Consider the following 69,794-nt stretch of genomic DNA (forward strand, 5'->3'; position numbering starts at 1 on the left):
ACTTACATACATAAAAATAAATACATCTTGGGGCTGGAGAGATGGCTCAGCAGTTAAGAACACTGGCCGCTCTTCCAGAGGTCCTGAGTTCAATTCCCAGCAACCACATGGTGGCTCACAACCATCTATAATGTGATCTGATGTCCTCATCTGGCCTGTAGGTCTGCATGCAGATACAACACTGTATACATAATAAATAAATAAATCTTTAAAAATAAATAAATAATCTTAAAAAAACAAAAACAACCACCACAACAAAGCACTACTATGGTATTCCTCTGACTGCAGTTTTGAGACGGGGTCACATTAGCCTGCTTCTTCCCTTCAAGTGCTAGGATAAAAGGAGAGTGTCACCATGGCCGGTTTGCCTGCAATTCTTTTTTTTAACTTTCTGTTAATACCTTTTATTGTGATATCCATAAAGTTTGTGTGAAATGGCCATGCCCTTCTTGTAAGAGCATAGAAGAGGGTTGATCATATACTTTTCTGTATTTCAAACTTACATTGACATCAACCCAGGGAATAACTTCTACCTGGGTTGAGAGGTCTTTTGAGAATTGTTTTCTTTGAGTAACGATTTCCACAGCTGGACTGGAGTCAGGATTTGATTATCTTACTTGATTATGTCTTTGACATATCTGAAATATTTTCTTTTTCTTTTTTTTTTTTTTTTTTTTTTTGGTTTTTCGAGACAGGGTCTCTCTGTGTAGCCTTGGCCATCCTGGACTCACTTTGTAGACCAGGCTGGCCTCGAACTCACAGCGATCCGCCTGCCTCTGCCTCTCGAGTGCTGGGATTAAAGGTGTGCGCCACCACGTCCGGCTGAAATATTTTCATATCTTTTTTTTTTAACTTTTAAAAAATTTATTCTTGTTACATCTCAATGTTTATCCCATCCCTTGTATCCTCCCATTCTTCCCTTCCTCCCATTTTCCCATTATTCCCCTCCCCTATGACTGTTCCTGAGGGGGATTACCCCCCCTGTATATGCTCATAGGGTATCAAGTCTCTTCTTGGTTTGCTTGCAATTCTTTATCATCGATAGGAGAGTTCAAAGATACAATAGTGCGGAATCACAGCAAAAAGTAGCAGAGGTGGGGCTCATTTTCTTTCTTTTGGTTGATGGGAGGGCTGCTCACTTGGGAGAGGTGTTTTCTTGTTTCTCACACAGAACATATTGATACGAGAAACCCTTCACCCCCACCGCAAGGCTTTGCCAAAGGGAAAAGCGTTGGGACACCTGGATTTATGACCTCGGGTTCACAATACAGCTGACTTTTAGAGAAAGAGGCTCCAAGAGGATTGAGGGTATTGGCAACAGGAGTGCTTGAGATCAGCTTTACTGAGCCACTCAGTTTTAGGATATAATAGCAAGTACCATTTGCAGTGTGCCTACTGTGGGTCAGCCACCTTGCATACCTATTTCATTTAGTCTTTACCTAAGCCATTTGGACCGTATTGTTCTTGTTTAAAGATGAAAAGCCAGAATCTATTGTCTTTTGCTGTAGGCTTACTTGAGATCGCTTGACTCTTTTGCCACGAGCTGAGACAGACGGGCGGAGATTACAAACAAGTCAATTTGCTTTCCCCAGCCTCATTTTAGATCTGATTTCCCCCCCAACCACCACCAAAGATTTTAATGCGCAGGCGCAGACTCTTCAGGTCTGCGTCTTCGGGACCGCTTGCGTAGGCCACGGTCGCCCTCTGCTGACGTAATGCGGAAGCGCGCTGAGCGTGAACGGTAAGGAACCTGAGGGCGGGGAGAGTCCTCTCTCCCGCTAGAGGGCGCTACTCAGCCCACAGAGTAATTTATTGTGCCCTTCTGTGAGGACTTCCTGTCTGATCTCGCTGATCCATACAGTGGCGTTCTCGAAGTCGCTGTAAACAAGAGGCGTGCGCCGACCCGGAAGTGGAAGCTGTCTCTCCGTTTTCTGTCCAACCGGAAGGAGGCCGAAGGGAAGTTGTAGCCATGACGGTGGCGGTGGCCGCCGCCGGGATCGTAATGGGTTCGGAGCCCGGTCCCGCGGAAGAGCTCGCTAAACTCGAGTACCTGTCTTTGGTGTCGAAGGTTTGCACTGAACTGGACAATCACTTAGGCATCAACGACAAGGATCTGGGTGAGCTGGGGGCGATCTCTATGTTGGGGTGGAGGGAAGCAGGAGAAAAGTGTGTGTATGTGTGTGTGTTTGTGTGTGTGTGTGTGTGTGTCTGTCTGTCTGTCTGTCTGTCTCGTCGTGATTAGGGCTCCGGGAACCTGCGGCGGTGGCCTCTGCTTGAGAGCCCTCCAGACCGAGCTGCTACAAACCATTTCTTAAAGCTGCCAATGAAGGCTAGGGCAGCCGTCTCTACCTGATTCCTGCTCCCTCCCTCCCTCCCCAAGTTCTCGGTGGCTAAACAGCTTTAATAACAGCAGCAGCCCTCACACAGATTATGGTGGTAATCATGGCCGATAGTTTTAGAAGCTCACGAGATGTTATAGGTAGCTCTTCATCTACGTTATCTTGTTTGGTCTTCGCAACCCTGAGGCAGCAGTCAGCTTCTACTTTGAGTTTGTGCTTTGCACTGTGTTCTTTTTTTTTTTTTTTTTTTTTTTTAAAGATTTTTATTTGTTTATTATTTGTACAGCACTCTGCTCCCCTCATGTGTGTGTGAATGCCAGAGGAGGGCAACAGATCTTATTAGAGATGGTTGTGAGCCACCATGTGGTTGCTGGGAATTGAACTCAGGACCTTTGGAAGAACAGTCAGTGCTCTTAACCTCTGAGCCATCTCTCCAGCCCCTTGCACTGTGTTCTTAATTACTCACGTATTTGTATCTATCAGACACTAGTCATTAGATTTTTAAGGGCAAACTATGACCAGGGAACCAAAACAGAATTTAAAAAATGCTAGGGATTCAAGTCATATGTACATAGATGGAGCCCTTATGGGGAAAAAAAATTTATATATATATATATATATATATATATATATATATAGAGAGAGAGAGAGAGAGAGAGAGAGAGAGAGAGAGAGAATTAGGAGTATGCAGGGAGCAATTCCGTTTGATAGGTACAGAATACTTCATTTGTTGTACAGGAGGGTTGAGAGATGAATGACAGACTGTCACTTGTTTTTCTTTTTTCTATTTTAGGTTTTTCTTTTTCTTTCTTTCTTTCTTTTTTTTTTCTGAGACAGGGTTTCTCTGTGTAGCCTTGGCTGTCATAGACTCGCTTTGTAGACCAGGCTGGCCTCGAACTCACAGAGATCCACCTGCCTCTGCCTCCCCAGTGCTGGGATTAAGCGCGTGTGCCACCATGCCCAGCTCATGCACACTTTTTAAAAAAAAATGAATGTGTGATGCCCTCAAGTGGAGGACACCAGGGAAGGGGAATGTCACAGAAGGGGTCAGGGAGAGCAGGGAGTTGGTAGAGGGCATGCATGAGGCTGTGAGGATCATCTTCAGTGCTACCAAAATAAATAATAAACTAACACAACAGAAACCCCGCGGCAAGCACAAACCGAAAGGGGCCACAGAAGTCAGATCTGGGACTTCAGATGAGCTGTTTCCTTATCTGTGAAATAGAGTGATATCTTTTCCCCAGGTTATCAGATGGCCCCTGAGATGTCTCTCAGCCAGGATATTTCAGGTCATGTTTTCTCCCAGCCATGGTTTTGAGCATCCGTAATCTGGAAGTCCGAAGTCTGCCCCACTTTGAGCTGGTACCAACATGGATCTGTCAGTGTGAATGTGCTGCTACCAGCTTTGAGATTGACTCTCTGAGTACAGTCTGCTAAGTATCATTTATTTTCTCTCTACCTTTCTCTAAAGGATTTGGTTGAAGTTCACATTACCCGGGTTCCAATCCTGGCCTTTATCAATTATTGCTTAGGGTGCTATTTCAGATATGAGGGAAATAGTCACAGCCTACTTAGATTGTTGTAAAAATCTTGGAAAAACAGTGCTTGGCAGACAAGTAAGGTTCAAGGCATTGTTATTAATTTGTAATTATTTGCTTTTCTTGAATGTCATCAGAAGTTAATGGCAGCCAGGCAAGCACCTTAACCTCAGGCCTTGGAATGTGGAGGATGGATGACTAGTAATTTTAAAGTCATACATAAAAAAATCTGAGGGTAAGGCCTGGCTCAGTGGCGCACGCCTGTAATCCCAGCACTCAGGGAGGCAGAGGCAGGAGGATCGCTGTGAGTTTGAGGCCAGCCTGGTCTACAAAGCGAGTCCAAGACAGTCAAGGCTACACAGAGAAACCCTGTCTTAAAGAAAGAAAGAAAGAAGGAAGGAAAATCTGAGGGTATGCATGTGCATGACACTGCCTCAACAACAACAACAAAACTAAATAAATAAGTATAATAAAGGCGTCCTATTAATATGACAATAAATATATACCAGAAAAAGTTTTCAAAGATTTATTTTTAATTACATGTATGTGTGCATGATTGTATGGGTATATATACATGTGTGTTGGATCCCCCTGCAGCTGGAGTTACAGGCAGTTGTGAGTTTTCTGATGTGGCTAAGGCTTTCTGCAAGCAGAAGTGCTCTTAATCATTGAGCCATTTCTTTAGCCCCCATGCCGGTATATTTATTTATTTTATTTGTTTGTTTGTTTGTTTGTTTGTTGGGTTTTTTTGAGACAAGGTCTCCCTGTGTAGCCTTGGCTGTCCTGGAGTCACTTTGTAGACCAGGCTGGCCTCGAGCTCATAGCGATCCGCCTGCCTCTGCCTCCCAAGTGCTGGGATTACAGGCGTGCGCCACCACGCCCGGCTATTTATTTATTTTTAATTAAAACATTTTACTGCCTAGAACTATGCTTCGTTGATTAAGAGCATTCACTGCTTTTGCAGAGCACCTGAGTTCAGTTCCCAGCACCTACATCAGGAGGTTCACAACCACCTATAGCTGCAGCTCCAGAGAATCTGATGCCCTCTGGCCTCCAGGGGGATCTGCAGCTATGTGTGCGTACTTACCATCTTAGTTATGAGACCATCACTGTTATGAGACAAGACACCATAACCAAGGTAACACTTAAAAAAAAAAGGGTTTAATTGAGGACTTGCTTATAGTTTTAAAGGGTTAGTCTGTTACCATCATGGCAGGGAGTATGGTGGCAGGCGGGCGGGCATGGAGAAGTAGCTGAGAGCTCACATCCTGCATCCTAGGCAGACATGCACACGCACATGGCCTGACATGGGCTTTGGACACTTTCCTTCCCCGACTGACATACCTTCTCCAACACACCTCCTCCAACAAGGCCACACTTCCTAATCCTTCCCAGACAGTTGCACTAACTGGGAACCAAGCATTCAAACATAGGAGCCTGTGGGGGCTCTTTCTCATTCAAACCACCAAGCTCACTCAGCTTGAAGATTGTATCATTTAGTAATAGCTAGCTGACTCCCCCCCCCACCCCCCCACCCCCTGCCTCCCCCAGTCAGGGTTACTCTGTGTAGCCTTGGCTGTCCTGGAACTCCCTCTGTAGACCAGGCTGGTTTTGAACTCACAGAGATCCACCTGTCTCTGCCTCCCAAGTGCTGGGATTACAGGTGTGGGCCATCAAAGCCTGGCTAGTTGCTAGCTCACTAGGCAGAGTAAATAAGAGATGTCACTAGATAAGAGAGTATGTGGCATCTGGGACAAATCAGTCTTTCCATTTTACATTCTAGAGCTCGGTTGAACATTTTGGAGTAATATCTTTTTTTCATATATAAAACACACCAGAACATACACGAACAATCTCAGCCATTTACATTTTCTTCCTTTGGGGCCTTTTCCCTCAGCCCACTAGTCTATTTCCACTCCCAGGAATGTTTTGTTTTATTTTGTTTTTTGAGGCACGGTCCCATTATACAGCCCTCTCTGGCCTGGAACTCACTAGATAGAGTAGACCAGGCTGGACTCAGACTCAGAGCTCAATCCTGCCTCTCCTTCCTAAGTGCTAAGATTAAAGGTGTGTATCACTATGCCTAGTTGTTTTGTTGTTGTTTGGTTTGGTTTGGTTTTTTGAGATAGGGTCTCTCTGTGTTAGCCTTGGCTGTCCTGGACTCGCTTTGTAGTCCAGGCTGGCCTTAAACTCACAACGATCCACCTGCCTTTGCCTCCCGAGTGCTAGGATTAAAGGCGTGTGCTACCATGCCCAGCTGCCTAGTTGTTACTTTTTTTTTTCTTGTTATTGTTGGTGGTGGTAGAGTGTGTGTGTGTGTGTGTGTGTGTGTGTGTGTTTTGTCCACATCTGTTTCTCTACCACTTTAGTGCTGTGCCTGTAGAAGCCAGAAGAGGGCGTTGGATCCTTGGAAACTTAAGTTACAGACAGTTGTAGGCCTCCATTTAGGTACTAAGAATTGAACCCAGGTCCTCTGAAAGAGCAGCCAGTGCTCTTAACTGCTGAGCCATCTCTCTAGCCCTGTTTTTCCTCTTTTAAGATGCTGTCTTTATTTTGATGTCTAACCTGTGTCCTGGTGCAATTATTGGTCCTGGGACACAAGACCCTGGATACCAGTACCAGGCTTTTCCCCGTCTTCCTTACGTCATTTTCAGCTATTGGTCAAGAACTGATGGAGGCTTCCTTCCCCTGGTGCTCTGTGCCTCCTCACTGTTTCTCTGACCTCCATGCCTAAATTAAAAGGCCTGGCCTTCATCTCCTCACAGAGGAGCATCACCCTCTTCTGGCTTCTGCAGGCAACAGGTATGAATGTGGAACACAGACATATCTAGGCAAGATACCCATACAAGTGAAGTAAAACATTTAAAAACACACGGTTTCTTCCTTTCCTCCAACTTAGATGGCAGTTTTTATTAAGACAGTTGGGTAACCTGATTAGTTTTTTTGTTTTGTTTTGTTTTGCAAGACAGGGTTTCTCTTGTAGTCCTAGTAGCTTTGTAGACCTGGCTGGCCTCGCACCCACAGAGATGGAGGCTGGCTCAGCTGTGATGAGCACTGCCTGCCTCTGTCTCCCAAGTGTTGGGATTAAAGGCGTGCGCCACCATGCCCAGCTACCTGATTATTCTTTTTAACATTTAAGACAACTTGTGGATGGCGTCCCCATTTAAAATTCCCATTTAAAAAAAAGTTTTTTTTTTTCATTTACAGCTGAATTTGTGATCAGTCTCGCTGAGAAAAATACTACCTTTGATACTTTTAAGGCTTCTCTGGTCAAAAATGGTGCAGAATTCACAGTATGTATATGTGAAGATTCTTTGTTTTCTTCCTTTTTGTTTTGATGTTGCTACTGAGTTTAAATTTAAATTTTGATAGGATTAAAAGATTTTCAAGTAGGAAGGAGACGATTTGTACATAGCAGTTAAGTAAGCCGTCAAATGTGTACTGTTGCCATGCTGGCTAGGGAGCCGGGTTTCCAGTGATATTTTTTAGGAGATCGCAGAGGGATTTCCATCAGTAAGTCCCTGAGGATGCTTACACGCTCACTCTGTGAATCAGGAGAACAAGAGTCTAGGTTATGGAGGTAGTTATTTATTTATTTATTTTTTGAGGTAGTTTTAAAAGATGGGAAATAAAATGGTCTCTGGGCATGGTCTAAGCCAACCTTCTAGTTCCGCGGCTCTTTAATACAGTTCCTCATGTTTTGGTGACCCCAACCATGAAATCGTTTCCATTGCTACCTCATAACTATAATTCTTCTAGTTATGAGTCATAATAATGTAAATATCTGTGTTTTCTGATGGTCTTAGGCCACCCCTGTAAAAGGGTTGTTTGACCCCTAAAGGGGCTGCGGGCCACAGGTGGAGAACTGCTAGTCTAAGTTACTGCTCTAGCCTCATGCTGTCCTAGGTTGACCTGTGCATTCTTGCTGTAGTAGCAGCCTTACCTGCAGCACAGCCTTGTCTTTCCCGTTGTGATGATGTTTAGTCACCGATGCAGAAGCTGACATGCCCTGCCTGTGCTTTCCTTCGAAGGATTCTCTTATTAGCAACTTGCTGCGTCTCATACAAACCATGCGGCCTCCAGCAAAGCCTTCTATTAGCAAAGGTAAGTAGGGCTCCCAGCTGCCCAGCTGAGCTGAGCCTCCAGAGGGTCTGGGTGGTGGCCTCCCTGTAAATTGCACTTTGCTAAGCAAGGGAATGCTCTGGTCACATTCTGAGATGTTCAAAGGAGGAACGACATGTTCCCTTCCCTTCCTTCATGGCACAGAGCTTCTGGAGGCTTTCATAGTCAATGGATTCAGACAATTAAATTGTTTCTAGTAATCATGTGATATATGTAGCAAAATACTATTTGTTTTTCATTTGCTACAAATCCAATGTTGAAGTTACTTTATTAACCAATAATAATATTAAATGTCTCTCTTAACTCTTTCATGTAAGATCCAGTTGTTAAACCCAAAACTGAAAAAGAAAAGCTGAAGGAGCTCTTCCCTGTCCTTTGCCAGCCAGACAACCCTTCAGTTCGGGTACGGATGCCATTTGGGGAATGTCTGCTCTAAGTGTGCCCTCTGTCCCTTTTCTTTGTGTTTGTCGTATGTTTTTCCAAGCAAGAGTATAAAAGGGTCCAGAGACTAATAGTCAGGGGACATGAGCTTGAGGACTCAGAGAAGCAGGAGTGAGGGACATCAGACAGATAGGAAGTGAATTAAGATTCTGACAGATGTCCAGGGTACAACATTAGAATTTTTTTTCTCTATTACATGTTAAAAGGTATAATTTTTGAAAAGTTTTCATTAAAAAAAATCATTTTAAGTTAGGTGTGTTGGGCTGAAAAGATGGCTCAGAGGTTAAGAGCACTGACTGCTCTTCCAGAGGTCCTGAGTTCAATTTCCAGCAACCACATGGTGGCTCACAACCATCTGTAATGTGATCTGATGCCTTCTCTGGCCTGCAGTTGTATATGCAGGCAGAGCACTGTATACATAATAATGAATAAATAAATCATTAAAGAGAAAGATAGGTATGTTGGTGAATCCCTTTAATTTCAGCATTTGGGAAGCAGAGAAAAGAGGATCTCTGAGTCCGAGGCCAGCCAGGTTTACATATCAATTTCCAGGCCAGCGAGGGCTACACAGAGAGACTCTTTCTCTCCAAAGAAAAAGAAAAAGAAAAAGAAAAGAAAAGAAAACAGCATTTTAGGAGGAATTTACTGAGTCTGAGTCTTTTAACCCCAAAGACTCAAGGAGAAAGTCCAGTGACAGAAGTCTTGGTCAACTTAATTAAAGCAAGCTTTTTTACCCATGTCCATGGGGTGCCTCCCCCTAAGGTGGTGTTCAGCAGGTCAGCATTGGACATGGGGAAGATAGTTTTTTATAGGTCAGGAGCAGGGCATTTGGCAGGCAAATAGATGGGTTACAGGAGCAAAACATAGCAAAGTGGTCATAACAACGTTTTGAAACTAAGACATGTTTGCCATTCCTGGAGCAGGCAGTACAGAACATTTGTGGTTAAGGTTGTGGGGGGGGGGGTGGGGGTGGGGCAAAGCCGAGTCTTTGAGAACCAGAGATTTAATCATAAACAGGAATGAGCCTAGTTTGTCTTTATTGTAAAATGGCTTTCAAGCCCAAGATGGAGGCAGGCTGGTTCATCATACTTGCTGTGTGCCAGGCAAGTAACAGTAAAGAGAGCAGATAAGGTTTTGCTGCCTTTTTGCAGATTATATGCTATTTTTGGATGGAGAGTAGGAAATTAGCATGTAAGTAGCCTGCCAAGTGGGAGAGAGAGATGGGCAGTAAACAAATGGGTGTCATTACACCCTGGTGTCTACAGGGGGTTGGTTCCAGAACCCCCAGGTACCAAGGTCTGATGCTCAAGTTCCTCAGACACAATGGGTATCACATTTGCATATAGCATGCGTGCATCCTCTTACGTAACATCATAGGGTGCCCAGTACAGTGTCCGTGCTGTGTAAGGAGCTGCTGGCCTGTATTTATTGCTTAGGGAGGCAAGGAAACCTGTAAACACGCGTGGGGCTGAGTCTAGGTTATAGACCTTGTCAGTACAGAGGGCCAGTAGTCTGTGTCACAGTGGATACCAGTGAGAACTGTGGAATGTAATTCAGGGATGCAGAAAGGATGTTGTTTTTAAAAAGTTTTGATATCCAGGGCTGGAGAGATGGCTCAGTGGGTAAAGGTGCTTGCCATCATGCCTGACAACCTGAGTTTGGTCCCAGGACCCACATCATGTTGGAAAGAGAACTGACTTCCATGGGTTAGTGATGTGAAGGTGGGCAGATTTTTTTTTCCTCCTTCTTATCACTTTGCTGATCTCTGACCCTACAGACCATGCTGGATGAGGAAGATGTGAAAGTCGCTGTAGATGTCTTGAAAGAACTGGAAGCTTTAAAGCCCAGTGCAGCAGGCCAAGAAAAACAAAGAGAGGCTGAGCACAGGTTTGTCCCTTACGTCCGGCTCTTTTGCATGTTTAGAATACTAGGACAGTTGAATTTTGTGGACCAGTTAAGCAAACCATGGGGCGAGTGTGTAGCCTTTTAACTGGCTGTGTACTAGATTGGGTTTTATTGCTCCATGGCAAAAGTATTTATATTACAACTGCTAAGATGCTCAGAACTTAGAAATTGGAACCGAAGGAGGCCAACTACGTGTGTAGCCTGAGTCATTACTGGCCTGCGGGGGGGGGGGGGGGGGGGGGGGGAATATGGTGATCATTGGACCTCCTGCCCAGTTCAGCAGTTTGAGGGCGTCTAGCTTATACACAGTGGCTCTGTCCTGGGTGCTGTGGATGCAGAGGTGATATTGGGTAGATTTATTTTTCAAACAGGTACTTGTTGATTTATTAGGGACAAGACAAAGAAGAGGAAGAGGAGTCGGAGCCGAGAACATGACCGAGACCGGGACCGGGACCGGGACCGAGAACGAGACAAGGACCGAGAACGAGATAGAGAACGAGACAGAGAGCGAGATAGAGAGAGAGACCACAAGCGGAGACACCGCTCCCGCTCCCGGTCACGGTCCAGGACCCGGGAGAGGACTAAGGGGAAGTCTAGATACCGGTCCAGGAGCAGAAGCCAGAGTCCCTTCAAAGTTCCGAAGGACCGGGAAAAGTATGGGGAGAGGAATCCGGACAGGTGGCGGGATAAGCATGTGGACCGTCCTCCTCCTGAAGAGCCTGCCATTGGGGATATTTACAATGGCAAAGTGACCAGCATCATGCAGTTTGGTTGCTTTGTGCAGCTGGAGGGCCTAAGGTAATGGTTGGTACTTTCATGTCAGTGATGGGCGTAGTGTCTTTTACTGCTGAGGTTGGGGTGTGCGTGTAAGTGTGTTCACATTCTAAGATGCTATAAATAATTAGTTAATTCAGTATGCCAGGGTTCTTAGAAAATTGGACTTCTTGTTGGTTTTTTTTTTGTTTGTTTTTTCGAGACAGGGTCTCTCTGTGTAGCCTTGGCCGTCCTGAACTCACTTTGTAGACCAGGCTGGCCTTGAACTCACAGTAATCTGCCTGCCTCTGCCTCCCAAGTGCTGGGATTAAAGGCATGTGCCACCATGCCCAGCTAGTTTTGATTTTTGAGATGTAGTCTATCTTCCATGGCTATCCTAGAATTCTCTATGTAGACCAGGTTAGTCTCAAACTCAGAGAGATACACCTATCATCTCTGCCTCCCAATTACTGGGATTAAAGGTGTGTGCTACGATGTCCAGCCTTTTTGTTGATTTTTTTTTTTTTAAGGGTCTTGGGTATACTAGACAAGTTCCCTGCTACATTCTTAGCCTTAGATTCTTTGATTTATTTACTTATTATATATACAGTGATCTACATGTACATTTGCATGCCAGAAGAGGGCATCAGATCACATTATAGATGTTTATGAGCCACCATGTGGTTGCTGGGAATTGAACTCAGGACCTCTGGAAGAACAGACAGTGCTCTTAACCTCTGAGCCATCTCTCCAGGCCTGCCTTAGATTCTTCTTAATTTTGAAATGTCCCAGAGCCATTTATTCCTTCCTCTGCCTTCAGGAGATCTCTTTGCTGGTTGTGACTGTTGAGAATTGATCTCTCCCTTCCCCTCAGTCAGTATCCTTTCTTTGGAAGGGTGGTAATGCTAACACTATATCATTGTTTGACTAACTTCTTGGTGCTCCTCTGTGAGCTTAAGCCCCTTCCTGCTCCTTCTTTTTTCCTTCCGTGTGTGTGTGTGTGTGTGTGTGTGTGTGTGTGTGTGTGTGTGTTATTCGTGTGTGCATGTTCCTGTGTGGCAGTTAGCCAGCTGGGCCATTTTCCCTTAACCTTAGGAAACAAAGTCTCACCATTGTAGGCATTGTACGCAGCCTCAGACTTATGTATCCCAGGCTGGACTGGAATTCATGATCTTCCTGCCTTGCCTCCTGAGGCAGAGGTTTCAGGCCTGTGATGACCGTTTTGTTCAGTTCCAGCAGGAGTAGAGCTCAGTTAGGGAAAAGGCATGTTGAGGCATATTTCAGCAGTGTCTGACTTTCTCTCAGGAAGCGGTGGGAAGGCCTGGTACACATCTCTGAGCTCCGGCGGGAAGGCCGAGTGGCCAATGTGGCTGATGTTGTGAGCAAAGGCCAGAGGGTCAAAGTCAAAGTCCTGTCCTTCACTGGGACCAAGACCAGCCTGAGCATGAAGGTGGGTGAGACGTCTGTTGCCACAGCGGATGACCCAGGGTGTGTCAGAAGACAGGAAGTGAACAGTGTCGTTATTGTACCTTAGGATGTGGATCAAGAAACAGGAGAAGATCTGAACCCAAATAGACGTCGAAATCTGGTCGGGGAGACAAATGAAGAGACGTCAATGCGGAACCCAGACAGACCCACTCACCTCTCCCTCGTCAGCGCGCCTGAAGTAGAAGATGACTCTTTGGAGCGCAAGCGGCTCACCCGAATCTCTGACCCGGAGAAGTGGGAGATCAAACAGGTTGGGGTCTCAGTCACTCAGCATGCAGCATGGTGGTTAGGGGTGTGGGACTGTGGTGGCTTCTGTCCACTCCCTGCTTGTATGAGCCAAGTTATTCCACCTAGTGCAGTTCAGTGCACTTATCTGTCCACCATGGCTCCATGGTGATGGAAGTGTGCCAGATGCTGTGGCGATAAGGGAAGTCACTGGTAACCTTCCCTAGGGACCCTGAGCCCATGCCTTCATCATCATGTTGTGCTGGCCCCTAGGGATGGGCTGTGTGCCTCACTTTGACTTGGATGTGCTGGGATTTCCCTGTGAGAAATCGCTCGCTGGAGTTTTGATCCTAGCTACCGACCTTTGTTACAAGTGCCACCTTCTGCCCTTCCCCAGATGATTGCTGCCAATGTGCTTTCCAAAGAAGAGTTTCCAGACTTCGACGAAGAGACCGGCATCCTCCCTAAAGTGGATGATGAAGAAGGTAGCCCGCCCCTTGGATTAGCTGGATGAGGGATTGGGAGGGCAAAACGCTAGAGTGGGCCACCTGCCTCTGCCTCCCAGGGCTGAGATTAAAGGTGCACACAACCATGCCCGGCTAGAGTGAGTGAGTGGTTGATTAAGTGTGTGTGTGTGTGTGTGTGTGTGTGTGTGTGTGTGTGTGTGTGTGTGTGTTGTGTCCTGCATGAATGTAAATTCACTCTGCTTGTGCAGTGCTTGAGGTGGCCAGCAGATGGCCGGAAGTCAGATTCTCTGGAACTAGAGTTACAGAGTGCTGTGAGTTGCCATGTAGGTGCTGGGAATTGAACCTGCATGGATAGTTTCTCTGCAAGAGAAGTGAGTACTCTTTACCTCTGAGCCACTATCCAACCCCTTAATGTTTAAATGTTTATCTAGGGTGACACTTAGGGTGACATTTCGTTTGTTTCATTGCCTTGGAGTAATGGCTACTTCTTTTGGTGGGCTTTTAGATGAGGACCTTGAAATTGAGCTGGTTGAAGAGGAGCCTCCGTTCCTGAGAGGGCACACCAAGCAAAGCATGGACATGAGCCCCATCAAGATCGTTAAGGTGAGATGCGTGGGCTTCTCCCAGGGAACAGCCCCCAGCTTGTTTTCTTAAAGCAATGGTACCAGCCTCAGCAGGATTCAGGCCTCTGGTTGGTAACCAGGGTCTGTGTCTTATAAGTGGAGAGTGGGGGCTTGGGGATTTAGCTCAGTGGTAGAGTGCTTGCCTAGCAGGCGCAAGGCCCTGGGTTCAGTCCTCAGCTCTGGAAAAGAAAAAAGAAAAAGGAAAAAGAAAAAGAAAGAAAGAAATGGAGAGTGGGTCAGCTCTGTTGCTCTGCCTGCTTAACCTCTGTGTCATTGAGAGAAAGCTGAGATAGCGCAAGTGCTTGCTTGACTATTATTGCTTCGTTTAGGTCTTTAGGGCTTAAATCTTTGGTGTCCTAGAGGGCAGAACTGCAAGAATGCAAACCAGAATCCTTAAAGTTTTTGATGTGGAAAAGATCTGCTAGCCCAGCAAGCCTACATAAAGCTTGTAATGGTGGTTTGTTTGTTTTTGAGACAAGGTCTTCCTGTGTGGCTCAGGTTGGCCTGGAACTCTCAGATCTCTACCTGCCTCTGCCTCCCAAGTGCTGCTGGGATTACAGGTGTGCGCCCTACACCCAGCTGTGATGCGCTGCTACAGTCTCCAGGGTTCTGCTCACGTGATCTCATGCTGCTTGTGCTGTTAGTGATGGGGATTCACTCACTTTTAAGAAGCACCTGATGGCGCTGGTCATCAATTCTGTATCACTGAAGCACCCATATTGGTTGGAATTGTAGTCCTTAGGGTTATACAGAATTCTTTTCCATTCCTTCTCCCGCCCCCCCCCCCCCCCTTCTTGCTGTGTGTATGCCGTATGCATATTTACTCGTGTGAGTACGGGCAAGTGGCTGTATCACAGTTCACACGTGTGGAAGTTAGTGACAACTTGAGGCGTCATCCTCATCTTGCACCTTGTTTGAGACAGGGTCTCTTGTTTACCGTTTGCGTACACCAGGCTAGCTGGCCCTTGAGCTTCGTACATGCTTCTGTCCCGCTTCCTATTTCACTGTAGAAACATTGGAATTATACAGATGTGCACTGCTGTGTCTAGCTCTGAGTGGCTCAGGTCCTCACATTTGTGGGGCACAGTGCTCTACTCACTGAGACAACTCCTCAGTGTCCCTCTTTGTTGTTGTTGATTTTCTTTTGTCTTTCAGTCAAGGTCTTGCTGGCTTGGTACCTGTTATGTAACCAAGACTGGTGTCTGCACACACCTTGCCTCTCTCTTTTCTTCTGTCCTTTATGCATCTAAAAGTAGCATCATCCCTCGTTCTAAGGGTTCTCATCATGAAGACAAAAGTTCTTACGCTGATGTCTAATTGTATGTATGAGTTACAGATGATCCATTTCTTTCACGTAGCCTGAGACATTGATGTGAACTTTATTCCCTCTCATGTTTTGGATGACAGTAGTTAACCATCTGCCCTTCTGTATTTTTTAGACAGTCTCAATCTTGTCACCCTGGCTGGTCTGACACTCACTCTGTAGAGCAGTCTGACCTTGGAACTCACAGAGGTCTACCCACCTCTGCCTTCCAAGTGCTGGGATGAAAGGTGAACAGCACTGCCACCCGGCTAACCCTCTACCTTTTCCAAGATACTCAGCACTTGCTGCTTTTTCTCTGTGTCTTAGAACCCAGATGGCTCACTCTCCCAGGCAGCCATGATGCAGAGTGCCCTGGCCAAGGAAAGGCGGGAACTGAAGCAGGCCCAGCGGGAAGCCGAGATGGATTCTATACCCATGGGACTCAACAAACACTGGGTTGATCCCTTGCCTGATGGTAAGGCTCTGGAGTGTGGCCCTCTTTAAAGAATAAATCTGAGGCTTGTGTATATATAACACTTGACACTGCAGATACAAAGTAAAAATTTAGGCTCAGTTTCCCATTTATTTATTTATTTATTTTTAATTTTTCGAGATAGGGTTTCTCTGTGTAGCCTTGGCTGTCCTGGACTTGCTTTGTAGACCAGGCTGGCCTCAAACTCACAGTGACCCACCTGCCTCTGCCTCCTGAGTGCTGGGATTAAAGGCGCGCACCATCACGCCCAGCTCAGTTTCCCTTTTAATTGTAACCTGTTCGTAGATGCTTTTATTTAAAAGCATATATATATTTAAATATATATATATTTTTAGCCTGGTGGTGGTGCTGCATACCTTTAATACCAGCACTTGAGAGGCAGATGCAAGAGGATCTCTGTGAGTTCGAGGCCAGCCTGGTCTACAGAGAGAGTTCTAGGACAGCCAAGGCTACACAGACACCTTGTCTTGAAAAAACAAAACCAAACCAATTTCTTTTTAAAGATTTATTTTTTATATGTGTTTGTCTCTGGATAGGTATATGCTGTGTGTTGTGTGTGCGTGTGTGCGTGTGTGTGTGTCTGTACGTGCCTGCTTGCATGACCACCTGCATTCTGAAGCTAGAAAATGGTGTTGATTTCCTTGAAGCTGTTATAGGCAGTTGTAACAAATTTTGTTTGTCTTCAAGAAAGCAGCAACCAGATCCTTTGGAAGAACAGCATCAGCTCTTAACCACTGAGCCATCTCTCTAATGCTTTAGTTTTTTTGGTTTTTTATTCCTGACAGGGTTTCTCTGTGTAGCCTTGGCTGTCCTGGAATCGCTTTGTAAACCAGGCTGGCCTCTTAACTCACAGTGATCCACCTGCCTCTGCCTCACAAGTGTGTGCCTCTGTGCCTGGCCAATGCTTTAGATTTTAAACAGTTGTTTACACTAAGTGTTTCAGTAACCTTAGTGAGATTATTAGAGTGCCTGAGTTTTTCCTCTAAACAACTTTAATACTTTTATTCCAAAGATAGTAGAGTGGAGATGTATCTCAGTGGTAGACTTCATGAAGCTCTGGGATCAATTCGCAGAACTGGGGGGAAGAGTACAATGTGGCCGGATGACGTTGCCCATACTTATACTCCCAGCACTTTGGAGGCAGAGGCAGAAGAGTTAAGAGTTCAAGGCCAACCTGGAGGGTAGCGGTGTAAATCTTTAACCCCAGCACTCAGGAGGCAGAGGCAGGCAGATCTCTGAGTTTGAAGCCAGTCTGGTCTACAGAGCGAGTTCCAGGACAGCCTCGGCAACACAGAGAAAACCTATCTGGTGGGGGGGTGGAGTTAAGGCCAGCTTCATCTACATTGGGACAACTTGGGCTGTATTAGACCCAGTCTCAAAAACAACACTCAAAGCAAATGATAGTACAGCCTTTTATGTATATAAGTGTATGCTTGAATGTGTGTGCACATGCCATGTGCATACAGGTGGCCTTGGAGGCCAGGAGGGGGCATGGGATCTCCTGGAATTAAGACTTACATGCAGTTGTAATCCATCTAATTTGGGTGTCGGGAACTGAACCTGGGTCTTCTACAAGAGTAGTGAATGCTCTTAATGGGAGGGCCATTTTTCCCAGCCCTTGCTTTATTTTTTCCTTTTTGCTTTCTTTTTAAATGTGTGTGGGTGATGTGCCTGAATGTTCCCTCTTTTCACTTTGTGTGTGCTTGGCACCCATGGGAGTCAGAGGGCATCGGCTCCCCTGAGACTAGAGTTACAGATGATTGTGGGTCCATACAGCCAGGAATCCAACTCAGGTCCTCCATGAGAGTAGTCAGTGCCCTTAACCACTGGCTATCTCTCCAGCCCCTGAATAATAATAATAGTAATAGTAATAGTAATAATAATAATAATAATAATAATAATAATAATAATAATAATAAAGACAGGGTCTCCTTATGTAGTTCTGGCTGGCTTTAAAGTTACTATGTAGCTCAGCTAACCCTAAACTTGCAACAGTCCTCCTGCCTCAGCCTCCTGCCTGCTGGGATTGCAGGTGTGAGCTGCCATAACTAGCTAGAACCTAGTCTTTTATAGGGGTTTAGAGAATGTGTGGCAACAGGGGGTAGCCTGTGCTAACAGCTTTGCAGTAGACAAGCCTTTAGGAAGTCCTTGTTGATGGAGTACTGTGTCATGCTGGGTGGCTAGGGACAAAGCAGGATTGACAGGCAGAGCTTTGTAGATGGTATTAGGTATCTGGGCTGATCCTGAGTGCATCGTGGGATGTAAAAGAGTTCTAAACAGGAGGATGGCATGATCAGAGTCGCATTTCCAAAGGATCATCGGAGTGCTCCGTAGGAGTTGGACATGACAAGTGTGGGTGCTTCTGGTGAAACAGCAGGCTTTTATGATAGTGAGAGGAGAGGTGATGGCCTGAACATGGTGATATCAAAGAGGAGGAAAATATTGGAGAAGAGTAGCTTGTTGAATATGGGGGATGGGAAGTAGGAGTGGCCAGAAATCGTTTCCAGGTCTAATGTGAGCAGCAGAGTGAGTGACAGTGCCTGTGGGACAAGAGATTGATGAGGAACAGGCGTGTGGGGAAGAGCGTGAATGCAGTTCTGCACTTGTGTCTTAGGTAGCCAGAGGACAGCTCAGTTGTCATATCAAGCATGCTCAGAAGAAGGGTTTGTGCTGTAGAGAGAACTTGGGGCCATTATGTTAGCTTAGATAACAGCTTAGGTGGATAGAACAGATGAATTAGCATTTACGGGTTAGAAATATTCTTAGAAAAAAACTTTTTTGTTTTTGTTTTTTTGAGTCAGGGTTTCTCAGTGTAAGAGCCCTGCCTGTCCTGGACTCACTTTGTAGACCAGGCTGGCCTCGAACTCACAGAGATCCTCCTGCCTCTGCCTCCCCAGAGCAGGGATTAAAGGCGTGCGCCACCATGGCCAGCCATCTTGAAATACTTTTTCTAAATAAAAAAATCTTCGAGGGCTGGGGAGATGTAAAAGTGCTTGCCTTGTAAGTGCCTGGCCCAAGTTCGAGCCCTGGAGCCTGTGTTCATAAAGCTGGGCATGCTGGGTGTTTGTAATCTCAACATGGGGGTGCAGGGGGGAGTGCGGGTAGTGGGGTGGGCTGTGGTGACAGATGCATCCCTGAGACTTGCTGCTGCCAAGTACAGCCCACTGAGCTAGTTCCAAACCAGTAAGAGACTCTGTCTCAAGAGGAAGGAGAGGTGACGGCACCTGAAGGACACCTTATGTTGTCCTCTAGGTTCCATGGTCACGGGCACATAAGCACAAACATACTCACACACGTTGGTACACTTGTGCGTCTGTACCAGCCTGTTGGTGCACATGCACATGCATACACACCACAATAGAATCCTTCGCTTCCTTAGAACAGCTCCCGTCCCTTGTACCCTTTAGTAAAAGGCTCCCTGTGACTCCACTTTGGCATCTTTCAAGGCTCACTTATTTGCTTTGTAGATTGAAGAGAGAGAGAGAGTATTGAGAGAGACTCTTACTATGTAGCCCTGTCCCAAACTTTTATATGTGTGTGTGTGTGTGTGTGTGTGTGTGTGTGTGTGTGTATGTATGTATGTATGTATGTATGTATGTAAAGGTTTATCTGTATTGTTTTAAGTTACGTGTCTGTGTGTGGGTTTGTCTCCACAGAGCTAGAGGAGCTGAGGTTCAGGCAGTTGTGAGTTACACAGCTTGGGTGCTGGAGTCCTCTGGAAGAGGAGCACACTGAGCCATCTCTCCTGCCCCTGAGACTGAAGTATATTTTTATGGGTGTTTTTGCCAGCAGATTTGTAACATTTACATATTTGAGAGAGCCACCAAAAATCTCTTTATCTTGTTCATTCTTTTGCTCCCAATTCAAGCCAGAAATTTTAGGGTTAACCTCAAAAACATTAAACATTAAAGGAACCAGGCCCAAAGCACCGCACAATGCATGAAGTGTCCAGGATATGCCAGTCCGAGAGAGAGAGAGAGAGAGAGAGAGAGAGAGAGAGAGAGAGAGAGAGAGAGACAGAGAGAGAGAGAGAGACAGAGACAGAGAGAGACAGAGAGAGACAGAGAGAGAGAGAAAGCAGACTGGTGCTGTCAATGGGAGGAAAAAGGCAGAGGTTTCTTCTGAGGTGGTGAAAACGTAAATTAGGTGGTGGTGATGGCCGCACAGCTTTGGGAGTCTCGTAGAAGCCACGGAGCTAACACTTGAAAAAAATGGCGCATAGGAGTAGCTTGAGGACAGCGCTCAGTTTGTTTTCCATTCCAGCGGAGGGCAGGCAGATCGCTGCCAACATGAGGGGGATTGGAATGATGCCCAACGATATTCCTGAGTGGAAGAAGCATGCCTTTGGGGGCAACAAAGCTTCTTATGGGAAGAAGACCCAGATGTCAATCCTTGAGCAGAGGGAGAGCCTGCCCATCTACAAACTGAAGGAGCAGCTGGTGCAGGTGGGAGGCCATTTTGGTGTGAGGATGGGGTGTGGGGTGCTTTCTAAGTGGGATGTGTATTGGGGTGCTAGAGCTCAAATCTGATCAAGCACTGTCCTGCTAAGCTACATCCCCAGGTGCCTCATTATTTATTTGTGTATATGTGCCCCTCTTTTTTTTTTTGGAGACAGTTTCTCTGTGTAGCCTTGGCTGTCCTAAACTCACTTTGTAGACCAGGCTGGCCTTGAACTCACAGAGATCTGCCTGTCTCTGCCTCCTGAGTGCTGAGATTAGAAGCATGCACCACAGCGCCTGACTCCCTGTGGCAAATTTTCATAACTATGTTTATATTGTGCTGTTTTCAGGCTGTGCATGACAATCAGATCCTAATTGTAATTGGAGAGACAGGCTCTGGGAAGACAACACAGATCACCCAGTACCTGGCAGAGGCAGGCTACACTTCCAGGGGCAAGATTGGGTGTACCCAGCCCAGAAGAGTGGCAGCCATGTCCGTGGCCAAAAGAGTATCAGAGGAGTTTGGTTGTTGCCTTGGTCAAGAGGTAAGTGGTTGGAGACGCTGCTGTGTGAATTCCAGGAGAAAAGTAGAAAAGCCTAGACACCCTTATCTGTAAAGTGGGGAATATTATTACACCTTTTTAGATTTTTCTTGAAGGAGAGAGATTTTCCTTGTCATCAAGTTATTCAGGGTCAAATCTAGGGCAGGGCAGACTTTACTAGAGGAAACCACCGTGATCTTCAATAATTTCCTCTCTACTAGGCCGGTCTCATTTCACAAAGGGAAGTCATGGCTTGGGTTCTCTTCTGCCCTGGTGTAGGTGGGCTACACCATTCGGTTTGAGGACTGCACCAGCCCAGAGACAGTTATCAAGTATATGACAGACGGCATGCTGCTGAGAGAGTGCCTGATTGACCCTGACCTCACGCAGTACGCCATCATCATGCTGGACGAGGCACATGAGAGGACCATCCACACAGATGTGCTCTTCGGCTTGTTGAAAAAGGTAACTGGGTAAACGCTGGTGTCTGGGAATAGACTCTGAGTGCCCCTTTTTGTGTAGTCTTTTTTTCAGTAAGCCATCTTGCATTTCCATTTAGACAGTGCAAAAGAGACAAGACATGAAGCTGATTGTCACCTCAGCCACGTTGGATGCAGTGAAGTTTTCTCAGTACTTCTATGAAGCGCCCATCTTTACCATCCCTGGTCGAACCTATCCAGTGGAGATTCTGTACACAAAGGAGCCCGAGACAGACTATCTGGACGCCAGCCTGATCACTGTCATGCAGATCCATTTAACAGAACCACCAGGTGAGGGGACAAGTGGAAGGCTTTTTACTTAGGCCAAAAGTCCTACTGTGAGTATATCTTTGCTCATCTTGTGAAAACACATTTTAAGTATTGTTCTGTCTGATATGCATATTTGGGTGCTGATTGAAATGTTAAAAAGCGATGTGAAGTTTAAATGCACTTATTTAAGTTTGATAACCTCTTGGTTTATTTTTGTTATTTATTTAGAGACAGGGTTTCTCCTTATAGTCCCCTGGCTTATTTAGAGTTTATAATGTGAGCATGTGTTTTCTGTTTATGCAATAATATCTGTGAATAGTGCTGTTGGTGTTGCTGCAGCCTTTCTCAAACAAGCAGAGTCTGGAGGGTTGCACCTGCATTTCTAGCTATCAAGAGGCCAAACCAGAAGGGTTGCTTGAGCTAGAAATTTAGGACCAGCCTAGGCAACTTGATAGAGCTGTCTTTCAAAATAAAATAGATCTAAACCTGGTAGCAGGAATTTAACCCCAGCTATTTACTTGGGAGTCTGAGGCAGATAGATCTCAAGTTCAAGATATGCCTGGACAACTGAGTGAGACCTTGTCTCAAAACTTAAAAAGTGAAAAGAGGCCTGGGGATGTGGCTCAGCGTCAGACAAGCGCAAGACTCTAAATTCTACCTCCACCCCATAAAAGAAACAACAAAGCATCCCCTACCCCCAGCGGAGGCAGAAAGTGATGCTTCTCTCTCTCCATAGGTGATATCTTGGTCTTCCTGACTGGTCAGGAAGAGATCGACACTGCTTGTGAGATCCTGTATGAAAGAATGAAGTCCCTGGGACCTGACGTTCCGGAGTTAATCATCCTCCCAGTGTACTCTGCCCTTCCGAGTGAGATGCAGACCCGAATCTTTGATCCAGCTCCTCCTGGCAGCAGAAAGGTCACATGGGGCTAAAACGAGGTTGTTCCATATACCCTGAAGTCAAGTGGGCCGCACAGCCAGGGGTCTACTTGTCTTGGCCTCCCCAGTGATGGGCTTACAAACACGTTATCACCATGCCTAGCACTTTCATATGGCTCTGGGCTCAGGTCTTCAGACTTTTTGTCGGGGGGGCGGGGACAGAGTTTCTCTGTGTAGCTTCGGCTGTCCTGGACTCACTTTGTAGACCAGGCTGGCCTTGAATTCACAGGGATCCACCTGCCTCTGCCTCCCGAGTGCTGAGAGTAAAAGTGTGTGCCACCATGCCTGGCTAGGTCTTCAGATTTTTGAGGCAAGTGCTTTACCAACTGAGCTATCCTCTGCCTTCATTTATCGTTTTTAAATTTAAAAAATTTATTTTACAGCTGGGCATGGTGGCGTGTACACATCATAGCACATGTGTGGAGGTCAAAGGACACTTGCAGGAGTCAGTTCTTTCCTTCCACTGTTATTCAGGTCATCAGACTTGGTGGCAAGTGCTCACCCACTGAGCCATCCTGCTAGGCTCTGCATGTGTTATGTTTTCTGTATAGTGTTCACTAGTTGACAGGCATTAGGTTATTTCCACTTTGGGACATACCATGAGTACTCGTGCTGTGAACATTTCTTTGCCAGTTCCCTCTGGGTGCTTCTCTAGCATACACCTGGCAGGGGAGAGGTGGGAGCGTAATGACGGCTGTCAGGAGGTGGAGGGGCGAAGGGTGAGGGCAAAGCCAGGCTTAGCTCTCAGGCTTCTGACTTGTGTAGCCGGCTGGAGCATGGTTCTAAGAGTTAATCGTGGAGAGGAGCAGGTTTGGGAGGGTCGGATGGAGAGTTCCTCCTCTGTTCTGTTCCTGTTGGTTGGACTTCTTTCTCAGCAGGGCCTCTGTGGCTGTATAGCAGGTAAAATGCCTTTCAGGGCCAAAGATACTGGCATGATGTGAGACGGTTTGGTGCCTCCTAGCAATGATTTTTCTAAGCAATTGTGTTTTATGAGCTGAACCTCTGGGTGGAAAACCAGTGGTAGAGCCAAGCTGAGAGCAATAATCTTCTAGATCACATATACTGCTGCACACACACAAGCCGTGAAATTCCTCCGTCCCTCGTGGTTCATTTATGATGAGGAGAGAAGAGCCAATCCTCCTCTTGTTCCACATATATGAACAGCCCATTTCGTCGTCCAGATGTCTCTGTGGGAGAAAAAAAAATCTCATTTTGCAGTGGCACATGTGATGCCAGGAAATCTGTGCTTTCCCAGGGAGCTAGAAAATTAAAATTATAGTAATCATCTGCTCTAGACAACGAGAGTCACAGCTATTTATACAAATGAGATTGGCTGTGAGCAGCCTGGCCCTTTGCTGCTTTTCAACTCTGAGGCACCACCCACTTCCAAAGGAACCCTTCAGATGTGCGAACTTCCCCTCTGACCACTGGGGACCTGGACTGGGTTTAAATGTCAGGTGTCTAGAGGGAGGTAGCAGCAGATTCCTTGGGGAAGTGTTAGGCCTGTGTCAGACTCCGCTCACTCTGGCTCTTTCTCATCTGTAGGTCGTGATTGCCACCAACATTGCAGAAACATCTCTGACCATCGATGGCATCTATTATGTGGTTGACCCTGGATTTGTGAAGCAAAAAGTTTACAATTCTAAAACAGGGATTGACCAACTTGTGGTGACACCTATTTCTCAGGTAGGCTGCGTCCATCATAAGCTTTTCTCAAAATTTTAGTCAGGGCCTGTCTGGGATTCGTTATGGTCCCTCTCACCCTCCTTCCCTCCTGTTCTTCCTTTTCTGTTTGTTTCAAGGCAGGGCCTTTCCAAGATCTCTGTAAGTTCTAGACCAGTGTGGTCTACATAGCAAGTCTCAAGATGGCTAGGACATTGTAAAGAGACCCTGTTTCAAATACATATACTTGGGGAGGGAAACACACACACACATACACGGGGGGGGGGGCGGGGGACAGGTCTTGCTGTGTAGCTTAAGCTGGACTTAAATGTGGACTCCTCTTGCCTCTGTCTCATGGGATTATAGGCATATGGTACTGCACTTAACTTGAGTCTATATTTTGAACCTTGTTGTTTTCAAAAGTGAACTTAGTGGGATAAGCAAAGGCTTCATATGAGGTATGCTAGCCACTCTGTCTCTGTGTGTGTGTGTGTGTGTGTGTGTGTGTGTGTGTGTGTCAGGATTAAATTCATTCCCTACAGACATTAGGCCAGTACTCTTTCACTGAGCTCTCTATATAAATACTGAGGCCTATATTTGTGATCTTTAGAGTAGGGTTTTGAAATAAAATTGCCCCAGTTTAGTTTGTTTGTTTGTTTTGTTTTCTAAGGTTGTCTTACATGTGTTAAGCACTTTTATTATTTGTCTGTACGCTCGAGCTGTGGAGGAGAGAAGAAGGCTTCAAATCCCCTGGAGCTGGAGCTACAGAGGTCATGAGCTGCCTAATGTGGGAACTCTGATCCTCTGCGAAAACAGTATGTGCGTTTAACCACCGAGCTGTCTCTGCAGCCTCCGAGAACACACACATTTATATATAAAAATTTAAAGTTCATCTTGTTAACCTAACTCTCCTGTTTCTAGGAACATTTTGGAGAGTTAGACATGACTGAGTACATATTCAAGGGGCAACAGTGGGTGTTCATGGAAGGATGGCTCCTAGATCAGCCAGAAGGGAAGCAGTGTAACCCAGTATAGGATAACCATGCCCTAGAGTGTTGTGTGGAATTAACTGCTGGGGCGTATTTATATTTAATGTTGTAAATGTGTAACTGTGGCATATTGAAGGAAGTGAGCTACAAAATATGATGAGTGAAACAATCCAATTTTTGTTTAAAAAATACATGGTATGCATTTCTGGGCTGAGCATATGGCTGTGCCCCACACTGGAAGCCTGTAGGCAGGGTGTCAGCTAGGGCTTTTTCATGAGTGCTGCTATGCCATTGATTGCTGTGTTGGTAGATGATGGGCATTTTTAAGCATTGTGTTCATCTTTTATAGCAGGCATACATTAACTTTTATAGTTTGTAAAAACCACAAAGCTATTTTCATTCTGATACTTTAGTAATAATAATAACTAACACTCACAGGGTGCTTACCAGGTACCAGGCACCGTCCTAGGTATTTCACATGCCTTGACTTGGGACATTCTCACACTGGCCCTGAGTAATAACCAGGATGTGAGGGCATAGAGGGAGTGGAGGACTTGCCTGTTATCATACAGTTGGCAAAGCCAGGATTTGGCTCTAGAAGCCTGGGTACAGCACATGTGCTCTATACAGCGTCTTAGGACAGCGTGTCTCTCTGATGATGACCAGACAATTGGCTACTTGTGCCTTTCCTGAGCTGGGGAGGCGTCTGTGCGCTGTGCAGCCCCAGCTGAGCGACCCCCGCCAGGCTCTTAGGGCTCATTGTCTTTTCATGCTGCATTTTGTTGTTGTTGCTAGTGTTCTTGGAGACAGGGTTTCTCTGTGTAGCCCTGGCTGTCTTGGAACTTGCTCTGTAGACCATGCTGGCCTTGAACTCACAGAGATATGCCTGCCTCTGCCTCCCAAGTGCTGGGATTAATGGCGTGAGCCACCACACCCAGCCATTTATTTTTTAAGAACTTGATTTTCTTCACTGTTAACTATTGCATGTTCTACACTGGATGTTTACTAAAGTTTTAAAAGTCACATAGTGCTGGAGAGATGGCTCAGCAGTGCTTACTGCGCTTGTAGAGGGTTCCGATCCAAGCACCTGTGTGGTGGCTTACAGCCTCTAATAACTCTAGTTCTAGATGCAATGGCCTCTGAGGGCTCCAGTATGTGAAGTGTACATAAACTCCTGCATGTATATCCACAGCCACAGAAAAATAATAAAGAAATACAAAAAAATAGAAGCCATGTATAAGCCACCCACAGACTAAGCCACTGACAAGTTGTTGGGGTGTTTTCTCCAGTCATTTCATCCTAATAATTTGTATATACACATCAAGCATTTCATAAACGGGACACAGTGGTTCATGCCTATAATCTCAAAACTTGGGGGGGCCAAGATAGGAGGATCTCTGAGTTCCAGACCAATGTAGCTTACATATCAAATCCTAGGACAACTGGGGCTACATAGAGAGACCCTGTGTTTAAAAAAAAAAAAAAGCCCCCGGCATGATGGCACGCACACACCTTTAGCACTAACACCAGCACTCTCCATTTTGGGCAGCCAGGGCTACATTGTGAGCACCTGTCTCAAAAAACAAACAGAGCAAAAAGCCAGCAGTGAATAAAATTAGGGTCAGATTCATTGTAACTTGCACTTTTTTGTTTTCTTTCAAAAAATTTTTTTTAATGATGGAAATGAAAATATACCTAAAAGTGAAGCTTCTGGAAAAACCGTTTGTTCTTCTCTGTTTTGTATCCTTTCTCAAACTTGACCTTGAACTCATAGAGATGCACCTGCCTCTGCCCTCCAAGTGCTGAGATTAAAGGTGTGCACTACCACTGCCCAACTGTACCTTGCACCTTTTTTTTTTTTTTTTTTTTTTTTTCCTATGTAGCCTTGACTGTCCTGGACTTGCTCTGTAGACCAGGCTGGCCTCTAACTCACAGAGATTCGCCTGCTTCTGCCTTCCAAGTGCTGGGATTAAAGGCGTGGAGCTGGTGTTCTATTGTTTATTCTGCTCTCTGTATTTCTTCCATTCACCTCTCTTGTATTTGCCTCCCTGGAATAAACATTCTAGAAGTACTGGGAGTTGGTAGGAGCATCTCTAGTGTTGGAAATGGTCCTAGAGGAGGTGGGTGACTATGAGAGACCCCGCCCCTGTGCTCTGATGGCTCTGTCTTTCTGAGCATCACTCTTTCCCTAACTCTCATGCCTGAAGTCTAGACTAAAATATCTCTGTTAAACCCTGACTTTGTCTCATAAAAAGCAAACAGAAAGCATTGACCAGTCCCTTCCCAGCAGATTTCCTGGATGGAGCTGCCAAGTGGTGTTTTACAGCTGGTGCTTTATGTGCTTACCCTCTAGGCTCAGGCAAAGCAGAGAGCTGGCAGAGCTGGGAGAACCGGCCCAGGGAAGTGTTATAGGCTGTACACAGAACGTGCCTACCGAGACGAAATGCTGACCACCAATGTGCCGGAAATTCAGAGGACCAACCTGGCCAGCACAGTGCTGTCCCTCAAGGTAAGAACCATTGTCTCCTGAGAGTGGCCTGGGGAAATGGCTGCTCCACAGCCCTATACTCAGTTCACCTCATAGGCTCATCCACTGTCTGTGATAACAGTTCCCTGTGCAGGGCTGGGCTGAAATTGCAGTCTCCTGTGAATGCACATTTGTTTCTTACTGTAATAACCAGCAGGATGTTTGGTTGTGCTAGGTTTTAGTTAGGAGGTATTTTCTAAAAAGAAATTAGACAAATATAATTAGTGCCAAACTGCTGACCAACACATTTAACCCCAAGTACTTTAGCTTTCAGATCCAAATCTATTCTTCCCTTGCATTGTGTATGTGTGCATGCACGTGCACGCACGTGCACACACACACACACACACACAAGGTCTTACTATGTATTGGCTTGGAACTTGCTATATAAACTATGTTGGCTTTGATCCACTTACCAAGTGCTGGGAATAAAGACACCACATGGGATGAACTCTGGTTTTTAAGTCTCTCTCTTTTTTTTTAAAAACATTTATTTTTATTTTTAATTGTGTGCATGTGGATATGTGAATGAACACGGATGCCCTCACAGAGGGGCCAGAGGCATCGGAATCCCTCTGGTCGTTATGAACTTGACACAGCTGTTGGGAATTGAACTTGGGTCCCTGGAAGAACAGCAAAACTGCTGAGCCATCTCTCCAGCTTTGAATCCCGATTTATAAAAGGGAAAAAGATGTGCTGGTTCTAACACTTTACCAAGAAAGTCCGTCTGGGTCCCAGCTGTCCTGTTTCCCTCTCCATGTCCCCAGCGAGGATCTTCGTTCTCTTTTGGCAGGAGGAGCCACATGAGTTGTCCCCTGCCGCCAGTGCTGCCCTGGAGTCCTGGCGCCTCCCTCACCAGTGCAGAGTGCTCTCTTGTCATTTATTATTCATTTCCTGTAAGACAGGGTAAAGCAGAGCTTCAGAGAAAAGCCACCGTGCTCCCTGGGGCTGCCAGGGAGGCCTCTGTGGCCCTGACTTCTGCCTTTGCCCATATGACTTTGGGCAAGTTTATCTGTTCCTCCCTTTGTTCTGTGATCTTGCCCTGAAAAGGGAATTGTTAACAGTATTTGCTGGAGAGCTCAGTGGAGCGATGCAGGCGAAGGCACTTGGCACAGTGATTGCTGACATAACTCTTCATGGTTATTATTCACACAATAAGCAGTTATTGCATACCTGCTGTGCTTACGATCACCGACATTTTATGAGAAAGAGTAGAAAGCACATCACCCTCCATACACACTCGAATAGAGCCTCATTGAGACATTTCTTCACCACATTAGCTGATGAGTATATTAGCCTGCTTTGTGCAGTGCACATGTGTCACACACACTGTGTTTGTGAAAATAGTTCCCATACCCAGAACTCTTGAGAGCAGGAGCCATGTTGGCACTGACTTTATGTCCCTGCCACCTCCTGTGTATGAAGCACTCCACAGATGTGCAGGAGACAGGCCAGAGATGCTATACGTCTTTAATTATTGTAATGTATGCATAATATAAAATGTGTGACTTACTCTAAGCTTATTTTGGTCTGTCATTCTTCATTTCATTCTTCTCTTCCTCCTCCTCCTTTGTCCTCTGCCTCTTCCTCCTCCTTCCTCCTTATCCTGTTCCTTCCTTCCTTCTTGTCCTTTGCTTATTGAGAATGGGCTTTACTGTGTAGTCCTGGGTCACTTGGAACTCATTTGTAGACCAGGCTAGCCTCAGACTCTCACAAATATCTGTCTGCCTCTGCCTCTGTTTGAGCCTACAGCTCCCTACACACTGAACTCTCACTGAGCTGTACCACTAGCCACTGTGGCTTCTTTTGTTGTTCGGCTTTTATTTTGAGGCAGAGTCCTGTTGTGTAGCTCAGGCTGGCCACACACTTGCGATCCTCCTGCTTCTACTTCTAGAGTGCCAGGATTATAGATGTGAGCCATTGTGCTTGGCCAGCGTAGCTTTTAAGTTAATGCCACAATATCAGGTCCAGTAGCAGCTTTGTGCAGCCATCATATTGATCTGTTCCCAGAGTGTTCGCATTGTCTCCTTAGCTGACTTCTCTTTCCCCAGTCTCCAGCCTTTGTAACTATGCTACATTCTGTGTGTGTGAGCGCTTGCCCAGTCTGTCTAACATACCTAAGTGAATTCATACAGTATTTGTCCTTTCGTGTCTTCCTGACTTAGCATCGTGCTTTTGAGGTGTTTGCAGGCTGCAGTGTGTGCTGGGATTTCATACCTGACTCAGGGTCATATCCTATTGCAAGTGCTCAGTGTATTTTCCCTCCGTTCATCTGAGGGTAGTTATTTGAAGTGTTTCTGCCATCTGGCTCTGTGACTTCTGCTGCTCTGAACATTAGGATACAAATATATAAGTTACTGCCTTTTTGTTTGTTTGTTTTGTTTTTCGAGACAGGGTCTCTCTATGTTAGCCTTGGCTGTCCTGGAGTAGCTTTGTAGACCAGGCTGGCCTCGAACTCATGGTGATCTGCCTGCCTCTGCCTCCCAAGTGCTGGGATTAAAGATGTGTGCTACCACGCTCAGCTTAAGTTACTGCTTTTACTATGTGTTTTAAATTATTTATTTATATGTGTATGGGTGCTTTGTCTGCAAGTATGTCTATCTACCAAGTGTATATGGTGCCTGAGGAAGCCAGAACAGGGCATTGGATCCTCTGACACTGCAGCTGCAGATGGTTGTAAACTGCCCTGTCTGTGTTGGGAATCAAACATGGATCCTCTGGAAGAACAGTTGTTGCTCTTAACTGCTGAGTGATCTCTCTCTCTGACCCCTCAATATGTTTTTTTTGTTTTGTTTTGAGACATGATTTCTCTGTGTGGCTGTTTGGCTGTCCTGGAACTCACTCTGTAGACTAGGGTGGCCTGAACTCACAGAGATCTACCTGGCTCTGCCTCCCAGGTGCTGGGATTACAGGCATGCACCACCATGCCTGGCCTCAATATGTTTTTTTTAAAGATTTATTTATTTTGGTTTTTCAAGACAAAGTTTCTGTGTAGCCCCGGCTGTCCTGGACTCCCTTTGTAGACCAGGCTGGCCTCAAACTCACAGAGCTCTACCTGCCTCGGCCTCCCAAGTGCTGGGATTAAAGGTATGCACCACCACCGCCTGGCACAAGATTTATTTTTTTATTATATGTGTATGTGTGTGGGGTATGTACACATAGGTCTAGGTGCTCACAGAAGCCAGATGGTTTTGGTTTTTTCTACCCTGCTACATCCCCAGTGGCTTATTGCAGTTTTGACTTGCATTGTCCTGCTAGAGCTTGTGTGTCATCTTTGGTGAGACGTCTATTTAAATGTTTAGCTTTGCTCGTGCCCCACTTCTGTGGATTCCCTTTTTCCTTTTCCAGTGTGTGAGTGGAGGTGAGTGTATGCTGAATGCATGTGGAGGTCAGAGGGCAGCTTTTGGGAGTTGGTTCTCTCTTACCTTGGGGGTTCCAGAAATCAAATACAGGTGTCAGGGTTACAGTCAGCAGCTTTATCTGGGCCCTTCTTTAATGTTTTAAGACAGGGTCTCATGTATTTTAGGTTGGCCTAGAACTTGATGTGTAGTCAAGAATGACCTTGAACCAAGTTTGCCACTACCACCCCTTTTTTGGAAGAGGCAGGCATTGAGACAAGGTCTCACTCTATAGTCTAGGATTGGCCTTGAACTCACAGAGGTCCACCCGCCTCTGCCTCCCTCTTGAGAGCTGGGCACCACCACACACAGCCCCTAGCACTTTTAAAAATTGGGCTAAAATTTGTCCTTTTGCTGTGATATTGTGTGTGTATTTAATTCTTTTTCAGAAGTGTTTTTGTTTTGTTTAAAGATGTGTAACCATGTATAGCATAGTATACATACTTGCACGTGGGTGTTCCCGTGCAGGTGTGTAAGCACGTCAGAGCTCTGGATTGCCTGGAGTTAGAGTTACACATGGCGATGAGCTGATGGCTCTGGGACTGAACTTGTGGCCCTACCCTCGAGCCATCTCTAGCACAGAAGGATTGTTTATAAGTTTCCTGAGGGGCCTAGTGATTTAGCTCAGTTAGCAGAGTGCTTGCTTCCCAGTCATGAACCTTGGGTTCCGTCCCCAGCACTGTGTAAACCAGGCACAGTGGCACACGCCTTTAGTTCCAGCACTTGGGAAGTGGAGGCAGCAAGAAAGTTTCCTGAATAGACACATGCTTGTTAGTAGTTGCGCTTTGAGTCCAGAAGTTGCTGCTCTGCTGACCGTGCTTCCTAATGGTACAGGAGAACCATAGAGAATATGGCGGGACTGCCTCTGTTTTAACTGGTGAGGTTCATCTTCCTATTACTTTCTTTTCTAGGCCATGGGCATTAACGACCTGCTGTCCTTCGATTTCATGGATGCCCCACCAATGGAAACTCTGATCACAGCCATGGAGCAACTGTATACGCTGGGGGCCCTGGATGATGAGGGCCTGCTCACGCGCCTGGGACGCAGGGTAAGAGGCAGAGAGAACTTGCGGTGCTCTGTGGAAGACTCTCTGGCCAGTCTTCCATTTTGTGAGTGTTGAGGCCTCAGGGAAGCTTTGAGTAGGATTAAATGCTTTTTAGAAGCATGGCGAAGGGGAAATGGAGAGTATGAGCCCAGGCTGGCCTTGACCTGTGTATGTAGCTAAGGATGGACTTCTGATTGTCTTGCCTCCCAAGTGCTGGGCTTGCAGGCAGGCCCCACCGTGCTGGCCTAGATGCTTTTTTTCCCCCCCAAGGAATGGGTGGAGCTTATTTCTACTCCATGTTGATTCTTTATTATTAACTATTACTGTTAGTAGTAGTATGTGTGGGTGCTGGAGGAGGTCACAGGTGTCAAGTTGTGGAGTCAGTTCTATTTTTCTTCCTTTATGTGTGTTCTGGGGATTGAACAGGGCTTATATGGCAAGCACCTTTACCTGCTGAGCCATCTTACCACTTTGAGGTTTTGCTTTTTTAATTTTAATTTTATATTATCACTTCAAATGTTTTTTCTCAATAGTAAAGATTATTTACAGTTATTTTCACTCAGGATACATTACTGAATCTAGTCTTGATTATTTGGATGGTTGCTATTAATGTTGTTATTTGAAAACAGGTTGTTTTTGTATGTAGCCCAGGTTAGCCTGGAACTAGCTCGTAAAAACAAAAGGTATCTGCAACATTCCCTGTTACATCAATAGTAGTTATGTTCTTAGGCACTGAGAGCTTATTTAGCAAAGAAAATTTGTGGTAGAGACGGCCACCCTACAACACCGTGTTGGCATCTCTGGCGACCCTTGCCTTCCAAGCCTAGAACAGTTGTAGTTTCCTCTTCTTCCTGTAGATGGCGGAGTTCCCTCTGGAGCCAATGCTCTGTAAAATGCTCATCATGTCTGTGCATCTGGGCTGCAGCGAAGAGATGCTCACCATTGTGTCCATGCTGTCTGTGCAGAACGTCTTCTACCGACCCAAGGTAAGGTGCTCCTCCTCCCCGTGTCCGACGCACTGCTGTATGCCGCCACACAGCAGTGTGCTGCGCTTTTTGTTGGAGGGGCTGTGACAAGGGCTCCCTTAGGTTTCTATGCTAGCTGCTCACTTAGTCGTTGTTAGGTAAGAAACGACTTTATGTCCCACTGCTTGGCAGGATAAACAGGCCCTTGCAGATCAGAAGAAAGCCAAGTTCCACCAGACCGAAGGGGACCACCTCACCCTGCTGGCCGTGTACAACTCCTGGAAGAACAACAAATTCTCCAACCCATGGTGCTATGAGAACTTCATCCAGGCTCGTTCTCTACGCCGGGCCCAGGACATTCGCAAGCAAATGTTAGGCATAATGGACAGGTCAGTCGGGAGTGTGGTGACGTCACTGTTTGGGTGACGTCACTGTTTGGGTTGTCATGTCTCTGTGGGTCTATGTCTGATCACCTCCAAATGTATTTGCACAGTGACAGGCACCTGGGTGCTTGTTTCTCAGAGAACACTTTTCTTCCAGTGTCCACCTTACTTCTTTTAGGCTCTCTTCCTAGGCAGGAGTGTGGCTAAAAATTGCTTCAGAAACTTCTTAAGAGGAAGATAATTTAATTAGTTAAGACTGCTTAGCTTGCTGGGCTTGGTGGTGCATGCCTTTAATCCCAACACTTGGGAGGCAGAGGCAGAGGCAGGCGGATTGATGTGAGATCAAGGCCAGCCTGGTCTAAAAAGTGAGTCCAGGACAGCCAGAGCTACACAGAGAAACCCTGTCTCGAAAAACTAAAAAAAGGGGGGGGGGGGGGCGAAGAATGCGTTGCTTAAAAGCCTCTGGCTCATTAGTCTGGAGTTGAATTCTTTTTGTTGTTGTTGGCTTTGTTTTGTTTTGATTTTTTGAGACAGGGTTTCTCTGTGTAGCCTTGACTGTCCTGGACTCACTTTGTAGACCAGGCTGGCCTCGAACTCACAGTGATCCTCCTGCCTCTGCCTCCTGAGTGCTGTGATTAAAGGTGTGCGCCACCACACCCGGCTGGGGTTGAATTCTTGCCTGAGGCAAGCATCTGGCTTTTAGTCGTATCATATTGGGCACCCCCCCCCCATGTCTAGTGCTTCCTCTGCAGCGTGCTGCAAGGAAGGTCCTGGTGACTCCTGTGGGGATGCTCAGGTAGAACACTGAGCAGCTAGCAGTGTGCACAGAGCAGGCTCATGGCTTCTCTACTCTTACTGTCCTGGCAGGCACAAGCTAGATGTGGTCTCCTGTGGTAAGTCCACAGTCCGAGTGCAGAAGGCCATCTGCAGCGGGTTCTTCCGGAATGCTGCCAAGAAGGACCCACAAGAGGGTTACCGGACACTGATTGACCAGCAGGTGGTCTACATCCATCCTTCCAGCGCCCTGTTCAACAGACAGCCAGAATGGTAGGTGGCAGGTTCTGTGCAGAGAGAACCTCTTAAGTCTCTAATATCCCCATGACTTTGCTTGTACTTTTAGAGTAGCCAGAGCCCAAGTTAGATACGCTAACAAGCTCTCCTCTTTTCTTTAGTGTGTGTGTGTGTGTGTGTGTGTGTGTGTGTGTGTGTGTACAGGTGCACCTTTGTGCATGTGTATGTGTGTACAGGTATACCTCTGCATGTGAGTGGCGGTCGGAGGACAGCCTCAGGAGTATCCTTGGAAATACAGTCTCCCTCCCTTTAAGATAAGCTTGGTGCCTGGAGCTCACCGATTAGACTAGATTGGCTGGTAAGCCCCAGGGACCCTCTGTGTGTGCCTCCTCAGCAGTGAGATTGCGAGTGCACGTCGCCGTGTCTGGCATTGTGTGGGTGCTGAGGACTGAACTTACTCTTGCAAGGCCAGTGCTTTACCTACGGAGTTGTCTCTCTAGCCCATCAGCAGCTCTTTTAAGAGAAGTGAAACTATAAGGGTAAGAGCAGGGAAAGAAAGATCTTAGAAATCATCTAGTGAGATGATCGTAAGAGGTTTCAGAGCCGGGCGGTGGTGGCGCACGCCTTTAATCCCAGTACTCAGGAGGCAGAGGCAGGCGGATCTCTGTGACTTTGAGACCATCCAGGCTACAAAAAAGAGAGGTTTTTGAACTGCCTGCAATCCCAGCACTCTGTTCCTTTGTGAGCAGCCGTGTGTTGGAAGGATGTAGGCTTGCAGTGTTGAGGCCTGGCTTTCATAAACAGACCACACAACTACCAAGGGTTTAGGCAGGAGAAATGATAGAACAAAATGCCAGCTCAGCTGTGGTCCTCTAGGGGACCAAACTGGCTGTGGAGTGGGGCCTAATCCATGGCTTGAGTCCTGTCTGTCTCCCACAGGGTGGTATACCACGAATTAGTGTTGACCACAAAAGAATACATGCGTGAGGTCACCACCATCGACCCCCGGTGGCTTGTGGAGTTTGCTCCAGCTTTCTTCAAGGTCTCTGACCCAACCAAGCTAAGCAAGCAGAAGAAACAGCAGCGCCTGGAGCCCCTGTACAATCGGTATGAGGAACCAAATGCCTGGAGAATCTCCCGTGCCTTCCGGCGGCGCTGAAGACAGCTCACCACTCGCCTCTCCTATAGCGTGGCTTCCTCTGGCTGATAACAACCTGGTCCTGTGACGACCTATCTTAAACTGAATGTTTTCCAAATCTGACTCTCTTCATAATGTAAGATAGAAACAGATTTAACCAGAGCATTGGCCAGAGCCTTTAATCCCAGCACTTGGGAGGCAAAGACAGGTGGGTCTCTGAGTTTGAAGCCAGCCAGGACTATGCAGAGAGACCCTGTCTTGAAAGATCACAAAAAACAAATACATAAAAAGTCAGGTAAGTTGTGCATCCTGGGATGGGCAAAGGGAGTGAATGTCTGTGAGGCATGACAGGCACAGAAAGGGCCCCAATACCCCAGTCGATACCCCAGCTCATGCTTGCTAAAGGGACGAACCATGACACTCATATACCATGTTGGCCCCCTTCCCCAGCCTCTGTACTTGGGTTTTTACCTCCTGGAAATATTTATTTTTGTAAGGAAACAGTGGCTTATTATGACTTTTTCTTGTGGGCAGGGTAGCTGAAATGTTGGGCCCTCAGCCTGAGTTCAGTATGGTGCACGTGGTAGGGTCTCCTAACACCAGAGCCCAGGTCTCACTGGCCCCAGACATGATGGCCGGGCCAAACCTCCAGTCTGTCTTTCAGCACCGTTGGAGCTAGCTCAACCTTAGTAGCACATGGCCCCAGATTAACCAAGTCTGTGCCAGAGTGCTTCAGCCTGGCGCCTGGCTGTTATGGATGCCACATCTGAACAAAAAGCTTTCCTCGATCCTCTGTCCCCTTCCTGCCACACTTACTGATCGATGCGTTCCATTTCCTTTGAAACAGCAAATAGCAGCACTGTATGCTGTATGTTTCTACTTTTTTCTTCTGAAGTCTGCTGTGGATTGAACAAAGCCTCCCTTTCCCTTACTGCCAGCAGAAAGTGAGCATAAGGCCTCTCAGCTGGTGAGAGCCGAGGAGACCTGTGTTCTGGCAGAGTGACCCATACCTCCATTCCTCCTGGGGTTTTAGTGCCCCCTTCAGGGAGCGAGGGTGGTTCTGTGCTGAAGGGAGACCCCGGGGTCCTGCTGAACTAGAGTGGAACTTGCTCAGGAGCCCTGGGGATATTGGGGTTGTCCTGGCCCAGGCCACCCTTCCTGCAGCCCCTTCCACGTTAGTACCTTCTAACCTTGTATGTTAAGTGCTGAACGGTAGGCCCAATGCCATAAGAGACTACAGCATTCCTGGGCATGTCAAAGAAGCCACCCTGACAAGTCTGAGAATCCAAGGAATTGGAGCACAGACCAGGAATTGAGGGGCAGAGTATGTGTCCTTTCCTGTCACCCTGTGAGGACCTACGTGAAACTGAAGCAGGAAGCCACGATCCAGCTCCTGGTCTTTTTAATAGAACACCTGACAGTTGACAAATGGTGCAAGCCATCCTTGCATGGGGCCGTGCTGACCCCTGTATTCCACTTCTAGTGTACTTGCTCTCCACTTTCCTTTCTCCCCTCTTCATTGGAGATGAAGTAATGTCCCCTCTACTGAGCTCCAGCCCCAGCCAGGTCAGGACCGCAGGGCTGACTGTGGATGCATCTGTAGATATTCTTTCACTGTTACTCAAAAGCTGGAGTCACTTCTCTGCTGTGACAGTACCTGGATCTGACCGTCTTGACTGCCCATCAAAGTGACAACTGAACAGTGGGGCCGGATTTCCCTCCATCCTCCCCTCACCATTCTCACCCTCCCTCCCGTCCCCCCATCCCCGCCGAGTGTGTATGTTTGAAACTGGGTCTCTCTCTATATCCCATAGCTACCTTTGGTGGTCCTCCTGCCTCAGCCTCTCAAGTGTTAGGTTTACAAGTTTACATCACCACACCAGTTTTGTCTCCCCCCCCCCCCCTTGAGACAGAGTCTACTGTCTAGACCAGGCTGGCTTCAAACTCACATGCCTGCCTCTGCCTCTCGAGTGCTGGGATTAAAGGCATGCGCCACCATGCCCGGCTGTGTTTTGTCTCTTTAGGGGAAAAAAAAACTTGATGTATTTTAGATGTGTGGATATTTTGCCTGCATGTATGACCATGTACCACTTGTATGCCATGCCTGGTCCCTGCAGAGGCCAGAGAGGACACCAGACCCCTGGGATTGGAGTTAGAAATGGTTGTGAGCTGTTATGTGGGTGCTGGGAAAGCCAGGACCTCTGGAAGAGCAGCCAGTGCTCTTAACAGCTGAGCCACCTCTCTAGGCTTTTGTCACTCATTCATTCTTGAGCCAGTATTTCCCAAGACTGAGAGCCCAGGAGATGGTGTGGGTCTTCTGTACATGCCACGTGCATGTGTGTGGTGAGAGGACAGCCCACGGGGGAAGTCTGTTCTCTCCATCATGTGGATGATGGGATAGAACTCAAGTTGTTAGGCCTGGCCGGAATCATCCTGCTCAGGCTAAAACTTTTTTTTCTGTCTCTTCCAGAATTGGTTTTCTGTCTCTTGCTCTGAACGTGAGTCAGTACATTGATTTTCGGTGTTCCTAGGAAAAAGTGATCCCTTTAATTGGGGTTCTGTTGTATGGGCCTGTTTTTTACATGAGCCAAGTCCTAGAAAGCTGGCTCTAGATACAGAATCTGTTGCTCCGGGTTCCTGTCACCTCCTCAATCACACCCTGTTACATTTCTCCTGGTTTTAGGTGCCACTGCCACTCCCCTGAAGAGTCTACCCAGCACCTGCTGTCACTACCTCCTCTGCAGCTGCTTGCTTGGGTGGGTGGGTACCCTTCTCCTTTCCTGTTCTCCAAACACTTGCTCCTGGCCTCAGTAAAAGTGGCATCCCGGAGCTTGTGGAGGAGGAAGGACCAGCAGTCTGTGGTCATGGGAGCAACTATGATCCCAGAATCCACAGGCCAAGTCTCTACCTGAGGACATTTCTGGGGACAGGCCAACCATGGTAAGGGATGGTCAAGAGGCCCCATCTGGGTTAAAAAGCATCCTTTCCATTATTTCTGGATCCTCACACAATCCTAGGTCAGGGAAGAGCAGATTTCCCAAAAATCTATTTTTTAGAGGGAAATCAACAGCAAGAGGTGCTTTTTTTTCCCCCCCTCCTTCCAGAAATGCAAGGTAGGGCCTGAGATCCAGGAACAGGGTGTCATCACATCTAGTCATGTAAGGCCTTGGGACAGACTCCAAGCTCCAGTCATCTGCTTCGTGGCTGGGGCTCCTTCTACCCTAGGCCCTTGCCTCACAGAAGCAAAGAGCAAACAGAGCCAACAGGGGAAGCAGAGCCTTTATTAAGGTCTGGCAGAGGAGTTGAAGGTGGAACTAGGCCTGGGTGGGCCCCAGGGCAGGGAGCCAGAGGGCCGCTTTCATCCCTGCCTCCAGCAACACCCACCCTAGCTGCCTCCCACCTGCTCCTGCCTTCCAGAGCACAGCACCAAGAACACAGGAACCCCAGCTCAGGGCAGAGCCCAGAGCCCAGGCTTCTGTCTCCCACAAGTGGGAGTAGGGTGTTCTGAGAACCCCCTTGGCCCTGCTGCCATAATAAAGTTGGGAAGCCCCATGTCTGTCCCCACAACAGAACAGATACTGGTTCTCTGTGGTGGCGGAACAGAGAACGGCCACAGAACAAGACCTAGGCAGAGGCCAAGCTGAACTCCTGAGGGGAGAGGCGAACCAAAGTGAACTTTGCTGCCTTTAGACTTGACCTGCCTCCACTGTCCTTCCTGCAGACTCTGGTTAGCAGCGGAGTCTGGCCATGAGTAACAGATGGGACAGTGGAGATCTGACCCCAGAACCTTCTACAGGTATCAGAACGAGGGCTTCACCAACACCAAATCTGTTGATATGTACACTGGGCAGCCTCAGTGTGGCAAGAAGCCACTGGTGCCTAATAAGAATAGCCACCTTTGTGGCCAAAGGGCTGAGCAGGGCCAGCCAGTTCTGGGAGGTAGGCAGGGCTCTCATCCAAGTGGGACAAAGGGACTGTGTCCTCTTCACTGACTGGCCGCTCAAACTCAGCCTTCAGAGCTGGACGCTGATTATCCGGGAAGGCCAGAGAGAATAGGGCCTCGGGCTCACATACAAACTTGTACACGTAGCGCTCGCCAGCCACCTGTGGAGAGAGGGCTGTCAGGCTAGGCACGCACACCCTGCCTCACTAAAGAATTCAGAGGACCCTGCCCTTCACATGGACTACAGAAGAGCATCAGGCCCCTTTCCTTCTCACACTGGTGCTTGAAAAGCCTACTCCGTTCTGGTCCTTGCTTGTCTCATCTCAATTTCAGCACACTTGGGACCACTCGGTCACTGTTGAGCAACTTTACAGGGAACCTTAACATTTTCTGTTCTCATAAGAGCGCTCTCCCTCCCTTACCCCCTCCCCTCGCCTCTCTCTACCCTCCCACTCCTCCCCCCTCTTTGGCCCCTCCTCATGGCTGTGCTAGGACCTCAGCCCGACCTTCTGCATGATGCCTTTTTCATAATAGTATCGCAGTGAGCGGCTCAGCTTGTCGTAATTCATGGCTGGCCGGTTCTTCTGGATGCCCCAGAGCCTGGCAACCTGGGGACAAGAGACAGAGTATTTGGCTGAAGATACTATCTTGGAGGAAAAATGGCAGGGGGAGGGGGAAAGAGCGGGCAGGGTGGAAAGAACATTTGAGATTCTTGGTGCAGAGATAATCTAGGCTAGTCACCAGCGCAACGCTGACTCAGGCATGGCAAGAACTGGGTCAGGCAGACTGAGGGTGATGGTGGAAGGCGAGTGCCACCGTTTCTCTTCTCAGGGCTCCCAAGGCGCTGGAGAGGAGGGGTGGCAACACTTAAGACCCACCTCTTCAGGTTCAATTAGTTTAAACTCCATCCCCCGGCCTGTCCAAGCAATGAAATGAGCATTCGTTGGGTCATCCAGCAGGGCCACCAGAAACTGCCACAGTTGCAAGGCGCCCCGGCGCTGGTAGGGTGGCCCCTCCCTGAAAGCTCCAACCCCTTCCTGCTTGATGTCTCCTGGGAAAATGAAAATAGGTGTGAGGTGCATGCCTAGTCTCCTCCTCTCCCCCACGAGGGGGGGGGCTTCCTCAAACCCTTTCCTGAGGGCCCCAACCTCTCCTGACAAAATGCTTTCTACAGGACCCAGTGTGTGATGGGGTGAGGAAGACCCCGAGCCTCCTATGAAGTCACTTCTCTGACCTTCAAATTTTTCAGGGACAATGCAGACGTCATCTGGGAATGGTCGTAGAGGTTTCTCGTAGCCATAACCTGGTGGAGGAAAGTTGGAGGTTGCTCAGACCTGAGGGGTCACTGTTGGAGACCCCATAGAATCCAAGGGGACTCATGGCTTGGGTGACCCCCACATAAGCAAGGATCCCTCCCCCCATTAGGAGGCCTTAGCTAGGGATGGGGCAGGCTGCCTTACCCATCACTCCATCACCTGGAGAGGGCCCAGAGAAGCCCTCTGGGTGGAGGTACATAGATGCACACCCAGGGACGTCTGGGGGAGGGAAGAAAGGGTGATGCTGTAAGTGGGTGAAGCAAAGCTGAGGCGCAGGAGAGGAAGAAGCCCTACACACATTCAAGAAGTTTATGCCACCAGCAACTGTCGCTTTCCCATCACCGAATCCCTGGGGAAGTTCACCCATTGGGGGCTGGAAGCTTGAGGCCCTCAGTTTGAGGGCATGAGTGGCAAGCAGCTGGGGCCAGGCAGCCTGTTCACGAGGCCCAAGATTCCAGGGAGCAGCTGTTTCCTGTGAGTTCAGGGGAATGAGGAGGAGACGGAACCTCCGGGGGTTGGGAAGGGTAAGACTTCCTCGGAATGGGTACATGTCCGGTCAGCAGGTCAGGTTCCAAGCCCAGTACCTCTGTGTATGTGTGTGTGTGTGTGCGCGAGGCGCAGGGGCAGGGATGGAGGTGGGCGGGGGGGGGGGGGGGGGACGACACGCATATATCTAAGGGAGACGCAGTGGGCACTGCGCTGTTTTTTCTCAGGTCTAACACATTCCGCTGCGTTCCACGCCTTAGAACTGAAACCTTCCCAGCTCCACCTACGGAAGGCGACCGGGTAATGCCACGCTTCAAGTTCCAACCCTTTCCCGCCCCCTCCACTCCCACCTATGAATGAGCCGCTGACACCCGACACCTCGCGGGGAGGAGGCAGGAGGGAGGGTTCATTCATGCCTCCATTTTGTGAATGGAATTCCTGACTCCATTCAGAAAGCCAACGGAAGAGGGAGGAGGGGCAGGAGTTCAAGGGCAAGTAACACGATCCCGTCCGGGCTCCAGCCTTTGAAGGGCAGCAGCTCGGTGGGTCTCCCCTTCCAGACGCTACTTCACCACCAGGCACTGGATTACAGCCGGGGTTTGAGAAAAGGAAGCATCTATGCTGTTCTCCCATTCTCCCCTGGAGCGGCTAGGGGTTTTTGGATAAGCCCCTGACCCTGAAATAACTGTGGGCACCAGGAAAAGAAAAACTCGAAAATTCCAGCCAGCTCTGCAGCTACTGTCTATCTATCTATTTGGAGACAAGGTCCTACTCTGTAGTCCAGGCTGGCCTGAAACTCATTATGTAGCCCAGGCTAGTCTTAAACTCATAGCTATCCACCTGCCCTAGCCTCCTGAATGCTTGCATTACTAGGAATGAACAACCAAGGCTTTTTTTTTTTTTTTTAAATAGGCACTAGTCCAGGCTAGCCTTGATGCCTAGCTAGGATCACCCTGTTTCCACTTCCCATGTGCTTGGATTACATGGGTCACACATTCAGCTCCCTCTGTATTTTTAATTCACTGTGGAGACAAGAACTAACGACAGTCTCATTTTTGTGTCCTCCAACTGCACACTCTTGTTCCAGGCACAAGACCATGCTCTAGTCTTCCCTAAACCTCTGACAGAAGTAAACGCCCAACCTTTATTATTGTCAAGAGCTATATAAGGGCAAAGGTCTATATGCCCTATCATCTTACCTGAAAGTTGGCTGGCTAGAAAATGATTGTTCTTTAGAATATATATATATTTTTAAAGTGAATGAGTGAGTTGGGTCATGAACTAACGTATGGACCACGGAAAGACGCACACTTGCTAGGGACCTTTGCTTGACCCTCACTGCTCACTGGAATACTCACCACCCCGCCTGGCAATCCCAGAAAAATCTCCGAAACACTCCCCACTCCCCCCACCCCCCACCCCCACCAAGAGTCTCTTACCTGAGTCATAGGCGAAGTCTGTGCGCTCCTGTTTGATCACCACCCCCGCCCCTGGGTACCTGTGCCCACTGACCCCACCCTGGTTCGCAGCCTGCTGGCCAGCCTGTTCATACAGGGGGTCATGGTACTCCTGCTTGAAGCTCTGTTGGGGGTAGGGTGGACAGGGCTCAGACAGTTGGTGTTGATAGGGGGCTGGGAGAGGTTCCCGGCCCCCTCCCTGAGGAGAGGTGAAGGAGTGGCAGGTGTCCAGGGGCTGCTGGAAGACAGAGCTGCATGTGATGGACAGAGAAGGGAGAAAAAGAGAACCTTCCATTAGCCCCCCTTGAGCCTGTCGCTTGTTGACAGGGCTCTGGAAGGATAATGAGGCAGCATCTCCCTGCCTCTCCTCTTCTCCCAGCCAGCTCTCTACAGAGGACTAGGGAATTGAGGCCAGACTGCCTGGCGAGGCTTGCGTCCCCCGGTGCTGCGGATCTGTCTCCTTACCTGTGCTCACCAAGGTACCCGTGGCCAGGGTGGGACTGGGAAGAGCTGGAGGCTCTCAGGAGGCTCTGCTGCTGTTCTGCCCTGGCAAAGGGCTGCAGGGGCGACTGTCCAGGGGCACCGGGGGCGGGGGACTTGATGGCGATTTGTCTGGGGGAGTCATAGGCACTGGGATTGAGGGGGGAGATGGGGATGAGGGGGCAGAGAAGCTAGGTGACCATCTTTGTACCCTTCATCCCCCAGGAAGTGACTATTGAAATTGCAGGAGCAGAGGGGCTGGTTTTGTTGTTGTTGTTTTTAAGAGACAAGGTTTCTCTGTGTAGCTCTGGCTGTCTTGGAACTCACTCCGTAGACCTTGAACTCAGAGATCTCCCTACCTCGGCCTCCCGAGGACTAGGAATTTTTTTCTTTTACATTCTCATATTCTCTGTGTGTGTGTGTGTGTCTGTGTGTCTGTCTGTCTGCCTGTCTCTCTCTCTCTCTCTTTTTGGTTGTGAGCCTAGCCTTTAATGGCTGAGCCATCACTTCCTCTCTCGTTTTTTTTAAAGATAGGGTCTTATTTAGCCCAGGGTGGCCTCAGACTTCTCATATATAGCCAACAATGACCTCAAACTTGCTTCTCTCTTCCACCTCACAACTGCTTAGATGACAGGCATGTGATCACCCTGCCAACTCTACGTGGTGCTGACAATCAAATCCAGGACTTTGCGCATGGCAGGCAAGCCCTCTCCCAGCTTAGCTACATGGCAGCCCCCAGGTGAATTCTATTTTTCTTTCCCTAAAAGGGTCTTGCTCTCAAGCTCAGCTTGACTCTTTCTATTGAGCTAAGGCTGACCTCAAACCCATACTCCACCCCCCTCCACCCTACCCCCGCCACCTGGCTCAAGCATAAGCCACCCACCATACCTGTCTAAGTGAACACCTTGTCTTAATCCTAGAACTGGGCCTCTCAGCTAATCTCTCTCTGAAGGCTAGAGCAACTGGTTTAAGTAGGACATGGGCCTCCAGGTAGAGACTCACTCTTGTGCTCTTGAGGCCATCTGTGAGATGTCTCCTGTACAGAGGAATTCTTGCTAGGACTACCTACAGGAGCTAGGCAACCTCTGTTGTCCAGCCTTCATCTCTCCCTCAGGGTTGCCCTCCCCTACCACAACCCTCAATCACGCCTTCACCTCCTGACACCTTGCCCAAGGAAGACTTCGGCGCACCCTCCCTAGCTGGGGGCTCACCTAGAATAAAGGCACTGCTCTCCATGGTGGTAGGGGAGTGGTGGCTTCCTGCTGCAGGACAGGGCGGGTTCTGTGCGGGGACTCTGGGGTTCCTTCTTGATCCTGGTGGTGGGGCTATGGAAAGCTACTGTCGGGTAGGACAGTAGGACAGAGCAAAGTCAGAGTGTCACAAAGAGGCAGACGGGGCTGTGGCACCTCTGCTTTCTGAGGAATGGCTGGGTTGCTGGTAGAGATGGTCTCCTCCCTTCCCGCTCTCATTCTCTGCACACTGAAGTCGGACATTTTTGGAACATTCTGGTTACTCACATTTTGTCTAGTTTTATACTTTAGGTCAACGTCTGTTATGAACTGAGGGAACCATAGAGGAATCCCATACACACCACTCCCAGCTGAGGAAAACACCTTCATAAGAGGGACCATTTCAGACCCAGGGCTTTGACTTTCCCGAGTGCCCTGGAACATTCCAATGGGGGACAGACATGCTTTTTCTTTGGGCTCTAAAGATTCTTTGGTCTTCTGAGGGAGTTTGGCCATTAGCCCACTTGTATGTCAGCTGAGTAACATACACATGCTCCTAATTATCTCCAAGTCCAGCTACCCCTGTGGCTAAGCCCTGGTGTGAGTGACATCCTGGCTTCCTGCAGTTGGGTCAGAGGCCTGAGAATCCACAGTTCTGGTGACAGCAGTTTTCCATGCCTGTGCTCGGTTCATTTCAGATAACATCTGAGAGCAGCACCTGATACCCAAACATCTTTTTTCATACTTCCCTTTTCCTTTCTGGTTTTTTTTTGAGACAGGGTTTTTTTGTGTAGCCTCGGCTGTCCTAGAACTTACTCTGTAGACCAGGCTGGCCTCGAACTCAGCTCTGCCTCCCAAATGCTAGGATTAAAGGCACCACACCTGGCACTCTTTTTCTTTTTTATTTGAGACAAGGCCTCCTCACTATGTATCCCGACTGCTCTCAAATTCACTACACGCCCAGATTACATGGGCCATCTATGCCTGGCCCAAGCATCATTTCTCAACAGTGACACTAGAGTCAGATTTGCAGGGGATGTCCTGAGCATTGAAGAGTATTTCTGCAGTACCACCGACCATCCCTTTTGCACCCAACCTTGAGCTCTCCCGAGACACTGGCAAGTCTTCCCTAGGGCAGCATCACCAGTGCTGAAGGGAATAACAGAACAATGCTGAGCCGTCTGGAGCCCCTTGCTTTGGCTGCAGAGAGACAGCATCTGCTCCAAGTCACATGGCAAGGACCCCAGGGGGGAATGAAGGTCTTCATCTCCCAGTCACTGTGTTGATCTCAGAGCCCATATTCCAGGATGGGGAACCCTGACTTTCACTCTGTCTTTAGGGGAGAGCAAACTGCTCTCCTCTGGGTAACTGTCCCCATGACTCACTTCCTGTCATTCTCTGACCCCCCCATCCCCCATCCTTGTACCCAGCACTCACTACTTACAGTTTTCTGAATGGAAATCAGGGACAAACTGCTCATCGCTGTCTGGTACCTGAGCTGCAGAGAGAGACCAGAGGTGAGTCTGGGGTGCAGCTCTGTAAAGTGGCAACCCAAGGAAGATGCCACTGTTGCCACCCTGCAGATTAGCTTCAGCCTTGAATTGGTCAAGAGCCTTCCTTAGTAGACCAAAGGTGCCTGAACCCCATGTCCTGCACCCTCTAGCTCCTGATCCATGAAGACCCCTGGGGAGGACTCTCAGAAAGTGTCTGAGCAGACACCGTGTCTTTGCCTAGATGTTTTGTCCTGGTCCCTCCGTTTTTTTTCTGACGTGCGAATGAACTTGCCCTTCAGAGTTTACAAGGCTTTGTCACCAGGGTTTACAGCCAAATGCCATCATGGGTGGGTGGGTGAGAGTCACAAACTGTGGGATCCTGTGGACATGAGATCAGATGAGGAAATCCTGAATGTGGGAAGGACCCAGGAGTCTGCGCTTCAAATGCCTCTCAGAAGCTTCGGAGCACGAGAGTCCTAGAGCTCTCAGCAAAGGGAATGAGGGAAAGAGGGCAAGTGGCAGAGATGTGAAAAGAGGATAAAAAACAGGACAGGAGCAAGCTGCAGACACCGTCTCATCACTCGTGTGCAGCTAAGGGAAAGGAAGGGTTCCCTAAGCCTGGAGGTCAGAGGAGCCAGGGGTGGGCGTCTCTGCAAAGGATACCTTAATGGACTCCATAGCTTTTGTCTACTTTTGCCTCTCTATCAAGGAGGGAAAAAGGATTAGAGCAGAAAGAAGGACACAAAGAAGGGCTTCCTGATTGTCTTAAGATAATAGTGGGTCTAAAGAAGGACAATGGAATTCGTGACCTAGGAGACGGACAGGATGGTCACTCTCTGGCAACTGGGCAACGTGGAAATGGCAAGATAAGAGTCAGACTTCAGAGTGGCTGGTGAGGGGTAGGGGGACACTGTACACCCCAATCCCATGTGAGCACATGGGCTCAGATCTTGGCCACAGGACCCTGTGTTCCCCGCCACACACACACACACACCTCCCCCAGGCCCTACAGTCCGCACAGCCAGCAGGGTGATCTTTGTATATACAACAGAAACTAAATCACTTTGCTCTCTCGCTTAAAATGTGAAATTTAAACTCTTGCCCTTGGCCTCCTCAGCTCACCTCTCTCTTGCCCTGGAGCCTCTCCTTGATGTCACTCCCTAGCACCTCAGCCTCCTCTGGTCCTCAGTCCTGCTGAACCCTAATGGGTCCTTCCCACCCCCCACCTCCCAAGAACCTCACCTGCTCCGTTCTGGATCTTACTGTGTGGCCCACACTGACCTAAAACTGACCTTTTTTTTTTTTTTTTTTTTTTTCTGACTCTGCCTGAAAAGCCAGGCTTACAGATGGGCACCCTGCCAGGCTTGTTAGAGGCCTTCTCTGACAACCCAAAGCGACATTGTCCCTTTTGCTTTCTGTCTCAGCTGGCATCTCCCCCCACCTGAGTGTATCTATAATTAATGTCTGTATGCGTGATAGTGTTTATTATCTTTTTACCAGGAAGGTAGGCCGAGAGGACACAGGCTTTGTCTTCAGGGGACTCTCTAGCACTCAGAACAGGGTTCTACTCAAGACCAGGTACCCTATGATGGTTCCTTATGAATAAGCATCCAACGAAACCTGCCCTCCGGCGGGCAGGGGCTAGCGCCACAGACTGGGGAGCCGAAAACTGCACGATTCTAACCTGGGCAGCCCTTCCGTTACCCTGCAGCTCCTTCTCTCCACATACCACCTACCACCAGAGTTGGCACACCACCGGAAAAGCTCATCTTACAAGGGCACTCAGGCTGTGGTCAAGCGCTTGCTTCAAATGTCAGAGGGTACTGGCTGTTTACAGATATAGGTGTATAGTTGATTTTTACGCATTTATTTATTGTAGCGGTGGCGGTCGAATCAATGTCCCTTTGAACCTCCAGCCTTTGATTTTTCGAGAAAGGGTTTTACTAGGCTAGGCACTCCAAGGCCGGCCTGAAATTCACCGTTCTCGTGTGTCTCAGCTTGTCTGTGGTTATAGGCCTATGTGACACCACATCTGGCTTAGAGGCTCGCTTCCTAGACAGAGATTGGGGTGAGGACGTTTAAAAACCATAAGAATCTATCTGAATAGATAGATCAGTTTACTACAGTTCTAAAGTAGCCAAATGCATCAGTGGGGAACTCCGATCCCTCAGCGAAAAGATACATAAATCCCCAGCTTTTTGGAAGTCCAGCTACAATCCCACAGCAGCCGTCCCATCCCGCAGCTTGCCTGACTTTAGAATCACCCCGGCTTTGTTAGCCACCCGGGTTTCCAGTCCTTAAATCGGTAAAGTCATTCTATAGGCCAGGGGTGGGCCAGGGCATCCATATCTGCAATAAATGTCCCTTGTGACTGGCTCATTTGGGAAGCACTAATCAAAGGGGATGGACACTGGGTCCATTCAAAGGTGACAGACACCGTGAAGGTGGTAGGAACAAGCAGGATTAGTGGTATTTCCTCGCCCTGCTACTTAGGCAAGGAGGGTCCCCAAGGGTAAGCAAGGGGTGCAGAACTTGGCAGGGGGTAGCTGACGTACTCTGGGTCCCCTCTTGAGGCCTCATTAACTACCCGTTTCCAGTGAGGTAATGGGCTGGGGGCATCTCCTGCTGACGCCACTGGGCAAGAGAGCCCTGTGGGTCATCTGACCTTTCCTCCTCCCTCAAGCTTGCAAGTTTACCCAGAACCCACCCTCCCACCTCACTGCCCCCCCCCATGGAAGAGACCTCCCCTTAGCACACAGATTATATCCCCAAAGGGGTGATGCTATCTTCTTCCCAGAATGGGGAGTGAGCCCTACTCTGTGCTCAACTCTCCCAAAATTGGCCTCCTCCCAAAGGGGTACAACAGGGCCGCAGTCACCCAGAGACTATCAGCGAGGATAGAAATAGGAACAGAAAGAGAGCCTCGCGTTCCTGGAGAGCAGGAGAAATTTTAATTACCATGTTTGGTCTTGAGCATGCACCCGTTCTGTTTGTTGACTCGGCTGTGTTTTGGCTGCTGAGCCAGAGTCTGCCCCTAGCTTGACTGACACTAAAAAGAGACTATATGGGTGGGGACATGGCAGGTGGTTAAAACATGTGTGTGTGTGTGTCCAGTGTAGTTCATGTGTGTGCATGCATGCGCGCGCACACACACACACACACACACACAAAACACACACACACACACACACATACAGGGAGGGAAGGAGAGGAAGAGAAAGAGAGGGAGAGAAAGAGAGAGAGGGAGAAAGAGAGAGAGAGAGAGAATGAGAATGAATATATTTAGGGACTGTCTCTCGGACAGGAAACAGGGACCCCAAAGATGGGTTCCGGAAGAAATGGGACATTCAACCAGCTAAGCAATGCCACCTACCAGGGCCTAGCTGCCATGTGTCCCACAGAAGGACTACCATGCTCTGGGGTTGGGGACAGTCCCACATAAGAGTGAATGGTAGCATTCCCTGGAGCTTCTGCTCTATTGTGTTACCCATCAGGCTCTCACCCTCACCCCACCCGCACCCAAGCAGCCTCTATATCAGATGGAACCAGTTCTCAGTCTGGTGGAGGGGATAGTCCTCTCCAGGAACCTTCTGGAAGGGGAGGAAATAGAAAGATGGAGGAGGCATTGAACTAGGAAAGACTAGGGAGAGGACTGAGGATTAGCACACACACACCCCAAACCGACCCCCCCCCAGGCACCAGAGTGCACGAACACACACCTTCACCCACATTCCTTGTGCTTCAATGGGAGACAACAGACAGGATAGATGCTCCCTCCATGCTCTTCCTCCACACACAGGGTCTCTTTTTGGACCTATAGATTAGGAGGCTTGCCCTTGGAGAAGCATTTGACTGCAGTAATTTTGTGAAAGAAAGAGCCCAGACTCATCCCTTAAATTTCTGATAAAAGCTATAAACCATTCTCTTCCTAGAAAAACCCATATTATCTTCATATATGGTACAAACCCAACAATTTTACGTGCAGAACAGCAATATCAAAGACCCCCAGACCTATTCATAAGCCTTCTGGGAATTCACAGACACCCCTCGCCCCAACTTCATACAAAGGACATACATAGCTTAGTCGGGGTTACTAAATACCAAAGAGACATTATCCCTAACAGTTCTCGAAGGCTCCTGACAATCCCACAAAGGAACCCTCCATCAGATCCACAAATCTTTTACATAACCAGCGACATCTCGGCTCTGTCTGCCCAAGCCTGGGCTTCTCTGTGGCAGCCTGATCCTTTCTTCAACATCTCAACGGATCTCAGGCACCCAGAAACCAGAGGACCCTCCTCGACTCACTTCTACCCAGAAAAATTCCCACCCCAAAGATGTGGTGTATGCTGCCTCAAAAGAGCATCACCAACACTCACCCAAAAATGTCAATCGGCAGCCGCAGCCATATCCACTCTTCTCTATCCCTGCTTGGGTCCAGCCTGGTCACTGCACATCCCCTCCAATGTTCACTGCCCCACCCATACTATGCCAAGTCACTTTCTCTACAAATTGAGGCTTTAGGAAGAAACCAAGGTGAAAGAAGGGAGGTTGGGCTCTGGGCCCCATTTCTCCAGAGGTTTCCAACCACTGGCAAGATTCCAAAGGAGCTCATCCCTCCTGTCACCCCTTTCGACTATGGGGGGGGCCACTGACCTGGTGGGAAGAGGCAGGAGAGGAGATTGGGGTGATGTTGGGATGGTACAGGGGGACAGGACCCCGGCAGCTGCATCTGTCTCCGCAGAAAGAGTGAGGAACGACTGGCTTCAGCATTCCCCCCCACCCCCCACCTCAGGCCTGGCCATCCATCGCCAGCTGGGAACCTGAGCTGCTCCCTCAGGAGGAAGGAGAGGGAACCAAGGAGATCCCAGTCTCCCCCCCCCCTTGCATTCCCCACCCCCAACCTCCCCACCCACTTGGATTTAAATGTACAGGGACTCCCAAGGCAGCAGTATGTGACACACGCATGCACGCGTGCGCACATGCCCGTGTGCATACACACTTGCTGTCATACTAGCACACACAGACACCAGGACAATCACCAGATACATCACCAAGGGGAGGGGCTCCCATGGTTGGTTGAAGAGAGCATTTTCCTTCCCTTGTCATCCAGATAGACCAAGTACTCCCAAAATGCCACTTTGAGCCCACGCCTACCCAAAACTCACAACCGGGGAGCTGCCCACTGTGGGGACCTTTGAGCTGATGGGTAGGGAAGGGAAACCCAGAGAGCCAGACCAAAGTCAGAAACTAGGGGGTAAGAGAGGAGGTCTTTGAGAGCCCATGGAAACCCTAGGGTTTTCCTGGGACACCTAGTAAAGCTCTGCATATAACTGGGAGCTGGGCACTCACGAGATATAACAGAGGAAGATACACACAATGCTGGAGATACCTCCCCATTCCACATTTTGAAGGATAAACTCCACGCTAAAGTCATTCTGCCACAACAACAACAGTAATAATAATAATAAAACGTGTGTGTGTGTGAGAGAGAGAGAGAGATATAATGGCCAAGACAGACCTCATCTCATCCCATCCATCTACTTACTGGCCCTTTCCTTCTCATCTAAGTGCTCCTATAGAGAATCCTGTGAGAGGTGGATTTGAGCTTTTAAATTTCAAAATGGGGGAACCCTCAGGAAGAGGAAAGATCTCAAGAAAGAGATCATTTTTGGTTTCTTGGTTACTAATATATGGGGGGGGGGTGTTAGTGAAGATGGGGTTATTAAGGCTTCCTGAATCTCAGTGACTGTAAATCACCAGCCTCCTGCCCCTGGCAGCCCTGCCAGCGACACCCTAAGGCTAAACAACCTCACCAAAACACACCAACTGGGATCCAACTAGGACACAAGGGCCCCACCCAGCCCAAGCTGGGCCACTGACCCCATCCAGGCTGGGCTCACAACCAACCCCGCCAGCGTACAGGAAGGGGAGCCTTGCCTGGGGGTGGAGGCATTCAGGAGGGATGGAGGCAGGACCAGTTGCCACTGGAATTATAATCAAGGCTATTTGGGGAGGCAGTCCTGAGTCTTCTTTACCAGCTTGCCAAGAAAAGAATTATTGAAACTTTTGTTGTTATTTTGGCTTGGATAAGTAAATTGGCCCTTGGAGTTAGGAAGAAGTGAAAGGAAAGGAGTAGAAAGCAATCAATGTTCGAGCAGAACCAGAAGATAGGAAACAAATTACTCCTCATCCCTCCTGTTCCTCACCGCTCTCTTTCAACATCTCAACACCCCAGCAACCTCACCTAGGCCCCGGGAGCCTCCTGCCAAACAAACTTTGCAAATGAAATTTTCAACCAGGAAAAAAAAAAAAAAAAAAAACACGGGCCTGGGGCCAAGTTCCATTCAAATAAGCAAATACCCCACACAATAGTCTGATTCATCCCCAGGCCTAGTTATACAAGCCTGGCTCAGGGCGAGAAAATAAATATCGATATGTGTCCACACTGAGTGCTGGGTAGAGTGAAGTGGTTAGGGGCTGGGGGCGGGAGAGGGGACTGAAGGTCCCTGAAACAGAGAAGACACCCCACGCCCCACGCTCCACGCCCCACGCCCCGCGCCCCACTACTAATTCTAGGAAGGCGACGAAACTACTCACCTTCAGCAAGCCACGTCTCTTGGAAGTGACTGAGATCCTGGAAGAGATCTGATGGGTGAATATTGGAATTGGTGATGAGGTGGAGATATACGGGGAGAGACCTGGGCGAGCCGGGGTTACAGCCTCCCCACTGGGGATAAGGGACAGAGAATGATGAGACTCCTCTGAGTGGTTTGACTTTTGGGAAAACGTGGGTTGGGGAGGTCCAGGATAGGCTTTGGGATGTGTGTGGGTTGAGGAGAGGGGGTCGCAGTTTGTCTGGTTCTTTACCTTCTGAGTCGGAAGGCGGCAGGGAGCCCGGGTCCATGAGCTTCCCCTGCGGGACCATCAGCGCTTCGCCCAAGCTCCCATTTCCGGGAGATTTCTGCTAGAAGGAGGGGGGAGAATGCCCCCGAATCACCCTGAGGAGTCTAGCTTGGGGTTGGGGTCGGGGTCCCGGGGTGCCTAAGAGGCTAGGCCGCCCTGGACCCACTGAGACCCCCCCAGGGAGGGGGTTGTGGGGCAAGTAGGGGCGGGGTGTTGGGCGGGGGCGGGCGTGGAGGCCGGCGCGGCGCTCACGCTGCAGAAGGTGTAGGGCACTCGCTGGTCCAAGTATCCGCCTTTCATCCTCCGCTCCATCCGGCCTCTCCCTCCGGCCACACGGCCGAGCCCCCGCGCGGAGGCAGAGACCTGTGAAGGGGTAGGCAGTTCGCACTTGGTCCGGGGAGCGCTGCGGGGGGAGGGGGCGATCGCGAGGCTTCGGATCGGACAGCCAAACTTCTCCGACTCGCTGGGACCTGCGTGGCCGAGCGCCTCCAACCGCCACTCCCCTCCCGCCAGACGACGTCCCACCTGCTCCCGCGAGCTGGGGTCGGAGTGTCTGCTTTCTGCAGCCCTGCTCAGCCCGGGCTGGGTTACATAAGACGTGTGTGTGTGTGCGCGCTTGTGAGTGTGTATGTGTGTGTGTGTGTGCGCGCGCGCAAGGCGCACACCATTCGCACGCCCATAACTCGGGCGCCCCCTCCAGCCCCGAATCCCGACGCCTCCCACCCCCGCCCCGGAATGTGCGGAAGCGGGCACCGAACAGAGTGTGGTGAGTGGGAGACGAAGAGGGGAATCACACTCTCCCTTCCTTCCCTTTCCGCAGTTTCACCTGAGGCCTGGGCGTCTATGCAGGAACCGTGGGGGGATGCTCAGCATGCCCGGGGGATGACACAACTAAGGTGGCGGGGCTAGACCGGAGCGAGGCGGCCTGAGCCCCGGGTCCCCAGAGCCCGGGCTTGTTTTCCGGGCGCTGCAGACAGTTGTGAGCCCAGGGGAGCAGCTGATTGGTGCATTTCCTTTGCCTCAGCCTCCGTTCTTGCTCTTCCCCCGCCCCTCCCCACCGGTTCCCTTTGTTTCATTGACTTTTGTGAATGAAACCCCAGGGCCAGGCACGCCCGCTAATCCAGAGACTCGCCTAGCTGGGCTTGAGGGCGGAGTTTCCCAGCCACAGAGGCCAATCAGCATGTAGGGGCTGGCTCCGGGCTTCATTCACTTCTTGGACTTCATTCATAAAAAAATAAACTCATTTCGGCCTTAGTTCATTCATAAAGAATTGAGGAAAAAAGAGGGAAGCTGAGGACCGGGTAGTTTCTCCACCGGGTCCAGCATGGGCTTTGGGTCCGAGGTGGCTCCTCCCGCTGGCGTTAGCACACGCTTCTGTGCATCGCTACGTACGTGGGAGTGTGAACACCTCTGTGTGCCCTGGGGGGAGGGGGAGGCAAACGGACTTGTGTGCCCAGAGGACCCATAATAACTAGCATTTATGAAGCGCTCTGCTTCCACGTGCTCATTTCCTTCCTAAAACCTGGTGCTGTGGAGCTATTGTTTCCACTTTTCAAGTGAAAATGGAAGAAAGCTGAAAAGGGAGACTGTTGTCCCCTCACCTGAGGTAACTCAGCTTGTCAGTCCGTTAGAGTCTTAAACCCACCTCGGACTTCCGTGCAGCCCTCTGAGACCATGAGCTCAAGTGAATTACGCTATGTGAAAGCAACGGATGCACACTTCGTGCTCAATAAAATGTAAATCGGCACGAACACCGCTTTCCCCTCAAGGGCCTGTGATCTGTAGAGCTGCTTTATCTGTGGACCTGCTTTAGCATTTCTTCGTGGTAGTGAAAACAAGAGCCCCAAGGACAGGCGAGGCCCCCTCTTTCTGCCGTCTACTCCTTAACTGTAGGCAAGCATCTGATAACCGGAAGCGGAAATCCCCAGTGACTTGATGATCAAACTGGGTTTCAATTTTGTCCAAGAAGCCGATCATAGTGTTTTGTCATTTCACTCATCCCTTCATTAAGTAAATACCTGCCGGGCCAGACACGGTGCTAGGTGGCGGGCAAACAAATGTGAGAAAGACTTCCTCTCTTGGGGTCTGAGTTGCTCTAGCTGCCACCACAAGGGACCCACCACGGGTCCACGCACTACAGATGAGGCAGTGGAGGGTCTGAGAAGCAAATGACACACGCAACCTCTTCCAGCCTGTAGGAGTCAGAGCTGGGACAGGAACATTAACTCCCAGGCACCTGAATAGGGCTCACCCTGCAGTGTCTCCCTCCCCCGCTCCCCCTCCCTCTCTCCCCTCCCCCATCTGTCAAACTGTTTTTTAAAAGCTAGACCCTAGTGCTCCTATCCTCCAGGGAGCCTTCCTTCCACAAGAGCCTGGGTCAGTCCATATCTCGGGTGAGCTTTCTTTCCCTCCCCTTGATGTTACAGAAATCCCTGTACTCTGTATGTGGCCTCTGCGGGGACCAAGAGGACTGGCTTGTAAGATCTCCTTGAGCCTCACTCATACTCAAGGGAGTTAGTTGCACAAAATGCCTGTCGGGTGAAGAGCTACAATAAAAGACAAAGTAATGGAGTTTTGCAGGCACCCTGCCCAAGGAAGGAGAGGCAAGCCCAAGCAAATCCCAGCTTGGGGCAGATGGAGCCAGTTTCAGGAGGGGTGTGTGTTCCTAGGTCAGGAGACATGGGGGAGGAGCACAGGCTGTTCTAAGAAGAGAGCTCTGATGTGGTCTCCCCATGAAGAAGGTTCAGGTGGGTCCCTGAGTGGGCACTGGGTGCTCCGGTTGGGGCCTGTCCAGGGTTGCCTATCTGGTTCTGAGTTCCTCCATTTCTCTGAAAGGGCCCTGGCTAGTCAACACTTCCTTTCCTTTTTCTCAGCCTCCCCCAGACCTGATAGAGTCCAAAGGACCCTACCTCCTTCCTGGTCTCTGGCTCAGCCTACAGCTCAGTGAGACAACAAACTGGAGACGCAGCTACAGCTACCACACTTGGCCTGGCCTCTGTCTGAACACTCACATGAAGATCAGTGACGGTTCGCCTGCCACCTGCCATTCTCACCTCACTTTAAAGGAGGCGACAATGGAGGCCTTCCAAATGCACCCTGACCCCAAGCCACCCACCTCCCAAGATTGAGGGTACTCCAAAGAGAGTTACTTTAAGGAAGCACATTAGGCCGCATGGAGGACACTCCCAAGCCTGACCTATGCGGGCAACCCTCAGATGCAGGATGCTCATGGTTCCTAGCCCCTTTATGACTCAGTATGCTTCCCAACTCCCTCAATATAGCTCTAAAAGAGGTTGGGGGGGGGTCAATGCTCCCTTCCTCCCATATATTGGGGGCCTGGACTCTGTTTCCTAGGAGTATAATTATAAAATGCAGATGTGGACTTTAAATATGTACATTTCTATACAAAGGGAGCCCATAGTTTGTTTTGGGAGCTGGGAGACCCAGAGTATAGACTCAGGGAGGAAGAAAGCTGCTTAAGGTCCCTGAGTGTAGCATCTCGCTGACCTCTGGAGCTGTCAGAGAGGTGACTCCCCCTCTCCTACCGCCTTTATAACATTATTTGTTTATTTTTATTTTTACTTTTATTTATGTATGTGTAGGTACCTAGAGAGGCCAGAGGGATTGGATCTCCTGAAGCTGCAGGTAACAGGTGGTTGTAAGCCATCTGGTGTGGGTGCTGTGAACAGAACTCAGGTCCTCTGGAAGAGCAGCAAGTGCTCTACACTGATGCGCCATCTCTCCAGCTCATGTTTTGCTGTGGCTTTTTTCCCTTCCTTCTTCCTTTCTTCCATTTCTTTCTTTCTTTCTTTCTTTCTTCTTCTTCTTCTTCTTCTTCTTCTTCTTCTTCTTCTTCTTCTTCTTCTTCTTTTCTTTTTTAAGACAGGGTTTCTCTGTGTAGCCTTAGCTGTCCTGGATTTGCTCTGTATGTAGACCAGGCTGGCCTGGAACTCACAGCGATCTGCCTGCCTCTGCCTCCCAAGTGCTGGGATTAAAGGCATGCACCACCACGCCCCGCCCATTTCATTTTTTTAGGTATAGTCTTATACAACTCAATCACATCTCCCTATGCAGCTGAGGATGGTCTTAAAATGTTCATCCTCCTGCCTCTGTTTACTTAGGGCTCAGTCTTTTGAAACAGGTTCAGATTCTAGGTCTCCCAAGCTGACCTTGTTTCTTTGGAGTGCTGGAATTACAGGTGAATAACACACCTGGCCCATATAGGCTTTGGGGGAATGATTGGCAGGGAGGCTGTGTTTGGTCCTCAGTGCTGTGTTAGCGGGGGAATTCCGTGGGTAAGCTGTTCAGCCTGACTGTTTTTGGGGACAGAGATGTCTTTAGACTTGGTTTCTGCAGAACCTTGAAAAGCAGAGATTCGGGCACATAAGGGAGAACTCGGAGGATAATGCAATGAGACAGCTAGGTAAAGCCCAGGAAGGAGACAAATAGGATCGATCCCCTTGGTGTCTCCCAGGCTGGAGCATTCTCACCAGGGAGAACGAGCCAGTGAGAAGAGGCTGAGGTTGGGAGCCTCTGTTAGATTCTTTTCCACGAGCTGGTGATGGGTCAGTACCATTAAAACAAAACATACCAACCAACCAGCCAACAAACAAAAAAAAGTGTCACTGTTGGACTTCCTCTCTTTCCTTTTCTCACTGCCCCAATTCCTCTTTGCTTCCTTCAAACTGCAGGGGTTCCTGGCCCTCCTCCTCCCAGCCATGAATGAAATGTGCAACTCAGGAAACTAATTGCCTGCATCAATGTGTGTGCACGCTGCAGTGTTCAGCTCACTGGAGAGAGAGAGATCCTATGGCTTTTATCAGGGTCACACAGAGCAGATCTGCAGCTGCCCCACGCCCCACTCTCTGGGTTAGAAACATGGCCCTCGTGGCTTTTGTCTTCACGGTTAGTAAGAACAGAGGAAGGAGGCGCTGCTATGGCAGAGGGTGCTTAGAGGAGGGTAAAAAAAAAAAAAAAAGCTGCTTCCCTCATTCCACTTTACCTTTCACTAGCCTGGTGTCATCCGGGTCGTGTCATGTCCCTGCCCCCCTGCCCCCTGTGTCCCATCCCTCAGGCAGGCCTCAAACTGACGGGGCAGCATCCTCATCTTTCCGACTCCACCCGAGGGCTGAGATTATAGCTGTGTACTCTGCGCAGATGAACCCTCTCCTGAGACTGAACTAAACAAGGGCTCTCCATGCAGTCAACAGAAGCTGTAATGGGCCCAGAGGAGTGGGGGTGGGGTGGGTATGAGTAAGGTCTTGTCAATGCTTGGGGCTCCATGGTGGAGGCCAGCAGCCCCTGAACAGAAGTCCTGCAGATGAGGACTCTGTCCCTCAGGTGACGCAGGGCTGGGTGTCTTCAAGAGCCTCCATGAATCAGGAGGAGCACAAATGACAGCTGAGGAGTCTCCTCTGTGGGTCTGTAGTCTGATGTGGTTCACCTGGAGACACCGCCATCTGTGTGGGACAACTGTGACACTCCCAGGAGTAGAGTGATGAGCACAGGACTTCAGTGGGCTGAGCCAATCCCAGGGAGGGTCTGATCTAAGGACTCTGTGGGAATGGGGGTTCATAGCTCCCAGGTTACATACTGGTAAGTCTAGTAAGCGCCTGGGTGGGATGGCTTAGCAGGCAAATGTGCCTGCTGCCAAGCCTGCTGACTTGACTTTGATCCTTTGAACCCAAATGGTTGAAAGAGAACTAACTCCCGCCAAGTAGACCTCCATACATGGGCATTCATGAGCCCGTGTGCACACATGCGCAGATGCACACACACAATTTCAAAAGTGAGCAAGATTTTCATTTTTCTTTCGGTGAGTATTTTGTGCACGCATGTGTGTGCATGTTCACATATCTGTAGGCGCACATGTGTAGGTGCCTGTCCATATGTGAGTCTGCAGATGCAAATGTGGAGGTCTGAAGTTCTTGACCAAGCTCCACCTTATTTACTGAAGAAGAGTCTCTGGCTGAACTTGGAGGTTGCCGATTTGCCTTGTGTAGCCCAGCCAGCGTGCCCAGGGGGAGCTAGCCCCTCATGTTCCTTCCCTCACACTGGGATTATAGACAGGCCTCCATGGCCACCTGGCATATACGTGAGGATTGTGGGTCTCAGTTCTGATCCTTTATCTACTGAGCCATTTGTAAAACCCCACATTTTCATCTTTTTTTAAAAAAAGATTTTACTTATTTATTATGTATATAGTGCTCACCCTGCATATACACTCACAGGCCAGAAGAGGACATCAGGCCACATTACGGATGGTTGTGAGCCACCATGTGGTTGCTGGGAATTGAACTCAGGACCTCTGGAAGAGCAGTCAGTGCCCTTAACCTCTGAGCCATCTCTCCAGCCTTCATCTTTTTTTTTTTTTTTAATTGTTAGTTGCATTTGTTTGTTCATTTATTTCTCTGAAGGCATATGCTTGCTGCAGCCTGCTTGTGGAGGGCAGAGGGTAATCCTTATGCCCTCTTTCCTTCCACCATGTCGGGTCCTGGCGATCAAACTCCGGTGGTCAGGCTGGGCTAGCAAGCGCCTCACCCGGATGCACCGTCTCACTGGCCCCATTTTTAATAATTTTGAACAAAGCAGAATATGAGCTTCACTCCTTTTCTTTAAAACACTTGTCTCGCTAGGAAAGGGTGAGGCTGAGCTGGGAGGCCAGTGGTGGACAGAGGAAAGTAGTTTCTATTTTTAGAAGGTGCTGGTGAGTCTAGCTTTCCACATTTGCTGCCCGCAGCAGCTCAGGACTGCCCTGAACACGCAACGCTCTTTTTATTTTTGGCTCTGTCCCGTCTCTCCCTGTGCATTTGGATTTCCACCTCTCAGTTTCTAGAAGTGTAGCCGGTCGCAGATGAGCCAGCCCTTCCAGAAAACTGCAGGATAGAAGGGTTTTTTTTTTTTTTTTTTGTCTGGTTTGTTTTGAATTCTTTTCTCTTTTGCTGGGAGAGAGACAAACGGACAAATACTAGCCATCTGAAGGAACAGAATGGAACTGGAGCCAGTTGGCCAGAGTGCAGGATCCTCCCCTATTTAATTAACTGTGGACTTGAATTATGAGGGGCTATGGCTCCTGCTGGGGGCGGGGGCTCTGCTGAGGGAAGGCAGTTTCTCTTCACAGAGTAAGCACTTACTTTCTCCTCAGCTCCCTGAGAGTGTCTATATTTGTTCTTGTCAGAAATAATGGACAACGGTATGCTCAGCCAGCTAAGGCAGGGCTAGGGAACCCCAGAGCTGGCAAAACCTGGGGACCATGCCTGGAAATTGGTTTTGGAGGGAATGGTGGTGGTGGTGGTGGTGGTGGTGGTGGTGGTGGTGGTGGTGGTGTGTGTGTGTGTGTGTGTGTGTCTTTTTTTTTTTTCCAAGATAGGGTTTCTCTGTGGATCCCTGGCTATCCTCAAACTCAGAGATCCACCTGCCTTTGCCTCCCTGAATGCTGGGATTAAAGGCGAACGCCACCACCGCCCAGCTTTTTTTTTTTTTAATTAAAAAGGACTTGAGAGAGAGTCACATGTATCCTAGGCTAGCCTCTCGGTCTTCAGAGTGTTGGGATAGCAGACTCCACTACCACTCCCAGTTTTTACTCAGTCCTGTATATGGAGTGCCGGCTACTCAAGCACCTCATCCACGGAGCTGTGTCTCTGACTCCAGGTTTTACTCCCAAAGTTTTTTTTTGTTTGGTTTGTTTTGTTTCTTTTCCTCCAACAGAAACGCTTTCTTCTGTCACTTCTAGCCATTAACTGTCCCAGATTCTTCTCCTACAGCTTAAGGAGCTGGCTGCAACCGCCAATTGATTTCTCACTTGTCCCGCTGGCCACTCAAGCCTAGATCCATCAGGCAGTGGCTAGCAGTGGTTGTTGGTATCAGTTTCAGGCAGAGCTGATGTCACAGTCGCTCCATGGGGACTTGGGTAGAGAACATCAGGAGGACACACAGGATGCACACTGAGAGGGCACAATGCCTGGCCAGGTGGAGATCAGGCATGCATGGCTTCAATCTGGCATTCCATGTAGGTGAGCTTTAAACGTCACTGCTTTCCTGAGCCTTTCCACTCTTGTCATCTTGTTTCGTTTCCCCTGCGCCCTGTAAAGTGGGTTTCTAGAGTTCCATGTTACAGCTGAGCACTCAGAAGTTCAGAGGGCAATTAGCCTTGTGCCACCGTCAGTGGGAGAGGGCGGGCTCTCCCTTCTCTCATGGAAACTCTCATTTCCAGACCACCAGAGATCCGCCTGCCTCTGCCTGCCAAGTGCTGGGGATTAAAGGCGTGCGCCACCACGCCCGGCCTACGCGTATATCTTTGCTTCATGTGCATGCCGTGCCCATGGAGGCTTGAAGAGGGAGCTAGATCCTCTGGCATTGGAATTAGAGATGTTGTGAACCACCTGGGAATTGAACCCAGGCCCTGTAGAAGAGCAGCCAGTGCTCCTAACTGCTGAACCATCTCTCTAGCTCCAAATCTTGAATTTCTGATCCTTCTGTCTCCACCTCCTGAGTGCTGCTGTAATAGGCCCGAGACACTGCACCTGGATTGTGCAGTCCTGGGGACCAAATCCTGGGCCTCTTGCATGCTAGAGTAACCTATCAGCTGAGCTACAACCCCGGGCTGGCAATCGCAAACTTTAAACGTAAAACAAAACAGAAGCACCCCACAGCTTTGTCGTTTAATTTTCTGAATTATTTTTTTTTAGAGACAGGATCTCATTATGTTGCCCAGTTTGACCTCCTTCCCAGTCTTTAGTTACTCTGACCCTGTCTAACCTTTACCTGTTTGATATCCCAATTTCTTTCTCTCTCCTACAAGTCAGTCTCACTTTTCTGTCTTGTTAACTGTGCATCCTCTTAGGGGGGCGCTTCGATATTTTCTTAAAATGTGCAGTAGACATGAATGTCTCCCACAAAGGGGAAGCTGATGCGGAGTTGGGGGAGGGGGGGAGCGTTTTGCTCTCTCTAAAAAAAAATGAGAGCGTAAAGTATATTTAATTAAAATGATAAATCTGATTTTCAGTTTGGTTTTTACAACTGCTAAAACGAATCTATTTTATTCAACGTTTGCAGAAGGCTACAGCCATCAAACCAAAAGAGCTAGAACTTTTCAGATCTGTCTGTCTGTCTGAAATGAACACTTCATTTTATTGACAAAGAAACTGAGAGGCTCAGGTTGGGGGACCCTGAGTTCCCACCATGGGTGAGAGGCCAAGGTAAACACAGCCAGAGCAGTTTGCTGTCTCCCCTGCTTCAATTCTCTGCTGCGCCCTGGGGTAGGGAATGTTGGGCTCCTCTTCTTCCTCCTCCTCCTCCTCCTCTTCTTCTGTTTTGGTTTTTCGAGATAGAGTTTCTCTGTGTAGCCTTAGCTGTCCTGGACTCCCCTTGTAGACCAGGCTGGTCTCAAACTCACAGTGATCCGCCTGCCTCTGCCTCCCGAGTGCTGGGATTAAAGGCGTGCGCCACCACACCCTTGGTTTGGGCTCTTCTTTTGAAAGGCTGCCCCATTCTTGGGGATGTATAAGCAGCTCAGCTGGCCCACTGCTTACCGAGAATACACAAAGCCTCGCTGTCTTCCGTCCCCAGCACCGTTCACACTGGCCATGGTGGTATACATCTCTGATCCCAGTACTCAGAAAGTGAAGGGAGTTCAAGGCCAGCCTAGATACATAGCAACTTCCAGGCCAGTCTGGACCACATGAAATTGTCTCAGAAAAAAAAAAACAACCTTTTTTTTTTTTTTTTAAAGTGGTCCCCTCTACCACGCAGACTCCAGCCTCTCCACAGCCTCCCAGTAGATGCCACCCACTCCCTGCCAGTTCTCTCTGGCTTCTCTAGCCCTTTGAGGCTTTTCAGCCTTGGGCCACTACCAGGTTACATTTGGTTCTCTATTTTTTCTTCTGTCCTTTTGGTAAGCTGACCTTTGTTTTATTTTGTCCTAGCAGAGTTGAAAACAGATGCTATTGAGTTCATATTTTGTATTGTGCCTAAAGTTGCATGTGTAAACCATTTACCGTGTCGGTGAGACATCCTTGTGGGACCAAACTCAAGTCATACAATGGGGTGCTCTTTCCTTGTACTTCTCCCTACTCTTGGGAGTTTTTTGTTGTTGTTGTTTTTTAATCTTTCTTTAATAAACCGAAATTGATTCTGCTTTTTTTTTAAAAGTCATACAATGCTGTTCAGTGAAACCTTATTCATTTTTGTGGCTGGGGTTAGACCCTAGAGCTTCAGACACACAAGGCAAGTGCCTTGCTACTGACCCACATCTTGAGATCCAGCGAAATTTTATTTTACTTATTTTTGTTATTAGTGTTCGACTGAGGTGCACGTGGTAAATGGTCAGAGAACAATTTCCTAGTCAGTCTTTGCTTTCACCTTTTACTCGGGTTCTGGGGACTGAACTCCTGTCACCAGACTTCTAAAAAAAAAAAAAATGTCTCTTCTGCTGAGCCATCTCATTGGCCCTGCAATTAAATTTTGAAATATGCTACTGAGTCCATATTTCATATTGTGCCGAAAGTTGCTCGTGCAGACCGTTTTAGCGTGAGCACTTTGGCACAAACAGCTCAAGAACCCAAGAGCTGGTTGGGTGGAGTGGCAGAGGCCACTGGGTGAGCTCGGGGACACCAACCTTTGGTGTCAACCTTCAGGCACTGTGTGCATTTTGTTCTTTTTGGTGTTCTTGCTTTTGAGTCACAGGCTCTCACTGGTCTAGAATTTGCCAAGCAGGCCAAGTAGGCTAGGCCGGTGGGACCCTTTGAGACCCCCCTGTCTTCTGTTTCTGTTGTTGTTTTGTTTTGTTTTGTTTTTTTTGGTTTTTCAAGACAGGGTTTCTCTGTGTGGCCTTGGCTGTCCTGGACTCACTTTGTAGACCAGGCTGGCCTCAAACTCACAGGAATCCGCCTGCCTCTGCCTCCTGAGGGCTGGGATTACAGGCATGCGCCACCATGCCTGGCTAGATCCCCCTGTCTTTACCTCCCCAGCCCTGGGATTGCAAGCAGGCATCACCACACTTGTCCTTTTAACATGGCTGACTGAGCTAGCTCCTCACTTGCTTGCTTCCTCTCCTCGCTCCCCTCTTCCTTCCCTGACTCTTTGTCTCTAGCCTTCCTCCTCTTAGGCCTTTAGAGATAGGGTCTTGTGTAGCCTAGGCGGCTGTCTAAGTCACTGCCTGTTCTGTTGCTGTGAAACGACACCATGACTGAGGTAACTCTTATAAAGGAAAGAAAGCCCGTCACTGGGAGCTTGCTTACAGTTTCAAAGGTTTAGTCCACTATTATTATGGCAGGGAGCATGGTGGCATGAGGGCAGGCGCTGAAGCAAGAGCTACATCCTGATCTGTAGGCTGGGCAGGGGAGGGGCTGGCCTGGAATGGGCTTTTGAAACCTCAAAGCCCACTTCCTCCAACAAGGCCACACCTCCTAATTCTTCTAATCCTGTCCAAGAGTCCCATTTCCCTGATGACTAAACACTCAAATCTAGGAGGCTGTGGGGACCATTCTTATTCAAAATGGCCTTTGACCTTTGATCCTTTCTCAGCCTCTATAGAGTGCTGGGATTGCAGAGACATGCACCACTGTGCCAGTTCTTATTTTTCTACGGTTATAAAAGCCAAACCAAACCAAAGGAAGCGGGAGGGTACTTGCCTGAAGCCACCCAGTTGGGAAAGGGTTCAGCCAACCCATGGGATGTGATTTCAGAATCCAAAGTCCTGACTACAGCCTAGGGGAGGCCTGAGCTTGCGTGTTCAACGTGGGCAGACAGTAAGGGCTGCCCCTCTTTACTGAAAAGATCATATAAGATTTTTCGGAGGAGGTGTCAAGGGAGCGGGCACTGAGGTAGGACAGATTGGAGTGGGGGCGGGGGCGGCTTATCCCAGCCTGGGGAGATATTATCAAGGATGAAGGCAAGGCTGGGATGCAGAAGGTCAGTCTGGAAAAGGGAAGATGCCAGGGTAGTGGGCGAAGGGAGGGAGGAGACTGGACTTTGAAACCTTCGGGAATGCCCGTCTAAGAAGTTCCTCTGTGGCATCTTGTCTTTGGGACCTTTCGTTGTTGGCTGGCCGTAGAGCAGAGAAAGAAATTCCTGCTCAGCTTACGCAGCTCTGTACCCATCAGTGGCTTGGGACGTTGTCCCAGGTCTCATCAGGCAGCAGGATTTCCCTGTGTGTCGTCTGAGTTGGATCTTCGCTGAGATTCCAGGTCCAGTCTGGGATTGTCCCGTGCGTCCTCAAACACTGGAAAAGGAAGGGAGGAGTCTTTCTCTTCACAGATGGGCCCTGTGGATTCTCCTTCCTAGCCCTGGCTGGCTCTCTGCTGGCCTCTGGGATGCAGTGAAACAAGTTTCTGTCAGGGTCTCCGTGTGGAGATATAGCAGGTGGTACCTCCAAAAGGCTGTGCGTCAGGGTTAGGGAGATGGACCAAGTGGGTAAAGTAATTCCTGAGTAAGTACGAAGGCCAGTTTCCCCAGCACCCAGGTAAAAACCCAGAAAGCTAGCGTGCACTTGTAAGCCCACAGCTGGGAGGAGGAGGAGGCGGATCACTGGTGCTCACTGACTCACCAGTTTAGACAGTTGGTGAATTCCAGGCTTAATGAGAGACCCTGCCTCAAAAAATAAGGTGGAGAGCAAAAGAGGCAGACAGTCGACCTCTGGACACATGCAAGCATGGGCATGCGCACACACAAGCATGCTCAAAAAAAAAAAAAAAGAAAAGAAAAGAAAAGAAAAAAAAAGGCATGAGCCTCAGGCCTACAGCCTGGGTCCTTGGCATCTACATCGGGCATAATGAATTCTTGTGGGTGGAGGACTGAGTGTGTGTGTGTGCCTGGAGAGAAAGATTGTCCACAGGGATGTAAAAGCAGGCCGGGGCCTGCCAGGTGCTTCCTGTTTAGTCAGGGAGGTGGGTGGGCCTGGCAGAATTATGTTTACTAATAACATTTTTTTCCTATCTCAGGTCTGAGGTAGTGGAGGCCACCTGGGGGGATGGGCGTGTCAATTCGAGGGTGGTGAAAGCCACTCCCACTTCCGGAGGAGGTGTTGCTACTCCTAGCCCCAGGGGCCCTGCGCTTCCTCTATTCCCCCCCCCCCCCCCCCCCGCCCCTTGCAGTGCATTTCCGGGAGGTCTCACAGTTACTCCGCCAGCATCTCGCTTGGCCTGTGCCACTCTCTAGCAAGGATGGAAACTGTGGACCATGACCTAATGCAGAGGTGTCATCGATAGGTGTGTGTTCTGCTGGCGTTTAGGAGTCTCCTCAGGCATGGGGGTGGGAAGAGCTTGCCGACTTAATGGTCCTGCCGCTCCCTTCAGGAGTTGCACAATGTATTTTCTCAGCTTAGGCAGAGTGACAAGAGTGACTGGGTGCAAAATGGGCTGCACTTTTTTTTTTTGAGACGGAGTCTCCTGTAGCTCAGGCTGTGGTACAACACCTGGCTTCTATGGGGCTGGCGTTCAAACCCAGGCCTTCACATACGCTAGGCAAGTTGAATTACTCTATGTATGGCTGTTCTGGAACTCATTCTGTAGACCAGCCTGGCTTCAAACTCAGGGACTAAAGGCATGTGCCACCATGCCTAGTGTCTCTTTGTTTATTCTTTTTTTTTTTTTTTCCTAAATGCATTTAGAGTTTTAAAAAAAATATTTATTTATTTATTATGTATACAATGCACATCAGATCACATTATAGATGTGAGCCACCATGTGGTTGCTGGGAATTGAACTCAGGACCTCTGGAAGAGCAGTCAGTGCTCTTAACCGCTGAGCCATCTCTCCAGCCCCTCTTTGTTTATTCTTAAAGATTTTGTTTATTTTTATGTGTATGAGTATTTTGCCTGCTGTATGTATGTATATACACCATATACAGGCAGAGGCCAGAAGAAAGCATCCGATTCCCTGAAACTGGAATTACAGATGACTGTCATCTCCCATGTGGGTGGTGGGACTTGAACCTGAGTCCTCTGGAAGAGCAGCCAGAGCAGCCAGTGCTCCTAATCTCTGAACCATCTCTCCAGCCACGTTACTTAACTTCTTTATTGAGCAACTCCTAGATGGCAGGGCCTGCTAGGAAGGGGGCCTTCTTTCAGCACTCGCTGTGTGCCAGACTAAACATTTTACACATGTTTCTCATTTATTCCCACATCACATGTTCAGGGAAGCTATAAAATGTTCCCAGAGTCACAGAGCTGGTAAGTCACAAGAGGGGACTTGCTGAGAAAGCTCACTCCACCCCCCCCCCCCATGACCAGAGCTGGAAGGAGATGTGTTCTGGGAAGAGCTGGGGCAGCTGTAACAGGTGACTCCGCTTTGGGATCCAGGGAAGGGTTTTTTGTTTGTTTGTTTTGAGACAGGGTTTCTCTGTGGAGTCCTGGCTGTCCTGAACTCTGTTTGTTTGTCGACCTGGCTGGCCTTGAACTTGGAGAGATCTGCCTGACTCCACCTCCTGAGTGCTGGGATTAAAGGCATAGGTCACCACATCTGACTAGGGAAGGGGTTCTTAATCAGGCTGTGTAGGTTGACAGAAATGACAGCAATAGCAAGGGGACAGCTCCAGGCTGGAAAAACAGCAGCAGAAGCAGTGCCTGTAAAGATACAAGCAGCAAAAGGGAAACTGAAGGGTGGCGGGTCTTGGGGGTGCTGAGGGTGAGGCTGAAGGTGTGGGAGTCACTGGATGGGTGGGGCAGCTCCAGTGGGAGCAGACCTTGGGCAAGAGGGAGCAGGAGGAGAGCCTTAGAAACTTTAAGAACAGTTTATCCGCGGGTCTGTCCCCAGGCTTACATCCTTCTCATCTTGCCACATAGATTTGACGTCATCATTCAGCCATCAGACAGATGGCCAAGGCATGATTGTGTTGCTGATGAAAATATGGGTTATGGAGGCTAAATTTTTGCCCTGTCACTAACAAGTTACGGTAGCCTGAGTTAGCTTTCCTGCCTTTCTTCCTTTTTTCCCTCTCCTCCCACTTTTAAAACTTTGTGTGATGGTGCATGTTTGCATGTGCACAGTTGCATGTGTGTGTGCAGGTGCAGGGGTGCGTACGAGGGTGTGGATGACCAGAGGACATCTCTAGCTTTTTGTTCTGTTTCTTCTTTTTTTTCTTTTTCTTTTCTTTCTTTCCTTCTTTTTTTTTTTTTTTTTGGTTTTGTTTTGGTTTGGTTTGGTTTTTCGAGACAGGGTTTCTCTGTGTATCCTTGACTGTCCTGAACTTGCTTTGTAGGCCAGGCTGGCCTTGAACTCACAGTGATCTGCCTGCCTCTGCCTCCCCGAGTGCTGGAATTACAGGTGTGTACTACTGTGCCCTGCCAGATTTTGTTCTGTAGGTACCATCTGTCTCGTTTTGTGTGACATGGTCTCTCACCGGCCTGGAGATGACCGAATTGGCTAGGCTAGCTGGTCACAGAGCCTTAGGGATGTCCCAGTCTTTGTCTCTCAAGCACCAGGATTACAAGTGTGTGCCAACATGCCTGGCTCTTCTACACAGGTCCTAACTGCAGAACCCAGATTCTTACGCTTGTGTGGCAGCCACTTTATTGACTGAGCCCAGACTCCCTGTTTTGGCTTTTGAGATAGGGTTTCAAGCTGGCCAAAAATGCTTGCTGCTCCTACTTCTGCAGCTCAAGTGCTGGGATTACAGGCACGACCCACCACACCTTGACGACTTAACCTTTCTTTTCTTTTCTTTCTTTCTTTCTTTTTGGTTTTTCAAGACAGGGTTTCTCTGTGTAGCCTTGGCTGTCCCGGACTTGCTTTGTAGATCAGGTTGGCCTTGAACTCAGAGATCCACCTGCCTCTGCATCAGAGTGCTGGGATTAAGGCAATGCCGCATAGGTCAGATGTCACTCTCAGGGTCTTTGTGCCTCCATCTGATCTAATTCCGGGCTGCTCTGATGGGCTCCAGCTCCTGCTGACAGCCTTCTGTGATGAGAATCTGGGTGTTGCAAGCTCCCCCACCCCACCCCACCCCAACCCTACCTCACCTCACCAGCCACTCTGATCACAGCGCCTTCCTCTCCCCTCCCCTGTGATTATAATAAACCCCCTCGAGCTAGTGGGCAGGCTCAGCTGGGCCTCCTGCCTCTTTGAAGTCCCAAGCCAAATTCCCAGTCCCACATACTGACTTCTGAGAAAGCTGCTTCCTATCAAATCCTGCCGCCAAAAAGACGCCCCTCTTAGGTATTCCTGCCAACTCCGTTTTATAATCTCCGCGCTGGGGAGGGAGGATAGTGCAGGCACTTTGTCTGCAGGAAGGAAGCAATTAAATTATTAGCACTTTGAGAAATTAAACGACATAACTTATGGTGGAATAAGTTTAGCAAAAAGAAAAAAAAAAACCCTTGTAATGTGAGAAAACAATTAAAAAGAATTATATAAGGTTGGGCTCGCTCCTTTATGGCAATGGAGTTAGCAGTTCATTGATTATCGTCGTCGTTATAATGCAGTAGGATGGTGTGGGCTGCTGGGGTGGCAGCCATGTTCAGGAAGCTAAGCGCTTAGCTGGGTCCTGTGAGAGGGCACGGTGGGGGTAGGGTGTGGGGGAGTGAGTGGGGGGTGCGGAGGAGCCGGGAGGGGCGGCAGGGACAGGGAGTGAGGTCAGGGAGGAACACCAGAGCCACTACTCCTGTGCACCCTGACTTTCCTGCTTCGGGAGTTTTGTCCCTCTCAGGCAGCCTATTTCCTATACCCCAGCATCTCTTTTTTTTTAGCTATTGGTCCCAGCAACTTCATAAGGAGGCAAAGATGTGGCCAGCTGGTTGAGGAACCTCCCCTGGGATGGTGGACCAGTGAAGCAAGTGGGGTGCTCTGAGATGCAGCCAGCAGTATAGACAGGATGCAGCAGATTGAATGCACACAGAGCCCCTTGCAGAGGTTCCCCAAATTCAGAGTGGTGCCCCAGGAGCTGAAAATAACAAACTAAAGTTGCCCACAACTACATAGAAAAATCTAGGCAGGCTGACAGGAAGAGGCAAGACATGAACTGGTTATGATGTCCTGCAGATGAAGTGCTAGAGCAAATTCAAATT

At 48.7% G+C, this 69,794-nt stretch overlaps 2 protein-coding genes across 9 annotated transcripts; one reads left to right on the forward strand and one right to left on the reverse strand.

Moving 5' to 3' along the window:
- Positions 1–1,931: 1,931 nt before the first annotated feature.
- Dhx8 (DEAH-box helicase 8) lies at positions 1,932–35,807 on the forward strand. The gene is made up of 23 exons (XM_051158713.1): positions 1,932–2,117; positions 7,085–7,170; positions 7,909–7,981; positions 8,317–8,402; positions 10,218–10,327; positions 10,736–11,143; positions 12,404–12,548; positions 12,633–12,836; positions 13,209–13,296; positions 13,784–13,881; positions 15,532–15,679; positions 19,961–20,142; positions 20,487–20,681; positions 20,958–21,143; positions 21,238–21,448; positions 22,164–22,345; positions 23,912–24,052; positions 27,371–27,526; positions 31,854–31,991; positions 32,846–32,974; positions 33,146–33,342; positions 34,204–34,383; positions 35,287–35,807. The coding sequence occupies exons 1-23, from the start codon at positions 1,970–1,972 to the stop codon at positions 35,504–35,506; spliced, it is 3,711 nt and encodes a 1,236-aa protein (XP_051014670.1). The 5' UTR covers positions 1,932–1,969; the 3' UTR covers positions 35,507–35,807.
- A 3,288-nt stretch (positions 35,808–39,095) lies between these two features.
- Etv4 (ETS variant transcription factor 4) lies at positions 39,096–53,808 on the reverse strand. 8 transcript variants are annotated; one of them, XM_051158715.1, is made up of 13 exons: positions 53,622–53,808; positions 53,048–53,158; positions 52,760–52,856; positions 52,490–52,537; positions 45,841–45,894; positions 44,379–44,505; positions 43,153–43,317; positions 42,670–42,938; positions 40,889–40,963; positions 40,663–40,731; positions 40,307–40,479; positions 39,935–40,036; positions 39,096–39,589 (listed from the first exon to the last, which is right to left on the reverse strand). In XM_051158715.1, exons 2-13 carry the CDS (start codon positions 53,105–53,107, stop codon positions 39,365–39,367), a joined length of 1,464 nt encoding a protein of 487 aa, XP_051014672.1. In that variant the 5' UTR covers positions 53,108–53,158; positions 53,622–53,808; the 3' UTR covers positions 39,096–39,364. The 8 variants fall into 8 exon arrangements, with proteins under 8 accessions (XP_051014672.1, XP_051014674.1, XP_051014676.1 ...); XM_051158717.1 differs by having other exon boundaries at positions 52,760–52,853; positions 53,622–53,807; XM_051158719.1 differs by lacking the exon at positions 53,622–53,808 and adding an exon at positions 53,321–53,456 and having other exon boundaries at positions 44,379–44,502.
- Positions 53,809–69,794: the final 15,986 nt, after the last annotated feature.

The sequence above is a fragment of the Acomys russatus genome, chromosome 16, assembly GCF_903995435.1.
Source record: "Acomys russatus chromosome 16, mAcoRus1.1, whole genome shotgun sequence".
Lineage (NCBI taxonomy): Eukaryota > Metazoa > Chordata > Mammalia > Rodentia > Muridae > Acomys > Acomys russatus.

Excerpts from the sequence above, each read along its gene's own strand:
- Etv4 (XM_051158715.1), bottom strand. The coding sequence starts at position 53,107 with ATGGAGCGGAGGATGAAAGGCGGATACTTGGACCAGCGAGTGCCCTAC. Across the intron at positions 45,895-52,489 it reads AGAGACGTGGCTTGCTGAAG|CTCAGGTACCAGACAGCGAT; the intron begins GTGAGTAGTTTC and ends CTCTCTCTGCAG. Across the intron at positions 44,506-45,840 it reads TGATTTCCATTCAGAAAACT|TAGCTTTCCATAGCCCCACC; the intron begins GTAAGTAGTGAG and ends CCTACCCGACAG.
- Dhx8 (XM_051158713.1), top strand. The coding sequence starts at position 1,970 with ATGACGGTGGCGGTGGCCGCCGCCGGGATCGTAATGGGTTCGGAGCCC. Across the intron at positions 13,882-15,531 it reads GCCCCATCAAGATCGTTAAG|AACCCAGATGGCTCACTCTC; the intron begins GTGAGATGCGTG and ends TCTGTGTCTTAG. Across the intron at positions 33,343-34,203 it reads ATGTTAGGCATAATGGACAG|GCACAAGCTAGATGTGGTCT; the intron begins GTCAGTCGGGAG and ends CTGTCCTGGCAG.